The sequence below is a fragment of the Olea europaea genome, chromosome 1 (genome assembly GCF_002742605.1).
Source record: "Olea europaea var. sylvestris chromosome 1, O_europaea_v1, whole genome shotgun sequence".
In the NCBI taxonomy this organism is placed as follows: Eukaryota; Viridiplantae; Streptophyta; class Magnoliopsida; order Lamiales; family Oleaceae; genus Olea; species Olea europaea.
In genome coordinates this window covers 28,421,770-28,485,194 of record NC_036237.1, presented here as the reverse complement: position 1 = coordinate 28,485,194, position 63,425 = coordinate 28,421,770, and the positions used below count along the sequence as shown (strand labels likewise).

Here is a 63,425-nt window from a genome sequence, read left to right as displayed (position 1 = left end):
GAACTAGGGAAAAGCCTCATTTTATGGTAATCGGTTACATCACCACTTTACAATGTGAATCGCCCTATGTGTTCTAGAGTAGACACCTCTCCTAAACCAGTAAACAGTGAGAATTTTGGCACTTTGTATCCTCTAGGCCATGGATATGCTTGGTCTACCCAGTCAGGATATGGCTTTGTGTACGTCGGCCTAATGACAGGACGCACCCCAAAGGCCATCTGATCCTGCACAATTTCCATAATCTGGTTCCTCAACATGACATTGGGATCATATGGAATTCTTATAGGCTGATTAACCGGTTGATTTGCATGAGGCCTGATGTTTGGTCCTTGATTGGCAACAAAATTACCATAATTAGGGTCATTACCATTAGCCTGAACATCTATTCCCTCATTAACACGTGGGGTATGCTGTCCATTGTTTAAGACATTATCTCTTATGTTTGGATTACCCCCCAAGTTAGGCGTACCATTACCATTATTCTGATTTGGCACTGCAATACCCCCTTGGTTTGAAGTAGAGGGACCAGAAAGTGGTTCTACCCCTTGATTTAGATTTAGGACTGAGGGATTATGTCCCACAATTGTCATAGTTTGAAAGTGATTTGCAAGAGGTATAACCGGTTGACATATTTGGCCTACCAACTTATTCATTGTTTCGTTCAAAGTATTTAGTTGTTTGGCCATATTGTCATAGTGTACATTCCCATTTTGGGTAAATCTTTCCATATTATGAATACTTCGAAGATTTACCTGTTCAACAACGTCTTGTGTGAGTTCTCCAAATAATGCACGCATGGTTCGAAGACTCAACTCCGTTATTGGTTCGTAACGACTATTACTGCTCTGATTCTGTCCATCTGTTCGTGGAGAGACATGCTGCTCCTCATATCGCTCGATCACAGACTGGACTCCTTTCTGACTTGCTCCTTCCTTATCGGATCTCTGAGGCATATTGTTTCACCTTTTGTACTTTCAACACCAAACACCACTGTTCCATTGGGCGTGCCAAATTGCTTCGCGCGGGTTAGTCGCTAACAATTAAAAGAGGATCAGACGATTGTGTAAGGGACAAACCTCTTGGGACAAAGTCCCAAAAGGGGGTATTCTTTTATTGGCGATGACTTTACAATTGGAAATTAAAAACAGAATGCCTCCAAGGGGCGCAAGCACACGAGTTACTGAAAAAAGTTTTAAGTCTAAGCTAAGGAAATTAAAATTACATGTTCTCTGTTCGAGAGTTTTGGATTCGGTTCTTTTCTCTATGTCTTTTCTCCCTTTTATACTTCATGAATGATCTTTTTGTGATCAACCGCCTAAAAACTGCTTGATCGTTCTGCAACTGCCCACTTTCTTCATAATGGCCAGCTTGTCATGAAAACTGTCTTATTTAACTGCTGCCATTACTTTTTGTCGTTCAACCGTTTTTGATTGAATTCCTTGAATCGTGGAACGTGATGGGGCTGCTTTGATAACTGCTTTGATAACTGCATTTCTTGATAACCACAACGCTTTATATTTGTTAAGACTTTGGGCGACTTAAAGGTTTTGGCGAGAATAGAGTAATAGCTCTGGGCGACTGCATGACACTCCATTCGCTCAGATTCTGGGCGACTTGCAATCTTGGGCGATGGCGTTACCACGTTCTTGGGCCTCCCTATTTGGGTCTTCATCTTGAATTGTTTGATTGGACTTCGCTCTTTGGGCCATCTGATTTGGGGATTCTCCAATTGGGTTTCATTCCTTGGGCCATTCGATTTGGACTGAATTTTTATGTGTCAACAGTAAGTCATTGCTTAAACCAACTAAAAACATATATTTTGTATAGCCACAAGTATGCATAGAGAATTTTCCAATTTTACATAGTTTTGAGCCCAACCTTAAGTTCCAAAATTAGCTCTTACATTATCGGAATGTTCAATGTTCTATTAGCAAGCATCAAATAATATTAATGAAAAAACATTATTTTCTATTTAATTATATTTAGGATAATTCTAAGTGTAAATAATTTAGTTTACCAAATAGTTTACCTACTCTCACAAGCACATGTACCCCGCGTGAATAAAATAATTTCAACATGTGGTCCCCACACCCCTATTGTGAGTGTATGTAAAGTATTAGGTAAAAAAAATTAGGTACATCTAGCATGATCTTTATATTTAACATCTATTTAGTTTAGTTAAAAATTAAATTTTAATAAAATTTAATGAAATGTGTGATTGAAAAATTGATAAAATATGTTAATCCTGTAAAATATCTAATTAAAAATGAATTTGAGAAAAATGAAGATCAAACTCGAACTTACTGCAACATATCAAATGCGCATTGCATCTTAAAAAGGTTAGTATAAGTTTGGACATGAACGAATAACAAGTATGGATTAAAAATAAATAAATTGCTATTTTGCTGTGAATGTGTAAACTTTCTTTATTGTTTAGTATATTACCATCAAATCGATTATTTAGTATAATACTATCAAATCGATCGTAACAAGCATGTCCCATTTTCATTGTTAGTAAAGAAATTAATAGGAATAATTATTTTTTTTATATGGAAAGAATAAGATTAAGTCCCTTTTTTATTAGGGATTAAAATTTGAATTTTAATTTAAGTCAAATGCTTCAATTAATTTTAATCACATTTTTTATAGGGTACAATTTTTCAACCATATATTTTATCAATTTTTATCAAAATTTACTAAAAATTTAATTTTAATCTCCATAAAGATGCTACTAGATCCCATTCAAGTCACACCCAAAAACGGTAGTCTCGTAATTTCATTTTGAACTCCCGTGATAATTGTGTTATTATTTTCAGATATTACAACAAATTAAAAATATTTCGTCTACGCACTTCAATATCTTGCCACGTCGGATAAAAGCTTTGTCCCATGTGCCATTAGTATGACCCCCTACTCGAACAAAAACTTCGGTAAGGTGGCATCATCTCATTATGTGAGAGTGAACCACTCGATGAGGTGATGATTCCCCATTTGACGGTGACACCAAGTAGGACACTGCGACTGTCCCACCAAAATTTTTCTCACCCCTACTGGACTTGGACCATTTACTTCTTGCATCATCTCAAAAATAAACGGAAGTGACGGAAATGATGCTACAGGGCATGTGGACAGTGGAGTTAGTAACTGCGTTAGAGTCCAAGGTTAAAAAGTTTCTATTTTGTCGTACAGTTGACACCATATGCCCTCCTTTGAGCCACATTATTATGGAAAAAATATTTTTTTAAATAGTATATTGATCATAAATTTGTAATTAAAAAATAAGGAAAATTTTTAGATTTGAGTTTAATATTATTTTATTGAAAAATATATGGTTAAAATGATATCAAATTACTGTTTAAAAATACATTTTTCAAATAATATGGATCAAACATGGCATATATATATAAAGCTGCAGAACCCGGGATTAAATCCCGGGGCTGAGGTGGCAAATTTCAGCCCCTGACTTTGAATGGGGCAAGCCCCATGAATAGCCAATCCCGGGTTTTTAATTCAGGATTTGAAGCATCTCTCATATATATAGACAATAATACAGAGATTGAGGTCAACTTTTAAACGTCCCTTTTTGTACGGTAACATTAACAAATCGATTGATAAGAGTTGTCAATTTCTTTACTCATTTTAAATCCTGTCTACTATTATTCATTTCAACTTAAAAATACATTTCAATCAAAATTTTGGATATCTGATCTGTGAATAAAATACCTTTAATTAGATCAAAATTTGATTTGTATGAGTTAATTTTTGAAGTCCCTAATTCAAAATAGACGTTAAATCTTTGTTTGAGCTCCATTCTTTTGAAAGAAATGTATTTTTCTACAGTATTTTAACATCATTTAACGACACATTTTTCAATAAAATAATATTATAAGGAAATTCAAAACTTTTCCTTACTTTTTAACCACACATTTCTCATCAATATACTATTCAAAAATTCATTCTCTCCCCTAAAATGGGGCTCAAACAAGGTATAAAATTCGTTTATTTGGAGTTACATTCTTGCATCCTGTTTGGGATGATATTAAGTCCATGTTTGACCCTCATTATTTGATGTTATAATTTTTGAAATAGTATTTTTTTTGAGAGTGTGTGATTGAAGAAGAAAGAATTTTTTTTTTAATGTGTAATATTATTTTATCAAAAAATGTGTGATTAAATAGAAGAGAGCGAAAAAATGTATTATTAACTTAATGGAGCTCATATGGGAGCTAAATTCATTGTTTCTTCATACTTATGTCGTAAACGAAGTCCCTTAATTTAGACAAAGGTTTAACTTCTTTTGTTTTGTTTTGTTTTTTTTTTTTTTTGTTTGTTGGGGGGGGGGGGGGGGGGGGGATTTATAAGTTATTGAATTTATAAATTAATAGAAATGAGTTGCTGATAAGTTTGCAAAAGTCGTAGATCATATTAAGGGCATGTTTGAGCCACATTATTTTAAAAAAAATGCATTCTTAAACAGTAATTTGACATCATTTCAACCACACATTTTTCAATAAAATAATATTACAATCAAATCAAAAACTTTTCCTTATTTTTTAATCACACATTTTCCATCAGTACACTATTCAAGAATGCATTATTGCCAAAATATTGTGGCTTAAACACCTCCTAAATGTGTAATTAAACTTTTTTTTTTATCTAATCTCTAAATTATAATGAGATTTTATGCATGTTGAGTATGCATTATGCCATTATGCCTGGGATGATCCACATTTCATGATTAGGCGTCGATGAGTATATTGAACTATCCATGGCCTAAGAAAATCCCTGTACTTCTTCGATTTCTCGATAAAGAGAAATATGAATATGTATGGATTCTCGAGAAGAGAGGAGCCGTGGTGGTCTCCCTGGACCACCCGAATCCCATAAGTTCCTAGAATTCCGTCCGTTTCTAGGTTTGGAAAAGTGTGGATTTTCAAGTGAGTAAGTCTTTGATATTCTGTTCTTGATGCTTCATTCGTGCCTATCTCTATCGATCAAAACTTCCATTATTTGCTTCTTTTTTGAAATAGGATTGAGCTGTTGGAGTCGTCCATCATTAGAAGAAGGTTGTAGCATTTCCTATTGATTTACATAAGGGATGTAAAAGAAGGTTTTCTCATTTAAAGGCGGGACAATGACTACTACGAACGATTTCTACAGTGAATATGACTATGTGAGAGGAAGTCAAATTAAAGCAATTGAAATAGACCTAGAATAGTTTTATCCAAGGTTACTATAGTTTTCTTTTCAAGCTAAAGCTACGAGGAATTGAAGCTTGTGAAATGCCTTTCATTCTTGAGTAAACGGGCTTGAACGTAGTTGCAAACACTCCTAGTCACAAAGTAGTGCAAACACTCCTTATAATTTAATGTCAAATTAACATCATTTAAACTGAAGTTGCAACCCCAATAGCATTAAATAGCATTACTCAAAGTGATTTGATTTTTTTTAATAAATTATAAACATTTGCCGAACATGAATTGCTTTGGCTTGTATTCAGTAAATCATCGATCAAGTCGAGCTCAACTTTTTTTTTCATGAGCTAGTTTGTCTTGAGCTCGAGGATCAACTCTTTTTTGACTTATTTTAATAATTTCTTGTAAAAAAATGACACCACTTCTAGGTCGTCTCGGTCTCATCCACAAAAAGGTTGAATCGAGCTTTCTTCGTGGACACGAGCCGAGCTTTGGTGTCTAACGGCCAAGCTAGTTCGGCACATTGCCAACCCTAACATGTATGCACATAAACTATGTTTAATTTTATATACGTAAAGACCAGAGGGTGTAAATAATCTTGAGGGAAAACTGAAGCACGAGACTTTTAACTTATTGGCCCATTAGGAAGTTGATTCTCATGGCGTGATTTTCTACATCCCACACTTCCCATTTCCATCGTGTGGCTTATATTCGTGTAGCATAAGTCCGACAATAATTTTTTTCCACAAGCCTTACGGGTGACTCTAAGAATTCCGAATAATTGTTTGAAAGAGTTATGTTTATGCAAATTTTTTGCCGAAATCAAAAGAGTGATTAGATTTTTAAAAAAAACAAAACATTTCTATCCATCTTCTTACCCTATAACAAGACCAATTAAATAAAATGAAATAAATATCAATTCTCATTATGAAAAAAATTATTATATAAGAAAATTGTCTATTTCTCAATATCTCCATAAAATGGCATAGAAACACAAACAATCAACCACTTCCTACAATCCAACCTGAACCTTTGGATAGGCTCTAGAGGATCAGTTAACCTTTAAAAATGAACAAATTAGTATTAAACATTTCATTATAATTGCATGATGCTTCTAAAAACATGTACACTTAAAACGAGACGTGTAACAATTTTAACAAAAAAAAGTAAACATGCATGGACCCTGTGACAATTTAAAGAAAATTTAGAACAATTATGTGTCTTTTTTGTCTTCCATTAAAAATATATATATATTTTTTTTTTTTCGAAAAATGATATTGAAGTAGTGATTTTTTTTTTTTTTTGAGGAATGTGCAGTTAAAAAATAAGAATTTTTTTTTTGTCTATGTACAACCTATGTTATTGTATAAATGTGTGGTTGGAATGAATTTTTATTCTTTTTTTTTTTTTTTTTTTGTTTAAAAGAAGGAATTTTAATTCAATGGAAGACAATCATGGGCTACATCATTAAGTAGCAATTATGCATATATAACGGAAAAATAAGTCGATTTTCCAAATGAATTGGTGGGATTCGACCCCAAGGTTTTTTTTTTTTTTTTTTAACTCAAATGTCCAAACTTCGTCTGGCTAATCCTGAGGAGTGACGACCTTCCCTCCTAATTTGCTACCCAGGTAAATTCGAATGCAATCATAGCTTATACACACTTGGGACAAACATTCGGGATGCGATTCTCTTCCATATAAACCTCCTTTTACGATGTGCGGATAGGATCCCTGGAGGGACGACAAAGCGCACCATAACTTTGCCTCCACAGGACAACTGCCTTTCAACATAAATGTTGTCTTCTAACTACCGCGAGTATTCGAACTTGCGATGCTCCGTATAGAATCCCCTTGCTTTACTACTACGCCATGCCCCTGGGGGCAGATTCGACTGCAAGTTGATCTGTTAGTAGTTACCTCTCTTTTTCGTCAACTTCAATTAATGATAAGATAACCCCGACGCAGAGTGGTCATTGGTTAGGCGGCTGTATCAATTATTGCACAAGTAGAATACATAAAATATCAGAAAATATTTAAATGATTAAAATTTCAATAGTGGGAAAAATAAATTTTGTTCTCATCCACAATGCATCAATAGTCCAAAGCGTCCATTCATTTACGCTAAAAGTTGCAATTAAGACAATAAATTTATAAAGTAGAAAGTGCAAGCTAATATAAACTATTAAGCAAAATTTCGATAAATATACAATGCACACACCGAAAACTCGTCCATCAACCGAACAAATTTGAGTCTTACTACAAGCACAACAATTTTGACAATATGATTGACAGTCCTTTCACATACAAGAGGTGAGACCCCCAATTAAGATATTCCCGGGGCCCCACGTTTGTGACAGTGCTATACACATATAGCGCTGTACAAAAAGCAATTTCCAACAAATTTAGGATGCTCTCATTCCTAAGATAAGTTGCCATACTGCCATGGATTAAATTCCATAGACTGGACGTCCTTTAAATCAATGGCAATGGCGTCTGATGAATCAATAGCAGTTCGATGGTCAGTGTACTTCCCATTATAACGGAATACTTCCAAATCTCCCCATGGTGTTGGTGTAATTTCATCAGTTATATCAAACCACTTTGGTGTAAACTGATCGCCCTTTTCTTCTCGATTTCTCTTTTCAGCTCTCTGCCTCTCCTCCAAACTAGAAACATAAGAAAACAGTACAGTGTAAAGGCATTAGAATAACAAAAATACCTAAAAGAGATTGTAGTACATCGACTTTCTTGCTTAAAACCACTCATATTGTCTATGATATACCTAAGGGAACCTAGGAAACACTTTTCCACTTATCGACTATTTAAAGACCAACAATTCCAATTAATTACATCATAAACAACCAGTTAATTGTTGCAAAACTTCGAATATTTATCTATTAACTTATTTTGGTAAGCAGGGTTACAAAAACATGAGCAGGTATGCATCATTATAGAAAAAAGTCGAGCAGGCACCAAGATGGCACAAATGGGAAATGACATTATGGAGCTGCGAGTCAGCAGTTGCTCATAGGATCTCTAATGCTTCAATTTCCGAAAATCAATGAGTTGATAACACATTTGACAGGATTGCAAACTTGCCTAGACAATTTAATAGCATTCGTTGAAATGATATGTAGTGTCTGCCAACTGTTCATACTATCTCAATTCTCAAGTGTAGGATCAAGTGTGCATGTGCACACACACAACATGTGCGTGCACAGAGAGAGAGAGAGAGAGAGAGAGAGAGACCTGCTTTTTTCAGCACCAGCTTTGGAGAGTTCACCTTTCTCTAGTGCCAATCTATCAGGACGCAGCCGAGAATCCGATGCTAACAACTTCTTTGGAGCAGTGTCAAAACTATTTATTTTATGTGCAAAGTAAGTATACTGGAATTTGTCATTTTCTGGAGTTTCTGCAAGATGCCAAACCTGCATAATCATTCCGAGTCACTCATGTTTCCATCCAACGCCACTAAACCAGAATTAACAACCATAAAACAAAAATGCTATAAAAAACCTTTACTGTTTAGTATCTTTTGCAAGTAAAAATTCAAAAATAATAAAAATTAGAAAGAAGAAAGTAATAAGCAATCTATAACACTGTTCAATTTGCCTTGGGCAAAATCCATGAAACGCATAAAGATAAAGCAAAGAAATATGATATTGATAAAAGCTTAAGATCATAAGGAAACAGAACCCAGAATAGTGCTATTAGAAGACTCAACAGGAGTGTAATCGGAAAAAAACCCGACCCCCCAGAATAATGTTTGAGTGCTACTAAAATTTCGGGCCACAAAGTTTCCCCCCATTAAGGTCCAATAAATAAAGCTATACAGAAAGAAATCATTGAGAGAGCATACAAGAAAGATATCATTTAGCATTCTCCAAACCCCAATTCAATGATCTAAATTTTTAAATCACTGCAAATATATGAGTCGTGATTCTATATCATGACAGAATAGTTAATCCATCAACATACAGGAAATAGTTTGGTATAGCGTAAAAAAGGTGAAAGATGTGTCATGATTCCATAGTGAGAAATAGTTTGGTATAGCGTAAAAAAGGTGAAAGATGTGTCATGATTCCATAGTGAGACGGAATAATTAATGCAACATACACATGATATAGTTTCGCATTACAATAAAAAGCATATCAGAAGGTTTACAAAATAAAACCTCTTTCAGTTCTGTGCCAGCGAGAGGTTCCCCTTCCAAATCACACAGTTGATAGCTCATTGACTCATTCCATTTTCCAGTCATCAATATTTTGGGTTCCTCTTGAGCATTATAGACATATCCATCTACCTCATATCTATTAGCTCTGCAATCAAAAGGATATATTAGACATCAAAAGCAGCTGGGAGGGGCATTGCCTCTGTGTGATGAAAATAAAGATCTCCTTAGTATTGCAATTTGCATCATTAGAGGTTAAAATTAAGTAGCAGGAACCAAAACCTCAACAGTCAAATTGAAACTATTTGGTCTCTTAATACTCTGATAGAAGAAACTACCACCGTGTATCTCCAATGCTAAGTTCTGCAATACCTTTTCAAAATGAGTACAAAGCGAAAGCAAAGAAAGATCAATTAAGGATTTTTTAACCAACCAAGCTTACATGAAAAGAAAGTGGCAATTATTTCATACAATCATAGCGATTTCAATATATAGAAGTACAGCTAAGGTTGAGAAAATGAAAGATGAAATGAGAACCAACATACCCAAACCAACCGCAAGGTTGAAAATAGAGAACAACTTTATCTCCAGTAGTTAAATTTGTCAGGACCATTTCTCCTGGTGAATCCACCCAAGTTCGTCCAAAAATCAAATTATTAACCTTAGTAAGAGGTGGAACCAAATCCAGGACAACACCATCGCTTTTAAGAGTCACGCGAGTCCTGTGTCAAGAATGCATAACTAGACTGTAATTCTGTTTATAAAAAGTAATAGACAAATAAGCAAGATCACAATATTGAAAAAAGTTGAATCAATTAAGACGGTACATTTGAATTGGAATGGCTTAAAGCCACTAATCAGCTCAGAAAACATGGTATGAGAAAAGTAATAGTCAAGATCAACCAAAAAAACCTTCACACCAAAATATACCTTCCAACAGGATAGATGTCAAGAGAGTTCCCTAAGAATTTCGTTTTCAACTTAGAAGTCACATCATAAGTAAAATGCTCATTTTCAGCATGTCCGGCACTCATAGGAGGATGATGGCTCACCTGCAAAATGCATCAAACCTATAAAATCTTTGGAAGTGAAGTCCTTTATAGATAAAATTTTCTGTGAGTCCTCAAGAGAAGTTCAATCTTCTGCTCCCATATTACTTGGTTTTAGTTCAGGTAAAAGAATTCTTGATATGTATCAGGATACAGAACAAGGGATAAAATAAGTAGGGTAAAGCAAAGCAGAAAACCAAATTCCAATAAGCAATTGATTCACCTGTTCCACAACTAATGTAATCCCACCATGGTTAAACATTTCATAAGTCTCTCCAAGAATTGGATTGAAAGGCTTCCAGGTACGTTGGAATGCATGGTAAACAGATATTGCCCATGATGCTATATCAAAAAATAAAAATAAAAACTCCCTTAGTGCATCATATCACTTCCCTCAAAATTTTATATTATCAAAAAGATCTCGTGTTTAATTAATTCAGGAAATACTTACATGCATACACCAACCGCAAGTATGGGTCCTCGCATTCATCTGCTTGATCTAAAAGGTGAGAATATTCCATTAACTGCCATGAAGATTGCATAATTAACATTATTAGAGGTATGGTGTAAACAGCCTAACATTATACTAGCAGAAACAGTATGCAAAGAAGATATCACAAACCTCCGCCACTTTTTGAACCATTGTCATTGGCTCAAATATGAGAACAGGAAGTGTCACCATGGATGTAACATCAGAACCAATATATTTTTGCATTATCTTCCAGTAGCTGTCTCGATCCTTTGAAAAACAAATAGATTCTCGTTTTACATATTTATATGCAACAATCAACTTAAGTTAATTTAAAACATAAAAGGGTGATCAACCATGCATAGAACAAGTGAACTCAAACAATATGAAGCTAATATAATGTTATTGTGCAATAAACTTGCATTCCAGCCAGAAGGGAAGGCGTGGCATTGAAAGAGTACAGCGAGGACAAGAAAGAATGTTTTCAACATGACATTCTCTTTTCCTTTCTGTTCCCTCCTCACCTAACAAGTGCTTCCTGTCTATACAAATTTATATTATTTCATTGCAACATAACTGGTCTATTCCCAGATATCTAGGTGTTTTTCCTGCTTTATCCAAATATTTCACAGGGACACTCCATCATTTTATATACTGAATACTTTTAGGGATATTATTGTCCAGTAAATGTGTCATTCCCGAACTTGTTAATAAAAAATCAATCTGCATTTTCTAGTACCATTGAATCGACAATTACTGGCCAAGGACCAAGAAAACGTGCACCAATTGATGATTTATCACTTTTGTACTTCATGTATAACAAACTAGACAAACTAAAACTTCAACCAAATTTTTCAGAGAGGCATTTTTTATCAACATTCAGAAAACTTCACCACCACAAAATGTGAATCTCATTATAAAAATATATTAGGCCCCGTTTGGGAGAGGTTTTGAAAATCGTTAGGAGAAAAGTGGGGCCACATATGAGAGAAGAAGTCAAAATTTATCGCTGGAATAGTGAAATAACGATAAAAAAATCAATTTTTTTGGGTGAAAAATCACTCCCAAACACCCTCGTAATCTTTTTCAATTTATCTAAGAAATCAAAGGTTCTGAGCTGTCTTACCTTTTCAATAAGTTCTATAACTGAATTTCTATCATAAACACTTCCTTTTCTATCAGTATATGTATGGCATTATTTTGAAGAAAATACATTGCCAAAAAAAAAGAGGCACATGATAGCACTATAATATACCTCCTGCTTCCATCTTCCTCTCTGGGCTTCCTCTACAGCATCTTCTTTACCTCCTTCTGGATTTATAACTTCAACACCTTCGTAACCAAGCAATCTAGAGGTAGGGAAGCAAAGTATATATATTTGTTAAAAAAGTTGACACGTGACATCACTATATATACAAGAGGACAAAACAATGTCACTGATTATCTATATTGAAGTGAACTCAATAATAGCTGTCTTAGAAATTTATTAGATAGAATGGAAATTTAACCAAAACCAAGCATTTAATAGGCAAAAAATAATTTCCCGTCAACATACAGTAAGAGTTAAGTACAGAGGAGAACATAATTAGATGACACAATAAAGTAAGCGATCATTGATAATAATAAAAAAAAAAAAAAAAAAAAAAAAAGGAAAATGGCATAAAATAAGGCCGTTTAAAAGGAATATCCTGAAAAGGCAAATACAAAGTCATATATTTTAAATACCATATAAAATAGGAAATTACTTTTAGAAACCCAAACCAAATGTTTTGTGCTCAACCACTCATTTAAAGATAAAGTTAGTTACTCAATAAAATGCTGGGAAACCAGGTCATTTCTTGGAAGCCTGCTATTACTATAAACAAACTTGTATTTATTATATTTGAGAAATTATCCATTGATGAGTTTTAGGAAAAACATCAACCCGTTTTCTCATCCCTCTTAGCTAAATTATATATAAAGGTGCTCAGGCCTAAAGAAAAATGAAGTGGTAGAACAAACGCCTATTGCGTGTATGACATAAATTTGAGAAAGAGTAACATTTTGCTTTGTCTCGTGTTGTTAGATTTCAGATATTTCTTTTTGAACTCTACTTTGTGCAACACTTTCTCCTGTTGGACTTGAGACTTAATGCACATTTTAACCGACAATCCAATTCAAAAATTATGATATTAATAGATCAATCTTTTGTTATGTTCAACACTTCAACTGTTTGTCAAGGGGGAGAAGTGAAAACCTCCAACTCCGACACTAGAAGGAAAAGTTTTAGACGGGGGTATAGTTGTACAGGAGTAAATGTAATTCACCCTAAATACATATAAAAAGGATAAAAATTCATTCTCTCATAAGAAGTTTATATAAAGTGGCATAACACTGTTCTGATGAACAGTCTAGCTAAGAGTGCCACCAATGATTCCTCCTAATCCCTATACTCTACAATCTTCATAGAATTTCGCTCAATCTTACAATCATGATGTAACACATCCAGGATTGCAGATGAACCAAGCCATTCATGAATAGCTCATATGGATTGTATAGAACTTCTTTTATTAATATTTTTTCCTCAAAATAGTAAAGGAAAATACGGAGACTGAGCATTATTTTATATTAAGTCTTATTTTAGAAGTCATTACCTCTTGGTAATATGATTATTTTAGTTGCTAATATCATGGATAATTGTATCCATGAGCCCCAATTTGCTTATTTAAGAACATGAGGTTTGAGTTTATATTTACTCACTAGTCACTACAAAGACCAGGATAGTGCTAGACATGAACATGCATTCTTTGTATTATCAGTAAATCCAAGCAGAGCTTGAAAGTCCTTCCTGAACAGTGGTGGAGGGAGGTGATCACTGGCCCCCACTGAAGTTTGAGAATTTTTTTTATATGACTTTTTTTTTTTAAATATTATTTTGTGCTTGGTAATATGATTATTTTAGTTGCTAATATCATGGATAATTGTATCCATGAGCCCCAATTTGCTTATTTAAGAACATGAGGTTTGAGTTTATATTTACTCACTAGTCACTACAAAGACCAGGATAGTGCTAGACATGAACATGCATTCTTTGTATTATCAGTAAATCCAAGCAGAGCTTGAAAGTCCTTCCTGAACAGTGGTGGAGGGAGGTGATCACTGGCCCCCACTGAAGTTTGAGAATTTTTTTTATATGACTTTTTTTTTTTAAATATTATATTGTGCTTGAAAAATAATGTAGTTTAATTAGGATTCCTCATAATCCGAGTCCTCGTCCCACCACTTTTCCTGAATAAAGCAGATCACGACAACCATAAACTTGTCTCAGCTTGATTTATTTACAGGACTGCATAGAAAAAAGAAAAAATATAACTGAGTTTCAACAGTATGGAGGCAGTCCTACAGTGTTATCCACGATGCTGTTTCCAACAGTTCTTTACCTTAAAGCAAAAACATCACATTCTAGACTTTTGTTAGACCTGCATTAAGCATTCTAAGAATGGAACAATTATTATGCACAAAATGCACACAGCAATATATCACATACTATATCACCCATCCTTGTGTGAGAAAATCATCTTTTCCTAAGTTAAATTCACAAAAACCATTTCAACATACTACATGTAGCAGCACCCATCAACTGCAAAACAATCTGAAAACGATGCAGCTAAATCTCAATTCAACATATAGTACTATATCTGAGTCAAAACTTTTAATGTTACCAAAATCCATTTGACTCAACCACTCTTTGGCAATAACACATTTTCCCCCAAACTCGTTTTCAACCATACAATTTATAGACCCACGTCTTTTATCAATTTTTTGAACACACATTTCATTAACTTTTATCAAAATCTACTAAAAAATCTGATTTTTTACCAGACCAATGGCGGCTAAGTATTATTGCAGATAACACCCAAATGCATTTTACTTGGACTTTCCTAATCAATCTGACAACTAATATCCTATAAAACCTAATTTTGCTTACAAATAGTTATAACTTATACCCACTGACAGATCTATGCATGGCGTTGCTGAACATTGACGTCATGGTTGAGAAGAAACCTCCATCGCTTTGGTTCTTCTCCGGACTCCCCATCTTCTCTGCTATAAATGAAATGCTTTAATCTAATTGGAGAAAAAAATATTAACAACGAATTATCAACTCAAGAATAGGAATCAGGAGCATGAAAATATTCCAGTTAACCCTAGAATTTGATCGATGAATCGATGCTAGAGCTATTTCTTGTGTGTGTGTGTGTGTGTGTGTGTGTGTGTGAGTGTGAGAGAGAGAGAGAGAGAGAGAGAGACTGATTTTGAAGTCGGAAGTGATGATTTATCAAAATACCTTTTTTCTTTTCTTTTTTTTCTTTTTAATCGATCATTTTTCATTAAAATAATATTATACGTAAATAAAATAAATTTATTTTTTATCCACATATTCTTCATTAATCTATTATTTCAAAATTCATTTTCCATAAAAAAGTATCAAACACTCTTAATTTGAGTTAAAGTCAATAATTAATATTATCATGTATTTTATGAAATTCATAACTTTTTCACTACATATTTTATTAATTTACAATATATTAAAAGTGGGGATTGAGAAGAAACTTTTGATTATCAATCTTACCATTATATATTTAACTTTAAATCCAATATATCCTCATGTCTTTATTTTTCCATTTTAGCCTTATATTTTTATATTTATGGTCAATAGTACCCTTAAAATTAAATTTATTTCAACTAAATTCAATTATTATTAAAATTAAAATTATTTATCTTTTAAATTAAGTCAAATAATTTTCATTAAAAACTGTTATTACTAATTATTAGTATACGATAAATAAAAACTTATATAAAAACAAAATAAAAATTATAACAATACCACATACATAATTAACATAAAATGGCATAGACTATTAAATCAATTAATATTAATATATAAGATTTATAAAAACAATAAAATTATGTATACACTTAAATTTTTTAAAACCTAATATTATAGATTAAGCCCCCGTTTGACCCCCATTTTCTAGAAATGAGAAAAATGGAATAATATTTTTTTGAAAAATGAGTAGTTGAAAAAGAATGAAAAATTTTCGATTTAAGTGTAATATTATTTTATGATAGATTGTGTGGTTGAAAATAAAAGAGAAAAAAATAAAATGTAATGTAATGAAATTTAATAGAGGCCAAACGGGGGCTAAAAGACATTCCTAAAAGATTTCATTGAAAATAAAAACATAACCGTTAAAAAAAAAAAAAAAATCTGGTTTACCTAAATATTTTGATATCTTAAAATTTTGTAGGCATTTCAAAAGTTTTATTTTGTTATATATAAATATTATTAAAAATAATAACATCATTAAACACTAAAGATTTTAAATTTGACTTAATAACTTTGTTTAAATTATAATTTCTTTTGTCGTTATTATACTATTTGCAAAGCATTTTTAGAAAACTAGCTTTTCATTTTAAGTTCTTACCAATTATTTTTATAATTTTTTATTATTATCTCCTTTTGACTTTTATAGGATTATTGGAAATGAGATGCATGTCTCCAATGATACATACACGAGTCAAATTGAAATGAATCAAATATGTTCACTTGAATTTAGGCAAACTAAAGCAAGAGACTAAATGTATCACTACTTTCGACAAATTAAATAAGGTATAACTTTTTATATTTTATGATTTTGAATATATTTAATGAATATAAATTATACATCGATTTTTGTGTTTTAATATTCACATGTACATATACTTACTTTTTAAATTTAATTTGACATATTTATATTCAAACAAATCAGATAAGAACTTTGTTACATTAAAGTAAATATTTTATAATGTATTTGAAGTTGTAATTCAAAATAAAGCAGCATGGATAAAAGTTCAACTTTATGCCATTTATTTGTATAAGCGATATAATTTAGTTATTTTTTGACATGTTACTTATTGTCAGTTTAATTCAATATTTGATTATTTTAGTTTTTCATCCTTCACGTATGTTCTTTTTAGTAATTTCGTTTCATATTTTATTTTAATTTTTATCTTTTGTCAGAATTTAAATACAAATCAATTTTATGCGCATCTCGTTAACTCAAATAAATGTTGAAGGATATTTATTCAAATTTAAGATAGAACAATTTTCAATGCATCTATACTTGTAATTATCATTTAAAAAGTTTAAGGACAAGCAATGCTTACTATTAAAATACCATATTTATTCAAATTTAAGAGAGAACAAATTTTAATACATCTACACTTGTAATTATCATTTATAAAGTTTAAGGACAAGCAATGCTTACTATTAGAATATCCATTTCTGAACATGTATTATTTTATGGACAATTATATCTCACACTTTTTTTGTGGAGTTTCAATGTAGACTACAAAAGTCTTGATAAATTATTAAAAATAGAAAATAAAAAGAAGAAAAAGTTGTAGGATATTGACAAAAAATATTGTGTACAAAGTGTGGGAATTTTGTGTGTGAAATTGATTTTGACCAATTCTTAATTATTTAAGTGGAAGTTGTTATTTGGTGAATAGAAAATTAAACCAAATTTAAATAACTTAAATACGTGAATTATTGGGAAATTATGTAGAATATTATGGAATATTCTAAAAATTATTTGGTTGAAAAATGCATCTTTCTATATGAAAGATTGTGACTTCTGGAATTATCATTTTCCAAAAGATATGTCTCTTCAAATGTAGATACTAATTCCAATAGTCGTGTCTCTCTCATAGGTTGTGTCTTTTGAGACAAATTTTTTCAATATCTATACATCGACCCCATGTGTTTGTTTTCATTAATTCACTTCATTTTTGCATTTTCATACTAATGCACATTCAATTAAAAAGTTCTGCATTTATTTGGAGTCGAGTTTCATATAAAAAGGGGTTCAAAACATAAGTAAGTTCATTGATCTGCGTAATTTGGAGCACTTCTATTGCGAAACATGGTGTTGTATCTTGGAAGATGAGTGTCGGGAGACCATCAGCACCAGTGCGGAGAATCATTGTCTTAAGAACAAAAAGTCAAACTCTTGCGTCGACCAAATTCATATTCATGCATTTCTTGTTCCTACTTTACATATTTGATTCTGGTAAGTCAAAATTCTAAACTATTTTATGCACATAAAATGTATGTTATTTGAATATAATTTATGCAATTCTAACTTTTTCCAACACAAAATTTTTTTTATTCAAATGAAATATTGCATTTCAATTTATTAAACCTTTCACATTATATACATAATCTCGTAAAACGTGTTATTCATATACATATTTTTTAACAATTTTAATTTTTCCTTTAATAATATTAATTACATCAATTACTTTCAAAAACATCAGTAGTACTTAAAAATATTAGGCATGTCATTTGTCCGATACATAAAACTTGCAACGCACGTGCTTACTACTAGTTTTTATTAAAATATGCTAAAAAAAATAATTTTAATTTCCCCCAAACATTAACAAAATTAAATAAGAAGGCTTCCGTGCAAAATCTTAGTCCACCTTTGGACAGATTTTTCAAATTTCATTTTTTTAAATTTATTTTTAACCACGTATTCTCTTGAATAATTTTTGTACACGCATCCATAATTTTAGGAAAAAAGTGCACCAACGATCCCTAATCTTTTTTTTTTTTTTTTGCAAACTTTATCATAACCTTCAACTTATACCAACAAAGGTTCTTAACTTTTGAAAAATTAGCACTGGGTCCATTTGACCGTTAGTTGACTAACAAAATAGACTTTGACTAATTTTAACCAAATTGAAATAGGTAAAATGCTTACTTTGCTATTTTATACATAAAATAATTTTAAAAACCGTAAATAAAGTAAAACAAAATAAAATAAAACAAAAAAAAAGAGAAAAGAAATAAAACCATCAACATTACCAACTGCCGGCACAGCCTCTCATCGTTGGCGCCAACTCCCAAACTATCGGCCCCACACATCATCGAAAACCCCTTCATTCCCCTCTACACATCCTTTCCAACCACCAACCCTAAATCTACCATATGTCGTTGAAATGACCACAAAACCCCCAACTAGAGAACTCAAAAACTGTCGACAACTCCTCCTCCGACCACATCCACCATCGCGAACTATCATCGGTCGACTCCCACAATCCAGGTGTCCAATCTGATGATGGTATTTCAACAAAAAGGGGACAATCAATCGATACAACTTCTGAGATTTTGAATCCAAATCTCGCATTGCTGCAATTTCCCCATTTACAAACTCACTTGGGGGAATCCAATTCTCGTTAGCTAAGTAGCCACTAATCCAATTCCGGGAAATACATGAAATTGACCCAAATAAGATAGGTCATTTTCCAAAATGGCCCTTGACTTTTCCAGACATCTGGAACTACCTAAAATACCCTTAAACAAATATTAAGAACAACATATTTCATAATGAAAATCTTCTATCTAAGTCCTTAAAAAATTAAAAAGTAATTTTTCTAAAAATTTGAAAAAATTATTAATGAATAATTATAAAATGAAAAAACCCAAATATAAGAGCGGACCATATAATATAAAAAAGGTTGTTAAAAGTAAAAAAGAAATTAAGTTTGAAAAAGAAATTGATAAGATAGGATATCAAGAATAATTATATGTATCACAAGAAATATTAAAGTGTTTCAAAGAAAACTTATTAGAAAATTTTGTTAAAGGAATTGTAAGATCAATAATCATAAAAGATATACAAGGTATCATAGATAAATTAGAAAAAAGGAAGAAAAATATCTTAAAATACGATATACCTTGTAGAACAGAAATAGATATGATAATAGATATTGATATTATAAATTCTCAGACATTACTAGATTTTGAAGAATTACTTAATAATTTATGAGAAGACCAATAAAAAATAGATTACCACAAGTATATAAAAAATTAGTTTTTAACGTTACCTTAAGAATTTATATACGCTTAATAACAAATAAATTAACTAAAACAAAAATAAAAGAATTTTTAGAATATTAGAATAATAGATTTTTAGATTTGTGATTATTAGATTATTAGATTTTTGTTCGCTCATAGTAGCATCATCCCGTTGGTATCAGAGCTTGAGAGATCATAAGAAAATATATAAAAATAAATTACCTAAAAAATATTGAAAATAAATAAAATTAATCATTGAAAAGATAAAGAAAGACTCAAAAGTTTATGATTTTAGAAATTATTGAAACTTATAAAAATAGATTAAGGTATCAGGTAAAATATAGTTCTAATATAAAAGGTTATATAGAAGAAGATAATATAATTTGAACATATAGTAAAGACATAAAAGAAGTATTAGAAATTATTAGAGTAATTAAAAATCTACCTTTAGAACTAAAAGAAAAAATAATTAAAAAGATATTATTTGAAGAATATAAGCATATATATATATATATATATATATATAGTGAAATAAATTTCATTGTAATATGCAAAAAGAATATTTTATTATGGAAATCATAAAAATAAATAATTATTATCAATGTATTGAAGAAAAAAGATGTTATATATTTTTCAACGCTATCCCTAATAAATTAAAAATAATAACATTATATGTAACTAGGAATTTACCTAGAGAAATAAATGAACAAATATTACATAAATTAATTGTAGGATTTATCAAAGATAGACGTACATATGAAATAATTATCGAAGTATTTGAAAATGAATTACACCATAGAGAAATATTTGAATCATCATAAAAATATAATGGAAGAAACTAAAAATATTTTAGAAAGAAAGTTAAGAAGAATAAGATTAATAAATAATAAAATTTTAAATAAATTATTAATACCTGGAGATATAACAAAAACTCAAGAAAAACAAATATTAAAATTAAAACAAGAAAAGTATAAAGAAAAAGTAAGGTATTATGAAAAATTGAAAGAACTAACAAATATTGAAGTTATAAAATAAAAATATGATAAAATGATAAGAGATTATAAAAATGCTGAGTATATAGCATTTTATTATTGTCAATCAAAAAATCGATAAAAGAAAATGTCAATTAGAGAACATATGGAAGAATTAAAACATCTAATAAGAACATTAATACATGATGTACAAGAGATAAAGAATGAAATAAAAGATGCAAGAAATGATATAAATATATTGAAACTTGAAATTAGAAAATTAAAAGAAAATGAAGAAAAGAATAATATAATAGATAACAAATTTATAGAAAAAGAAATAACCAGAATAGGGAAAAAACATATTGAAAGAGAAAATATAATAATAGAAACAGGAAGCATGGATGATGAGTTTAGAAAAAATATATTACCTAAAATATTAGAAGAAGAGGAATCTAGAGAAAAAATGTTAAGTAAACAAAAAATTAAAGAAAATCAAGACAAATAAAATGCTTGAAGAATTAAATCTACTTATAGATAATTCTGATCATTTAAGCTTAAAAAGTATAGATGATGAATACAAAATCTTAATAAATACTGGAGGAGGACCTAATTTCGTAGGAACCTCTAAAGAAAAATCAATAGATCCAGATGAAAGTTATGCTCCAATGTATAATAAACCATATAGACAATTTTATGATAAAATAAGAGATAAACAACCGTCTAAAGGAAATAAATATGATAATGGATTTGAATTAAATAATAATTATGATAAACCTGTTAACCATGGAAGAACAAAATTAAACTTAGATTGCAAAATAGACACTAAGAAAGCCTTAATAATATGGGCAGACTCAATGATATTATTCTTTTTATATAATAAAGATGATACATGAGAAAATATTGAAAGAAGAATAGATTTTTTAATTGCATCTTTTGAAGGAAATGTTAGAAATTGGTGGGAAGGAATTAGTAGTGATACAAAATTATTAATAAAAAGAAATGTACAAACAAAAATAATAAAGTCGGATAAACTAGGAATAGAAAGATTAGTAGAATATATTGCAGATGAATTTTTAGGAGAAAATTGGTTAAGAAATTATGAAAAAGAAACAATACGAGAAAAAGATAATGCAAGAGTTAAGTTAATTAATATAACAATTTGCGATATGTGTAAAATTAAAGAATATACTTGTAAATTCAAGGATTACTATTATACTTAATTTTATAGTAATGAGAATCAAGAAGTATATCAAGATATGTATTACAATAAATTACCAGGTTCATGGGGAATATCTTTTAAAATAGAATTTGAAAAATATATTTAAAAAAATATAGGAATACTCAGAACATTAGGATCAAGAATAAAATTCTTGTTTGAAAGACTTGCATATATATGTCAATAAAGACAATTATTGAAAAAATCAGGAAAATTAACTAGAATATGTTGTGAAGATATGGAAAAACCTACAAGATGGGGATGTAATTCAGAAAAAAGAAATAAAAGAAAGTATAAAAACAGAAAGTTTAAAAAATACAGAAACTTTAAAAAAAACATAAAACCTGGAAGGAGATATTATAAAAGGAAAAATAATATACAGAAAAATAAACCTTATAAGAAAGATAAAAAACAATGTAAGTGTTGAAATTGTGGAGAAATAGGCCATATAAGTCCTGATTGCACAAAGAAAAAAGTAAGAATATTACAAAAGGATTATTTTGAAATAGAAAGTGAATTAAGTGAAATATCTGATATTGAACATTATAATAATCAAGAAATATTTATAAGTGAGGCAGATTCAGAGGATTATGGATCAGAATTTGAATAGATAAAATGAAGGAATAGAAAATAATAACATAGAAATCCAAGAATATGAGAGGATAAAAGGTTATGGATTAAAAGTAACTTTTGATAATAATAAATTTAAGAAAATACAAAAGTTATCTTTAGATTTGAAAATAGGAAAATGGAAAATTCTAGATAGAATATGGAGAAGAGAAAGAATGGTAATAAATGAATACCATAAGATTGAAAAAACTATAGATGTTAGGACTACTCAAGGAACATATAAGATAAACCTTTTAACAAAAAGTACAGTATCAAAATTATTATAAAAAATAAGTAAAAACATAGTGAAAAGATCTAATATGTTTATTTAGCAGGAATACAGATAATGTTTAAATCCTTATTTAGGGAATGAATAGATTTACCATTAACTGTAAATTTACATGATGGAAGAATTATAAATCTTGAAGATGGTCATTTAAGAACTATAGAAGGAAATTTAGCATAACAAAAATTAATATTTACTTGTTATCCAAAATATTGTGTCTCATTGAAAGATAAAAACTTTAACGAAGTCATAGAATTACATTTCAAATTACATAGAAATGATATAATGGAACCAGGAGATCAAATTATGACTATGGAATATAGGGCATTATATACATTTACTAATTCTAATTATGGGAATATTTATTCTAATAATCCATACATAGAAATTCATAAAGAATGCAAGGATATTAATAGAATAATGGAATCAAAAAAACAAATAAATCTTATTCTAGAAGAATATGAATTTAATATAACTAAAAATAAGCCTGAAATAACAGAGTTAAGAGAAGAAGAAGATTATAAAATAACATTTTACAATGGAAGGTTGATAAAGAAATCAAAAAATCTTAAACTACCTGATAAAAAAGAATATTTGGGAGAAACTAGTGGTATAAAAGAAATAAAATCTCATGGAAATATTGAAAATATGAAAATAGAAGGAAAATATTTCAACGGTAGAAGGTATATAAAAGGACCAAATATATTGATAGATACAGAAGTTAGTGAATGTCATATGACTGCAACTAAAAATGAAGGATTAATGACTTACAAGATAGAACCATATGAATACAGAAATTTTGATGGACAACTATATATTACAGAATTAAAGGTAAAGATACCAATAAAAATAGGTGGGATTGATATCTTAGTACCATGTTATTTGGATGAAAGCACGGAATATTGAACCTCATATATTACTAGGAATGAGTTTTTTAAATGGATTAGAAGATTGTAGTATAAAAAGAGAAAGGTTATATATAACTAATAAAGGACAAATTACATTACGTAAAATAGGAAGGGGATGAATAATCAAATAAGTTTTTCATTAGCAGTATATATATAAGTTACTATAGTAGAAACAAACATAACAACTTGTGCCTTAATTGATATAGGAAGTGATATAACAATTTTTAAAAATTTCTTAATAAAATCAAGGAATAAAAATAATAAAATAAAAATAACTGGAATAACTGGAGAAAACACTCAAATAATTGATAGTGCTGAAAAAGTTAATATAATACTTGGTAGTAAACAAGTTATAATAAATAAATTATATAATTATAATAAATTAGAATGTGATATATTATTAGGAAATGATTTTATCCAACAATTTCAATACTATAAACAAAATAATTACATGATAATGTTACAAACACCTTGTATACATCTATTAAAAATACCAAGAGAATTTAGACCCTACAGAGTTCAACCAACCCAGCGTGATGATAAGTGGGAAAAACGACCAATAGTACAAGATGAACTAAAAAATAAAAAATTATCATATAAAAAGATTCTAAATACAGAAATAGAGATAAGTATGGAAAAAATCATAGAACAATTAGAAAAAATTTATGGAGAAAATCAATTATTATTTTGGAAACCATATCATCCTAAAGCTAAAATAGAATTAACAGAAAATATTATAATAAGAGTTAGACCAATGATGTATACTTTACAGGATACGCTAGAATTTAAAATTCAAATAAAAGAACTATTATAACAAAAGTTAATTAGACCCAATAATGGATCTCATAGTAGCCCAACTTTTATGGTGATGAAACATTCTGAGCAGATTAGAGGAAAAGTTAGAATGATAATAAACTATAAGGAATTAAATAAATATATTAAATTTGATGGTTACTTTTTACCAAATAAAGAAGTTATAATAAACCTTGTAAAAGGAAAACAATATTATTCCAAATTTGATTGTAAATCAGGATTTTGGCAAATAAAAATGGAAGAAGATAGTATATGATATACAACTTTTAGTACACCTTAAGGAAAATATGAATGGTTAGTTATATCATTTGGTTTAAAAAATGCACAACAAATATTTCGAAGGAAAATGGATAATATATTCAAAAAGTTTAGTGATTTTCATATTGTTTATATAGATGATATACTAATATGCTTTAATAATAAAAAAGAACATATGAATCATTTATTACAATTCATAAATGAATGCAAAAATGAAGGAATTGTACTTTCTAAAAAGAAATCTATAATCGAGAAACAAGAAATAGATTTTCTGGGATTATCAATAGATATAAAAGGAATAAAATTACAGATTCATATATCTAAAAAGATAGAGCTCTTCAGATGAATTAAAATCCAAAGAACAAATACAAAATTTTTTAGGATGTCTAAACTATGCTGAAAGATTTATTGAAAATCTCTCAAAAAGAGACATAAGATACAAATTCTACTTAGGAAAACAAATAATAAAGGTTGAAATAAAGAACATACTGAAATTGTTAAATTATTAAAAGAAGAATGTAAAAATTTACCAAAATTAAGATTACCAGATGAAAAAGATAATTTAATTGTTAATATTGATACCTCGGATAAATATTGGCAGCTATATTAAAAACAGATTTAAATGAAATATGCAGATATTCAAGTGGAACTTTTAACCAAACAAAAATAAATTATACTACTCATGAAAAAGAATTGTTAGCAATTATTAGAGGAATAAAAAAATTTCATTATTCCTTTTATCTAAAAAATTTATTGTTGAAACTGATAATTCTCAGATTGCAGGACTTATTAGAAATAAGTTACCTATGGAACCTCAATATAAAAGATTACACAGATGGCAAGCATATTTATCATTCTATAATTTTGATATTGTTCATATTAAAGGAATAAATAATTATCTTGCAGATTTTCTAAGCAGAAATATCGAATTCGGAGATGAATAATATCAAAAATTCATTAATAGACGTCAAAAGACGAATGGAATTCCTCATGGAGGAATCAGAAGATATGAAAATTGGAATTGAACAATTAGAGCAAATGGCAGAATTTATCTAACAAAATGTCAAATTGCTGGTGAAAATCTCTAATTCTCATTCCAAATATACCAAAGAATTGAATGATAGAATTGATGATAATACTTCACAATTCGAGTTATTAAATACCAAACATGAAATACCAATAGATACAATCTAAAAAATACAAACAGATACACAGTCAGGAAGCAGCAGTGGACCGAGCAATATCAAACGAGACATAGCAAGTCCCCGGAAGGTAACTATAAAAAATGGTGATAAACATACAAGAGTTATCAGGATCAAAACTAATAAAGATGATGATACCCCTTTATCATCAAAAGAAAAAGAATATAGATCATTTGCCAAAATTGTTTATGAATTGGAAGAAAATGAATCATATTTTATTGCAACAGGAGATCATGTTTATCCCAGATTAATAATTACCAAAGATGCAGACCCTTTCATGGTCAAAATGGCAGCAGATTATGGATTTCTAGATTTGATCTATCCGGGAAAAGATTTAAAAGAAATTAAAAAATTTGATGATATATTTAGGGCAGAAGCTTCAAAATTTGCCCAAGAGAGATCGATTTATATAAAATTTTATTCAATAAGTCCCGAGGTTGATGGAAAGATATACTATCTTGCTGAACATATTATCACAATTGGATATGTTGGCCGAGATTTTCAGATTGAAGTTGGCCGAAATAATAAACCATTGCCTAAAATCAATAAATCATGGATAAAATCCCTAAGAGTTTTGGGGATGAAAGTTATTTACAACATTGCAAAGAACTTATATGATAAAAAATTCAGATACTTGTGTCAATATGAAGGATGGACACTCCTTACGAATAATGGAAAAGAAAAATATATTATTTTGAAAGAATATATCCAGAAATTTGATACTCATCAAATTAATGGAAGTCCTACAACAATCCAAGAATCATGCAGATTGAGGGAGTGCCCCACATGCAGACAAGATTAAAAGATTGATTCTTCAAGATAAAAGATGAATGAAGATAAATAAAAGGGGACCTACCACTACCAAAGCATCTAGCCAGCTGCATATGGAGCCAAAGATGGAGAGGCAATAATAGAGGAAAAGATGCCCCTTTGATGAAAAAGCAAAAAATGCATGTGAAAATGTAGACCTCAGAAGGAAAAGAATAGAGAGGCATGTGAACCTTTTCAAATTCTGATGTATGCAGTGATATAATAGACCAATAATAGCAAGTTTGAGTAATGTATAAATAGAGGTCTTTGGGGAAAGAATTGATCATCTCGAGTTAGAAACCATTCTCTTTCTTTAAACTTTGTTTAAAACCAGTTTTTCTGGAAACCCCTTGTATACAATAGAAACCTTGTATAAATCATTATATAAATAAAATTTCAATCTTTTGATATTAGAAAAATATGAGTTTCTAAACTTCCTATCCCATAAATTCTTGACAGATTGAAGAAGATAATTTCTTTCTTACTTTAACAAAGAAAGAATTTTCTTTACTTAAGATCCTTATTCTTAATTCTAAGAAAAGATACAATGAGGGTAAGAAGCTGAAATAGCATAATTCCCATTAAGGTAAAAGGCCGTTTGAGGGAGCAGTTTGCAGATTCAGAGCCTGAAGGTCACTCGATCTAAGAATACAGATTTAAGATCAAAAGTAAGGTAAAATTATCGTCTTTGTTAAATTTAGAAAGAATTCTTCTAATATCTTGAAAGAATCGGGATTATTACTTATCATGTTTGCCAAAACTTATTTATCATGTTATTATTATTCATAAAGCTTGCAAGGAATTATCTATATGATGCCATGCTATACAATTAAGGGATTAGATAATCTGTTAAAAAGACTATTAGAAAAAATAAAAATATTTTTTTTTCAACTAGAGACTATGAATATATCATCTAAGAAATATGATAATCTTAAAAAATTATATGACAATTATATCACAGATTATGCTAATTTATTACATCAAAGGATGGAACTATATATTAAAATTCGAAATGAGAGAAATAGAAGAATTTTGGAACTATTCCAATAAATCAGGATATTTTGTGCAAAATATGACAAGCCATTTCATTAAGAGTAATACAGACATTTTAGCAAGAATGAATAGTGACAGGCCATTTAGAAAAATCCCCCTCCAGTTCCCTAGTTGTCGAGGAAGTCGTGTCAACGATGGGTGGCGATGCTGGTAGTTAATTTGAGGGGTAAGACTGGAAAAGAGAGGGTGGGGTAGCGTGGGTTGATGAGAAGGAGACACCCATTATTTATTTATTATTATTATTATTATTATTATTATTATTATTATTATTTTGGTTTATGTGGTAATTTTAAAGTTATTATTTTACCCATTTCTATTTTGTCAAAATTAGTCAAAGTCCACTTTTATTAATCAACTAACGATCAAACTGATGGTTTCCATTTGGACCTCATGTGCTAATTTCTCAAAGATTAGGGACCTTTATTGATATAAATTAAAGGTTAGGATAGAATTTGCAAAAAATGAAAGGTAAAAGACTGTTGCTGCAATTTTTCCAGAATTTTATCCTACTTTTTATCACCCATTCTTCAAAATACTATTTTCAATATATATATGTCATTAGCGAAATTGTCATGTATTCAATTTTTTTTATAGAAAAATTGCACATTTAAACCTCGTCCTTTTAACATTTATTATAAACCCGTTCCCAACTTTATCTCAAATCTATAGCTATTTTTGGCTGAGTTGGTCCTAATAGAAACCATCAATCTCATATGTGATGCTAAATGTGCATACGCGCCTCACATATCGACATATTTAAAAAGTTTGAATGAATGTCTACAAAGCTTCTTTTTAAAATAAATAATCATGAAAAAAAAATACCATTTCATGTTCATTTCTCTTATCCCACTCACATTGTGTTCTTGCCAATGTAATCATCATCAACCTCAAAATCCACGTCAAAAGTCAATTAATCTTATTTCACACATAGATTCTCTTTCTTAGAGCACACACGTCTTTAATCGAATTTATATAACAATAATCTCTGTAGTCGATCAAACAAATACGTTAAATATCAATTTATGAGGCAATTCAAGCAAGGCAAGGACATTGAACTCAATTGGAAGAGACTGGTCAATCGAAACTAAAAACAATATTTAGAAACAAAACGTCAATATGTCAAAACTTGTTTCTATTAGACATCAAAATTCATGTTTTATATTAAAAGGGGAAAAAAGCAATTTTATAAAAGTTGAGGATTTAAAAATCCTAATTCAAAGCATGGGGTGTAGAAAGTGGTGTGAAAAGTGAAACTAAATTCTCAATTCCGTCCTATTTTGTAAATTTCATTAAATTGTCCATAACTGCGCAGTTCACAATTTGTCATGAATTTGTTAATCTTTACAATTTTTTTCCCCTTTTTTTCATTATAAATGAAACTTATAATCAAAGGCGACTCAAATAACTCGGGCGCTTTAGGCAAAATCTTTTAGGCATTTTAAACAATATTATAAAGAAACGAATTCAAATGAAAAAAAAAAAAGAGTATCGATAGCAATAATATGAATGATCACCAACCATATTCTTTACCTACATACATTCTCAAAGATTAGCGACGACAAATACTAATTTTGTTTTGGTAGCTAACCGCCAACGAGAAAAGTCTTTATTCTTTATTCAACAGTAATTAAAATTTTCATTTTAATTAAAATTTTTGATATTAAAATTTTTATTTCATTATAAAAAATTCTTTATTAATATCAATATTTATATTTTACCCACATTATTTATTGACGAAATCACTGTTAGCAAATTATACTTGTTGAAATATTTAATATTACTATTAAAAAATTATTTCATATTCTTAAATTAATTTTTTATTTGGTCTTTAACAGCCTATGCAATTTCTTAATATATTTAAAAAATATTATTAATGACAAGAACTTCTTTATTAATTTTAAATTTAGTGTGCGTTTGAGTTCCTTTTATTTGAAAAAATTTATTATGAAATAATAGATTAATGGAGAATGTGTGATTAAAAAATAAGAAAAAATTGTTTATTCGCTAGTAATATTATTTCTATGAAGAATGTGTGATTGGAAATTAGTACTGTAAAAAAAATAATGTGGTAAAAAGTAAAATAATGAGTGACAAACACGGGCTTATTGAGCTAATCAAGACATAAAGCCTTAAGCGATCCTTTAAATGGACTGATGCTTAGGAGTTGCAATTGGACCAAACGGCTTGTCAACTTGACTCACCTGTGAACTAAGTTTGACGAGTGGCTTATGGATTGAGCCCCACAACCCATGAGCTTGTCAAAAAAAAAAGTGACCTAAAAAAAATTAATAAAAATACATTGGTTCGTGGACAATTCCGGCTTAGAGCTTACGTCGCCCCCTCTTGCATGAGTCTCTGGGCTCGATTCTTTGACACCTCCTACCACTTATGCTTAATCCGACTTTGTTTATAATCATGAACTCAATTCAATTCGACCCGGTTACAAATCATGCCAAACTTAGGTCAATATTGTCAACTGTGTAGTGGGTAGTATGGCCTTGACGTGAGCTCAAATTCCACAGCACGTGCAAACTAAAAAGGGCATATTCCATGCCCACCAACATCACATGCAATAGCCAAAAACAGGAAGTCAAGAAATTAAACAAAATACAAATTAGAAAATTACAAAAAAAGAACCTTTTGCTGTCCAATAGCATTAGATCCGAGGGAAAATTGTAGCAACGCTTCCTAACTTTTTACTTTTTATAGATTTTATCTTAACTTTCAATTTATGTAAAAAATGTCCCTAATTTTTCTTAGATTAACAGTCGAAGTCCAAATGGATGATAATTTGACCATTAATTGACCATGCAAATTGATTTTGACCAAATTTAGTAAAAACAAAATGGTAACTTTAGGATTAATATATTTTTTTTCAAATATTATTAACAATTAAAACAACAATTAAGCCAAACCATAATCCAAAGTCGCAGTCGCCTTTATCGGACCAGCAGCCACATCTTTCAACCACCAAACCCTCGTAAATATCTCAGAAATTTTTTTGAGAATCTTGTACAGTGCACCTCTAAATCTATACTGTAGTCCTTGGCTGAGCAAGGAAAATTGCATATTCTCATGTTCCAATGGCCTGCCTTCAGTTACTTGATTCCAAAGCTAGAGCTCGCAAAGCTCATAGCCTAGAAAGGCCATAGAGTCTCCTTTGTTTCCACTCATAGAAATATTGAATGCCTTCTCAATCTGCCTTCGAATTGAATCAATTTAATAGAAAAACTTGATAATCTATTTGGAGATGCAGATATGTTAATTGAGTTACCATTCGATATGGTCCGTTGCCTTAAAAATTGCCTTCAATGAGCTTCAACCAAAAATCATTTGTTTCTCGGAAACTCCTTACTTGATTGGGCTATTGCTGATTTTGCTTAATACTGGTTATACCTAGAAGCTATTAAACACAACATTCCACATTTCATGTGCAATTTTTTAGCATATTTGCTGCAACTATTTTGATTGTTGTTTGGCTGTTGGGGAAGAAGATGAAGATGGGGTGGGTGGGGCAAATTTTTATTTTGGTTTTTAGTTTAACTGTTAATAATATTTGGGAAAAATATTAATTCTAAAGTTACTATTTTGCCCTTACTAAATTTGGGCAAAATCATTTTGTTTGGTCAATTAACGATCAAATTTCATCTAGTTGGATTTCAGCTGCTAATTTATACAAGGTTAAGGACCTTTGCTGACATAAAATGATGATTAGGGTAGAGTTTACAAAAAAGTGAAAGATTAGGGACCTGCTGCAATTTTCCCTAGATCGTGACTATTTTACAGCGAAGCTTTTTCTTTTTCCCATTTTTTTTTTTCTGATTTATGATTGTCTACACTATTCAATGACGTATTGGTCCCCCCTTCCATTCTCTTTTCCTATTTGAAACACAATCCCTTCTTGTATTTTCCGGCCTTAAAATCCGTTGAAATATAACGACTTGATTTTTGAAGAAATCACCGATTTTTTTAATTAATTGAATATGAGAGAAAGGAAATCGGTGAAATTTAATCTTCAACAGCAGCAGCAGCAGGAGGATCAGAACGGTCATTTATCTCCGTTTAAGTTAGAGAAACTATTTGATCCAGATGCTTCTTGGGACAAGGTTTTAGCTTCTTTTATTATTTGCGTGATTTTGAATCATTTTTAATTACAATTCATTAAGAAACATAATTTGTGGAAATTTCTATTATTTGACATGATTATCATAATCAGGCAAAGAATTTAAAGATGATTGTGTTTTTAGGTAACCGTATTAATGTGTGCAATTAAGTGGATTATGTTCAAATTTATGAAATTTTGCAGGAGTTGACTATTGTATTAAGCCGTTAAAGTTACTGAATTATCATTATTTGCAATGAAATTAACATTTTATATATGCGTTGTGAAGGTTAATAAAATTGAATGATGGTAGTGAGAATCTGTTATCAATTTAAGATGTCCGATAAGCATTAAATACATTACTGATGCTTGTTAATGAAAAAAATAATGTAGAAAAAAGTTATAACAGAGATAAGGTCAACATGGTCATTGGGAGTTTAGAATATTGTGATTAAAAACATCGAGGACAATATTGTGTACTGTAAGGTCATTGTTTCTCTGTATTATCCCGAGTAAACTGAGCTGAAGTTTGTTGAATTTTGAGTATTTGGATAGAGCCGAAAAGGAACCAATGAAAATGATATTAACTCATCATAATCCGACACAAGTTTGTGTACTAGTTGCAGTTTTCATCCTCAATTTTATTGGACGTGCTAGTGTAGTTTACCATAGTTTGATCTTAAACACTTTGGAGATGTAGGCGAGGAAAGCCGAGACTTCTCTTAGGATTTCAGCGTACTTCGTGGTTTTGTTATTATAAATCCTATATTAGTTTACCATATTTTGATCTTAAACACTTGGAGATGTAGGCGAGGAAAGCTGAGACTTCTATTAGGATTGCAGCCTATTTCGTGGTTTGGTTATCATAAATCCTATATAAATATCTAACAAATTTTAAATTTGTTATAAATAAAGATTTTTTCTTCTGTTTTTCTCTTCTAAGCACCTGAGTCATGCTTAAAGCTCCCCATGTGTTTCTTCTCTCATTGCTTTAATGATTATGTACTTATGTTGAAGTTGAAAGGAATGCAATGCCAAAAGTAATGCAACTAGAGGTTTTCTCGAGAGAATTAACAATTCCGTATAACATTTACTGCATAATAGTTAACTCTAACTATTTACGAGGATATACAATATGTGGAGATCTCTATCTCTGGTTTTGTTGAAGCACATGATTTATTGAAGGAGATTAGAGTTAAGACTTCAGCAAGATACTACAAGTTGCTTAGCTTGTGATATAGCCCTTCTCCCATTAAACTGTATATAAAATGGCTTAGTAAATTGCAGTTATTTTGTTTAACAGTGATATTGGTGTATTTTCAACTACTATTGACATAATGACATGATCTCTTTTAAAAAATAAACTTAATACTTTTGAGTTTCTTTAAGACTAATTATGATTTGGGAGAAGTTACAATCAGGATAGTTTGCTGCCACATAATTATTTGACATGAAATGGAAAATGGACACCCACACCTAAATATGTACTAGATAGTTAATTTTGGCTCCTGGGGTTTTCCCTAATTCGGCAGAGTTTTACCTTCTTCCTTTTTGTTGTTGTTTGGAGTCGTGGATGTCAATAGATGTGTTGGATGCTTGTATGCTTCAGGTGTTTGCCATAAAATTTTTGTATACTGATTGTTTGTGTTCCTTGTCACAGGATCAACTGGGAGATGTATTGCATTGGATTAGACAAGCATTGGCACTTGTATGTGGACTGCTATGGGGTGCCATTCCCTTAGTTGGAGGCATTTGGTTTCTCCTGTGAGTTACTGCTCGTAGTTTTTTGTTTATATACCTGTATTTTGTCATTAACATGTACATTTCAATGAGAAGTGACAAACATTCAATTTTACTGAAGTTTTTCTTCATTTTTGTTGCATATCACGTTAAAATTCCTATATGATGTACAATTTTCCTTTCGTTATCTGCTTTTATTAGCTAAAATTAACTGGTCTCCTCCTTTTTCTTATCACTTTGATTAATACATTTGCTGAAACTACTCCACATATGCATTTGTTAGGATAAACTCTTTTTTTGGTGTCCCTTGATATGCTTAGTTCAAGTAAATAAAAACAAGGATGCCTTGCTCATGCAGTTTTAAGTTTTCTGTTTTGATTTTTATTTGGGTTAGAAAATAATGACTCAAATATTACAAGCGGATTCTATATGAAGGAACAGACTTCCATTTAGATAAAAAAAGAAAAAAAATGTTACGTTCAACAATGCAATAGGCTCCCTTTATTAGCAGTTTTTAAATGGAATGCAACTTGTTTGGTAAGGTGAAATTGTACAACATTACAACTAATGAATAAAAAGAAGCTTAAATCTTGTTAATTTTATTGTCCACTCCTTCCCAGTACTTGTACCTAACATGCCTAATGTATTAAGTGTACCATTCACCTTTTTTGCTTTGGAACAAGAAAGATCCCTCAATTAACTCTTGATTTGCTGGTCTTGATATTTCAGGTTTGTGGTTTTATCCTCTGGGATTATATACGGTTATTACGCTTTTATACTAAAAATCGACGAAGAAGATTTTGGTGGACATGGAGCTCTACTTCAGGAGGGGCTCTTTGCTTCAGTATCACTTTTTCTGGTATTTAAGCAGTTTCCCAGAATTTCATTGCGTTTTAAACACGATCTATCTGCTGACTGTGTTCATGAATTAACTCTACATTTTTACATTTTGTTTTCTGTTGATCAGCTTGCTTGGATCCTAGTATATAGTTTGGCACATTTCTGATCGGCAACACAAGTCCCGACTTGGATCTTCTAGCCTTTTTCTCTCTTTTAGCAGAATGATAATTGATTTGTTTAGATTTAGACGTTATGAGGCGAAACCTGTGCTTTGCAAACGTTCAGGAAGTTCAAAATCGAATTTTGTCATATTTGTTGCACTAATTTTTTAGTGGGCAAAACTAGTCTGCAGTCTTTATTTTTCATCCTTGGACCTTTCATTTCTTCGTTTGCTCCTATTTATATAATCATGTTTCTTTATTTAGCTTGTTTTGTTTTATTCATTTACTCATATACACTTATTAAATTTGTATTGTTATAACCAATTTTTCCACTTGATCTTGAAATTGTATAAATATAAAACTAGGAAAGTTATTGGCAAAAATTGCTTTTTCAATAACATTAAATAAGATTTTCTAATCCGCGTGGAAAATAAAATAAACCTATATAAATGGGACAAAGGGAGTACAATTTTCGTATGTATTGATGTGATGAAGCAGCCTGTGTTATGCCAATAGTGCATAGTTTAACAAATTGCATTGGCAGTTGCACTAGAATTATATAACAATTGATACAGAATATGCATTGAACTCCATTGTAAACATATTGGCCTCCATATTTTCTAACCAAATAAGAGCAATTTTCTCTACTAGAATTGTAAAATATTGTTCTATTTTAAAAATATAAGAGATGCATCAGTCACACGAACTTGCACTAGAATTGCTACAGCTTGCCAACCCAAAGGCTGGAGGAAAAAATAAAAATAAAAATAAAAATTCTTCTATACAAAAAGCTCTAGAACAAAAGAAATCAACACAAGATCCATCCTATGCCCATCTTTGACATCGACCCCTCTGTTCAATTAAGTAGATGCGGCCATATGCCCATCTATTACTTGGTCTCGAGATGGATTTCTGTAATGACATTGAAGTTACAAATCAATATTAATACCATAAGAGGCAGCAGCGCACATCAGTAAATAAGGGCCCATTTGGGATGATTTTTGAAAAGCCAAATTCAAAAGCTACTTTTAGACTTGTTTGACTAATTTTATGGAAGTGCTTATTCTAGTTAGAAAAACTTTTAAAGAAAACTAGTCTAATGCGACTTCCTCTAAAAGCATTTTCGGAATGTGAAGCTCTTTTGAAAATTAGTTTCCAAACAAAAATAAAGTTAGTATCCTCCAAAAGCTCTTCTATTGAAAGTAGAAGCCAAAGTAAAAGCAACAGCCATGTCAAATGAGCCCTAAATGTTGAAACAAGAGGTTCACTTGTTTATGCCCAGCACAAAAACAAAACGCTTAAGTTTACAGCTATGTAAATACAGAAACTCTCCAGCTTATTCTTTCCTTTGAGTTTCACCCAAAAATTCATATAATATCACCTCAACTACCCTCACAAGACTGCCTAAAAAAAACAACTAAAATAATATGTTACAAATAAACGCTGATGAAAATCCAGGAAAAATTAGAGAGCTGCCTAAGCCTCCAAAAAGTCTTATATAAGAGTCATAATTAGAAGTGCCTAATGGGTTAATACTTTATAACGAGTGTGCTGATAAAGAGACAAACCTACATCCCCTCTCCCTCTCTCTGTCCCTGTCCCAAAAGGGAAAAAGCTACAAAGTGCCTAAACCTCATCCCCTTGTACAGCCATCCCCAGATACTCAGTAGCTTTTGGGGAACAACCCCATGGAATTGCCTTACTGGAGCCTGAAACATAGAACTTCAATTATTTTTTGAAAAAAACACTTCAGCGGAGCTGCAGAAATGTCAATTCCCAGAAAGTGTTAAGGGTGCAGAATTCTCCAGCATGTGAAATTTATAATGACCTTCCATTCTCACTATGTATGTGCTGAGTCTGCTCCATGAATAGGTTTTGTCAACCCGCTTTACATTGATTCAGAAACATGCATAGAGGAACTAGAAACAAACCAAAATGACTTAAAAAAATTTCCTATAATATTTCTAGAATGATCTCAACTTATTGGACCTTTCAGGCACTATTAGAATATTAGTGACACATACACATACAAGTAACATGTATCATTACTGAAATGAAAAGCGTGTTCTTTTTGGTATCCAAAATCAGAGTCAAGCTCCAAGTACCTCAATCTTGGTGCGAAATTCTAAGGAGCTCTCACATACATGACACTCCGCTCTATGAGGGGAACTATTGGACTGATCTGACCCAACAAATGCAAACACCTGAAAAAAAATGTTGTAGTAGGTCAAGATACAATGATCCATGCATTGAATAATAGTGTTTGTCAAACGTGAGAGATAGTCAATACCAACAATTCAAATAAGGTTTGAAATATGGTGGCTAATTTCCATTACTAACCTCTTCGCCGCAGTTAGGGCATGCTCCTTTCAATGCCACCAGTTTACTACTCCAAAGCCTTTGAAGTGCTCCAACTATATGAAATCTCCTAGTTAGAAGGCATATTTGAAGCATAACATGCTATAGATTTAATTCAACTCAATTGTGAAGGTGCATATGATAATCAACAACCTTAAAGAAAGCATAACACTAATCGTACAATGAGTTCATTACATGCACAACGGGACATTCAAAGATTATACATGAAATCCAGTTTGTTCTAATGCTATTGATATTTCCTTATCATTTAACACATCAAGCCATTGTAAATGACAACTATCATCATTAGTAGGTATCATTGGAAAATTGCCAGAAATCAGGAAAAACCTGCTCCAGTTGCACGTATAGGATCTTAGTCTATGATAACGTTTACATGATTTACAAAAGATACTTAGATTCTTCTCGGCTTACCAGGACATTTTCGCAGCCAAAAACTCTATTGATCAATATACCAATGCACATATCAAAATAGAAGATAATATATTCAATAACCCCTAGACCCAAACGCTCACTCACTCCCAAATGGAGAAGGGGAAAAAAACAAAAACAAAAGGTCCTGTCACCCATGGTATGAATATAAAAACAAACAACATCAATTTTTCCTCAAAGAACTGTTATCTAAAAGCAGGTTTTGGTGAGCTTATTTGCACTCATAAGCTTACTTGTAAGAGGAGAGAAAAATTAGGTTTTCATAAATAAAATACGCAAGATTATAAGACCACCCAACACATGCTCAACTGAGACCATCTTGCTCGCTTCTTTGAGGGAGCAAAATTTTTCTGAAGGATTTTGCATCCCACTTCTCAGTGTAGCCACTAAAATAAATGGAAAAACTAAAAATACACTAAATTATTCCTTCTAATTTCCTTCTTTCCAAATTTAAGTAATATAGTTAATCAGCTCTTCCCGCCAGTCGATGAGTGAGCATGAAGAAAGACAGTTCTTAGGGCAGCAACAACATATGAGGGTCAAAACATAGACAATAAACTCAACGTAGCGCACATGCATGAATCAAAATATTATCAGGAATGTAAATTCATGGTGACGAAATCAGGTTTGGGAGTGATTATAAGGAGATTTTAAGCCCTCCCAAACATGCTTTAAGAAACTTCGCCGTATTATGAAGCTTATTCCTTTCTAGGTGGTAATTGGAGACATTCAACATCACTTTCATCTTCTGAAGTAAAAGTATGCATGGCTTGTCAAAAGAAATTGTAAGAGCATTGTTGAAGATTTTAAATATATTACCAGAAGCTGATGCAATTGGGTAGCCTATAATGAATCCAAATATTATTAAGAGAGTGCCGTTAAGCGTGGTAAGAAACTCTAGCACAGAAGCTTGACCATCATAAACAACTCCAGAATCAATTGCATCTTGAAAAGCTCGACAAATGGTGTAGAGTACAGGAAAAAGACATGCTGAAGAGCCAAAACCAAGAATCAAGAACCATTTGCTTGCTAAAGCAAAAACCTGTGAAGGATCTTCCTGCCCTACATCCACATATTCAGAATTCAAGTGCAGCAGAAAAATAAAAACAATAATACGTATTATTCTAGGTAAAGTACTTTAGTCTATGCAAAATCATCTCTAGCAGATATAGAAGTCATGCTACTCTTGAGAGGACTGAACTGTACTATCCCGGGACTGACACAACTCCAATAAAAATTACATCAATAAAGTTTCACATCAATGATGATCTATTTCCGATTGAATATATATGATAGGCTCAATCTATCAAACAATTAGATGGCTGTTACAAAATAGAGTTCTGCTACTTGTCCAGGCCTGGGAACAGATTCAAAACCAGGGGGCTGAGGTTTCCTGGATTTGAGCTGGTCCCCAAGCCTGGACCAACAGCTTTTCTATACAAAATATTCCAAGATATCAAGTAATCATTACAGTTGTACTCGTATCAATATCTGCATAATTAGCCAGCGTTACAAATGTAAATATGTTCAGCAGTATATGCTTATGCTGATTTTTTTTTTTTTTTAATCTAATCCTTACTTGTACATATTTCCTTAAAAACGTTATTAAATAGTAAGTTTATTAGGACTTCCGATTGTAAAGTAGTTGATTTCTTCAATTTTGTTGATTGTTGTAAAGTTTTCTTTTTAGATTGTTCTTTACATGACGTGAGTTTTGAAATTAACATCTTATACATGTTATCAATGCTCAATTTTGAGAATTGAATAGGAATATGTAACCATACTTCTCATTGAAGCCTCGTTTAGTTTATATCGTAAGAGGCAATTTTGTGATACAATTAGGTCTTGATCGACTAATAAGTCTAGTTAATGGATCAAATCATACTTGAAATTGGCTAAGAACATATCAACTATTCAAACTCATTCATTTCTATGCATTGCTTGCCACCAAAATTTCCATTTTACATCATAATGAAGTCTTGTCATGTCCCTCAAGGAGCTGCTTGAGGATGCCCTCTTTGCAGGTGCAGATGAAGAAGACTTGGATAAAGGCACGTATGAGTAGCAGAATGGAAAAAAAAAAAAAAAAGGGCCTACGTGGTGGGTTCGACTCCCACAGGAGCGCACATTAATTACCAATCAGCTGCTTTTCGTTCAAGGAAGATTGAATGAATCAACTATTTAATTTAAAAAGTGTGAATCAAGATGAACACATTAACCCCAAATACAGACATAATATTAGCCAGTACACATTAAAATCAAAATTACCTCAGCATCAGCATACGCAGATTGCCGCCTGAGACTGCATCGTGGGTACTTCATCACATACTTTGAGCCATACCACCGCAATCTTAACTGTTACATTAATACTGTTCATGAGCAAAATGAATGGATAACATTAAAATGAGTAATTCTACAATAATACGAAGAAAAAAATTATATACCTCGACTCTGTCAAACATATCATCCACTATCAAAGGCTTCCCACTATAATATGCATCCCGCGCCTAAAGTAATTAATAACAATCAATCAACAAAAATAAGTATATAATTGAAAAGTATTATTAGAAAAAAGATGTGAGTTCAGTTACAATTTTTGCTTACCTGACGATAGAGCGCTTCGAGAGTTTCTTGGCTGGCGGACTCAATGGGTCCCACAAATATGCAGGAGGGTCCTTCCGAAGGCTGACGGTTAACGTAAGTGGCAACTGAGCTGGAAATGCAGTGGCTCCGAGAAGAGACCCGGACGGAAAACGGGGCTCCGATATGGGAGGCGGTTCTAGAAAGTTCAAACACGGCGGAGCCGATCACGTGAGGCTTCACCGGAGAGCGCGCGGCGGCCATCAACTGCTTTCTAAAACTAGTAACACTAACACACCTAAACGGTTTTGCATACGCACGAAATTATAAAATCTTAGTGCTTTGGGTGTAACCACAAGATGAAGAGAGAGATGCGTGTGTATATGGCGAAAATACCCTTTGAGGCTGTGATTTCATTTTAGGACATAAATAAATATCAACTGTGATTGGTGGTGCATATTTGAAAGGGTAAGCCATGGAAATTTGACCTTAAAATTTGTGACTCATGGTTGGTTAGTGGTTAAGAGTGTGGGCACTAGCTTCGACAGACGTACGTACGTTTGATTTAATTCAAAAAAATTATTCATCTGCGTATAAAAAACTTAATTATTACACTTCGAATATTTCGTAAATTCATGTAATTACTGAAATCGAATCCGAATCGAGGTTCATTCCTATTTGAAGTTATTCCTATAAGTGTTATGCCCTAAATTCAATCGATTTAGGTTATAAACACTTTTAATATGTTTAATATATTTAAATTTTGACAAGATCTATTATTTATTTAAATTAATTTTCTGATAAATAATATTAAATAATAGAGTCCGAAAATTCAAGTTTAAGTGATTTGTTAATCAAAAGGAGTTCTGATTGTGAGATACAAATTACTTATGATTGGATCTTGAATAATCCGTGGTCGTAAGTAATAACGAGATACAGATACCGTTATTGCAGATAGACCATTACGTGTGACATTTCCTACTTGTGAAATAAGTAGCTGATCACACAAGCTAAAGTGTAGTGACACTTAAATGAACACGTGGATGTTTTGTTATGAAACAAAATATTGGAGACTCGCTAAGAGATTCCACATGGATAACTATCTGAGTGTCAGTGGTTAATCTCTAACGTTCGGTAGTGGAATTGGTTCTATGACTTGAGGTCGTCATAGTACCTTGTATGAGAACATTCATGCTTTGACGGTGTTGGATGTTGCTCTACCAAGGACCGCTAATACGGCATCGTTCGGGTATGTCAAAAACCATATGAAGGTTGTGAATGACCAATAGAAGATTCGTCACTCTTTGATAGTAAGAGATCGTGATCTGCATTTCGTTCAATTAAGTCAATAACGAAATCCTTGGCCAAGGTATACACATAAGTCGAAAATGAGTTTTCAACTCATATTGACTTAATAGTAGAATGAAAGATACAATCGATAATTGAGATTGACACACTTTCATATTTCGTAATTGATCAGATCATATTGACGAAGTGATTATAGTTTCATGGTAAACGAACATGTTTGGTTTTGTCATACCACGTGACATTTCTCGTCATATGTGTTGCCCTGATACATTACTAGATGTCAATCTGGGACAACGAGTGTGAATTTGTGATAAATTAAAAGGGTGTTTAATTTATCAGTTTTAATTAGATCAAAATAATATTTCATGTCGTTAAGTATCGTGATCGGGAACCTGATGGGTCGCACACAAAAGAGAATTGGAAGATTGCAAATTGCCAATTAATTAATTTAACAATCGTTGGATAAATTAATTAATTGGATTGGTTATTTATAATCCCGAATTAATTAATTGGATTAATTAATTTACGGACCGGATTTAATTAAATGGATTAATTAAATATTTGACCGGACTGGGCCGAGCCCGTTTATGCTTATATAAATACATGGCTAGGGTTTTAGATCTATATAGATTTCATAATTCTTGCTAGCACAAGAGGAGAAACCCTAACAGTCGCAGTCTATTCTCTGTGTGAAATTCATTGGAGGCTGGACAATTGGACAGCTGTAGGAGGCAGATTCAAATTGTTGGAACAAAGCTAACGCAAAGGAGTTTGCGAATTCAAGAAAAAGTATAATTTTCATCACAGTTCTTATCTAAATACAAAGATGAATCCTGGTAGGAATTGAAATTGTTTTTATTTCTGCTGTGCATGTTTAAGTAATTCCCAACAGTGGTATCAGAGCCAACTTTGTATTTGTTAAGAACTGATTTACATGTTGATTAAATTAAAAGTTGATTTAATCATGTTTATTTCTGAATCTAGCAATTATAGTGTTTAATTTAATTCCTTCAAAATTTGATTTTGGAAAAAAAAAAATTGGGTCTAGCGGGTGGTGGCAGCGTCACCGCCAGCGCACAGCAACACGCTGCTGACAGGCACTGCCAGCAGCGGCTGCGATGCTGTCGATGTTGCATCAGCATCACAGCCGCTGCTACCAGCAACGCCTTCGCGTTGCTGTTTTGGGCAGCAGGACCCGTCGCCACAAGGCGGCGGGTCTTGCCTTCCAGTGGGGGCGCCTTATTAGAGGAAAAAAAAAATCATCTAGGGTTTTTCAGATTTGGGTGATGGAGACGGGGGCTTCCCTTGAAATTTATGAAATTATGAGGACTCGTCTGCAATTAAAGGAAAGGGGGTCAATCTGCAATTTTAAATGGAGGGCATTTCTGCAATTTACGAATAAGGAAGCCCCTATTATTAATTTTTCCAATTGGGTCAAATTTGCAATTTTCAAAAGTGTTTTGAATTTGATTTTAAAATTGATTTTAAAATTATATTTTAAATGGGTTTGACCCATAATTTTAATTTTGACCCAGATTTAAAATTTTACTTAAAATTGACGACTTTAATATTTTTTGTTAAAATTAGATTTTAACTTAAATATTTAATTTTGACCCTAAATTGAATTTTTATTTTATTTGGGAGTTTTGTCCTAAGTTAAAATATTAATTCGATTTTATTAGAGTTCGACTATATTATTATGTTAATTAAAATTTGATTTCAATTAATACTACTTCCCCAATGCAAATTAAAATTTAGAGTAAGACTTTAATTTAATAATTAATTAAAATTTGATTTTGATTAAATTACTTCGCTCAATAGTTATGAAATTAGAGTTGGACTCTAATTCGGGATTTAGTTAAAATTTGATTTTAATTAAATAGCCCCGTCAATTAAGTTAATTAATTAATATGATTAATTAATTAATTAATTATTTCGATCCAAAATTTTGAATTAGTTTTGATGACTATAATTGCTAGATTTATGAGATATTGCATGTAATATTAGATATTATACGTAGGAAACATTTATGTGATGAATGTTTATTTATGAATGATTATGGACTCGACTATATGGATGTGTTGAATGGTTGATTTACATCTTGTTGTTTTATGGGCCTGCGAGCCCTTAATTGTTTTGGACATGTGAGTCCATTATTATTGTTGTTGTTATGCGCCTACGAGCTCTTTATTATATTGGGCCTGCGAGTCCATTGTTATTGTTATTATTATGGGCCTGCAAGTCTGATTTCTTTTAGGCCTACGTATATATATATTAGGGATATGTTTGACACTATGAAATATTTGATATTTCTGAATGATGGGTTTGACTTAACTAAAATTTATCTTTTGTTGAGTACACTCAAGAAGATAAGTTTTAGAGCATGTTAAACTAACACATAAGATGTGTGAAGACAAAAGAGTTGTCAGCTTAATGATCTGAAAATTGTATGGAGATACAATTGATAATAATATCTACACAAATATTTTATTAAGATTTTTTGAGTACACTCAAAATCTTGATACAACGAATGGGATCCCAGTCCACTGGGAATCAAATGTGGATTCAAATAATTTATGTATGAGGATCATGAATTTATTTTAAACAGTGGGAGCACGTTTAATTAAAGTCCATATTGAATTTGTGCATATGCATTATAATACATATTAATTCTATATTTTTCCTCATTTACAGTTTTTGAATCATGAGTAATTATATGAATTTGAGAGGCATACTGGATGCCAACAAACTGACCGGACCAAATTTTCTCGATTGGCACCGCAATTTGAGAATCGTTCTCAAGCATGAGAAAATTGGGTATATCCTTGAGCAGCCATTTCCACAGGTGCCTACTAAAAATTCCACTCAGGAAGAGGTGGCTGCTTACAACAAACACAGTGATGGCGACAACACTGCAGCATGTGTGATGCTTGCAGCTATGTCACCTGAGTTGCAGAAGCAACATGAGGGTATGGATGCTTACACTATGATTTTTTATTTCAAGGAGTTGTATGATAAACAATCTTATGTGGAGAGGTATGAGACCTCCAAACAACTATATTGGTGCAAAATGGAAGAGGGATCTTCAGTCAGTGCTCATGTGCTGAAGATGATTGGTTTCATTGAGAAACTGGGTTCATTGGGTTTTATCATGGATCATGAAAAATTATAGAGCCCAATGTCAAGGTAAGCACTGGGCATGTCTTAGCTATTCATTCCTCCAAGGGCATTAAGAGGAAAATCAAAGGAAGTTTTAAGAAAACATCTAAAAAGACTAAGGGCAATAACAAAGCAGTCAAAGCAGGCAAGGACAATACCAAATCTAATGACCCATGCTATCACTATGGAGTGAAAGGTCATTGAAAGAGGAACTGCAAGGCTTACCTCGCTAGCTTGAAGAGAAAGAAGTCTTCTGAAACTTCTACTTCAGGTATTTTTGTTATCGATGTTAATATGTCTACTTCATTAGCTTCTTGGGTATTAGATACCGGATGTGGATCTCATATTTGTATAAATATGCGGAGACTAATGAGAAGTAGACCACTGCAGAAAAGAGAAGTTGACCTGCGCGTGGGGAATGGAGCAAGAGTTGCTACATTAGTTGTAGGGACATACTTCTTATCATTGCCTTCAGACTTAGTATTAGAATTAGAAAATTGCTATTTTGTTTTCGCCATTACTAAAAACATTATTTCTAGTTCGTGTTTGAACATGAATGGTCTTTCAATTAATGTTAAGAACAATCGTTGTTCGTTTTATAAAGATGAGATCTTTTATGGTTGTGGTGTGTTGTACAATGGAATTTATATTCTCGATACTGAGTCATCTATTATGAGTATAGAAAGTAAAAGGCATAAAAGTGATAATCTAAATAATACATACCTCTGGCATTGCGGATTGGGTCATATTAACGACAAACGCATTTTCAAGTTACATAAAGATGGATACTTGGGGTCAACTGATTTTGAATCATTTGACAAATACGAGTCGTGCCTGTTAGACAAAATGACCAAGTTCCCTTTTACTGGAAAAGGAGAAAGAGCCACAGAATTGCTGGGACTAATACATACTGATGTATGTGGACCCATGTTAATCACCGCCAGAGGTGGTTTCTCTTACTTCATCACATTTACTGATGATCATTCTAGATATGGTTATGTGTATCTGATGAAATTCAAGTATGAAGCACTTGAAAAGTTCAAGGAATTCAAACTTGAAGTAGAGAAACAGACTGTTAAAAATATTCTCACGTTGAAATCAAATCCAGGTGGAGAATATTTGAAGAGAGAATTTTTAGATTATCAAAAAGAGAATGAGATTCTCTCGCAATGGACTCCGCCATATACACTGCAACATAATGATGTATCTGAACGGAGGAATCACACTTTGTTAGACATGGTGCGATCAATGATGAGCCATGCAAACATCCCAAAATCATTTTGGGGTCATGCACTAATTGCTGCGTGCTACACACTTAATCATGTCCCATCTAGATCGGTCGACAAAACTCCATACAAGCTATGGAGAGGAAAAATACCAAACTTATCTCACATGAAAGTTTGGGGCTGTGACGCTTATGTGAAGCGAAATGAATCAGATAAACTTGAGGCTAAATCTGATAAATGCGTATTTGTGGGATATCCAAAAGAGACAATTGGATATCAGTTTTATAATCCCGTCGAGAAGAAGGTGTTCATCTCAAGACATGTCATATTCTTAGAGAAAGAGTTTATTCTAGGAGAGGGTAGTGGGAGCAAGATAGAACTTGAAAAAGTTCGAGAATCCACGGATACTGTTGACCAATTAGATGAACCTGAGTCTAATCCCACACTTGCTGATGGACAGACTCTTGATCAGGACGTAGAGAACCCTAAGGACACTCCAGCTCAGCGTAGATCAAGTAGGATCATTCGACCTCCCAGAAGGTACGAATTCACGATTACTAATAAAGTATTATTAGTCGAGGATGATGAACCTACAAATTACGCAGAAGTGAAGTCAAGTGTTGACTCGAAGAGATGGCAAGAAGTTATGGAATCCAAAATGAATTCAATGTATGAGAACAAGGTTTGGACCTTGGTCGACCTTCCAGGTGGTATAAAACCAATAGGTTGTAAATGGGTTTACAAGAAAAAGGTCGATGTGGATGGAAAGATCCATACATACAAAGCAAGGCTAGTAGCGAAAGGTTACACACAAAGACAAGACGTTGACTTTGATGAAACTTTTTTGCTTGTAGCCATGTTAAAGTCCATTCGGATTTTGCTTGCAATAACTGCATACCATGATTATGAGATATGACAAATGGATGTCAAAACTGCTTTCCTTAATGGAAACTTACAAGAGGAGGTGTACATGACACAGCCTGAAGGTTTTGAATCCAAAAGAGCCAACAAAGTATGTAAGCTAAATCGATCCATTTATGTATTAAAGCATGCCTCAAGGAGCTGGAATCTTCGTTTTGATGAGACAATTAAAAGGTTTAATTTTATCAAAATGAAGATGAACTGTGTGTTTACAAGAAGACAAGTGGGAGCGCGGTCGTATTCCTAATATTATATGTCGATGACATATTATTAATGGGAAACGACATCCCAATGCTTCAATCGGTAAAATTATGGTTGTCAAAAAATTTCTCCATGAAAGATATGGGAGAAACAGCGTATATCTTGGGAATCAAGATCTATAGAGATAGATCTAAAAGATTACTAGGCTTATCACAATTTTCGTACATAGATAAAATCTTGAGAAGATTTAATATGGAAGAGTCCAAGAGAGGCTTATGTCCCATGTCACATGGGATTTACCTCTCAAAAGATATGTGTCCTAAAACACACGATGAAAAGAATCGCATGGATAAGATTCCTTATGCTTCGGCGATAGGATTTATCATGTATGCGATGCTATGTACGAGACCAGATGTTTCATATGCTCTAAGTGTTACGAGCAGGTTTCAAGCAAACCCTGGTGAGAAACACTGGATAGCGGTTAAGAACATTCTTAAGTACTTGAGAAGGACTAAAGATGTGTTCTTGATCTATGGAGGAAATGAACTAAAGATTCATGGGTATATTAATGCCAGCTTTCAATCTGACAAAGATGATAGTAAGTCTCAATCAGTATATATGTTTACTCCAAACAATGGAGCGGTTAGTTGGAAAAGTTCCAAACAGGAGACAACCGCTGATTCAACAACAGAAGCCGAGTACATTGCTGCTTCTGAAGCAACGAAGGAAGCTGTCTGGATCAAGAAGTTCATTAATGAACTGGGAGTCGTTCCTAACGTTGTTAATCCCATACCTTTGTATTGTGATAACAATGGAGCCATCGCACAAGCAAAGGAACCGAGGTCTCATCAACGATCCAAACATGTGTTAAGGCGATATCATATCATCAGGGAGATTATACAAAGAAATGACGTAAAGATAGAGCGAGTTCTCACATATGACAATATTGCAGATCCATTGACAAAGCTGTTGTCACATCAGAAACATGATCGTCATGTGGACGCTTATGGCATTAGATACATGAGTGATTGGATCTAGTGCAAGTGAGAGTTTGTAAGTGCTATGCCCTAGATCCAATCGATTTAGGTTGTAAACACTTTTAATAAGTTTAATGTATTTAAATTTTGGCAAGATCTATTATTTATTTAAATTAATTTTCTGATAAATAATATTAAATAATAGAGTCCGAAGATTCAAGTTTAAGTGATTTGTTAATCACAAGGAGTTCTAATTGTGAGATACAAATTACGCATAATTGGATCTTGAATAATTCGTGGTCGTAAGCAATAACGAGATACGAATACCGTTATTGCAGATAGACCATCACGTGTGTCATTTTCTACTTGTGAAGTAAGTAGCTGATCTCACAAGCTAAAGTGTGGTGACACTTAAATGAACATGTGGATATTTTGTTATAAAACAAAACATTGAAGACCCGCTAAGAGATTCCACATGGATAACTATCTGAGTGTCAGTGGTTAATCTCTAACGTTCGGTAGTGGAATTGGTCCTATGACTTGAAGTCATCATAGTGCCTTGTATGAGGATAGTCATGCTTTGACGGTGTTGGATGTTGCTTTACCCAGGGCCGCTAATGCGACATCGTTCGGGTATGTCAAGAACCATATAAAGGTTGTGAATGACCAATAGAGGATTCGTTACTCTTAGATAGTAAGAGATCGTGATCTGCATTTCGTTCAATTAAATCAATAACGAAATCCTTGGCCAAGGTATACACATAAGTCGAAAAGGAGTTTTCGACTCATATTGACTTAATAGTAGAATGAAAGATATGATCGATAATCGAGATTGACACACTTTCATATCTCGTAATTGATCGGATCATATTGACGAAGTGATTATAGTTTCATGGTAAACGAACAAGTTTGTTTTTGTCATACCACGTGACATTTCCCATCACACGTGTTTCCCTGATACATTGATAGATGTCAATCTGAAATGACGAGTATGAATTTGTGATAAATTAAAAAGGTGTTTAATTTATCAATTTTGATTAGATCAAAATAATATTTCACGTCGTTACGCATCGTGGTCGGGAACCTAATGGGTCGCACACAAAAGAGAATTGGAAGATTGTAAATTGCAAATTAATTAATTTATCAATCGTTGGATAAATTAATTAATTGGATTGGTTATTTATAGCCATGAATTAATTAATTGGATTAATTAATTCACGGACCGAATTTAATTAAATGGATTAATTAAATATTGAACCGGACCGGGCAGAGCCCGTTTAGGCTTATATAAATATATGATTAGGGTTTTAGATCTATATAGTTTTCATAATTCTTGCTAGCACAAGAGGAGAAACCCTAGCAGTTGCAGTCTATTCTTTGTGTGGAATTCATTGGAGGCTGGACAATTGGACAACTGTGGGAGGTATATTCAAGTTGCTGAAACAAAGCTAATGCAAAGGAGTTTGCACAAATTCAAGAAAATGTATAATTTTCATCACAATTCTTATCTAAATGTAAAGATGAATCCTGGTGGGAATTGAAATTGTTTTTATTTCCGCTGTGCACGTTTAAGTAAATTCCCAACAATTCCATCCATCATTTTTTCTAAAAATTGAAAAGTTGATAATATATATTATCTTCTCAATATCTATTAGAAATTAAAGAAAAAAAGGTTGTCAAATACATAATTCAATACTTTCTTAACTTGCTTCAAATAAGCTATACCTATTAGTATCCAATTTTGATTGTGGCTATGCACACAACGCCTCAAGAATGGGACATCAAGTAGTAAAGTGTTGTCAATAGTTTCCATGGGGTTATATGATCCAATTGACTTACTACTTGGGTTAGCAGCCCGTTGGGTCCAAGTGAATAGATTATAGTCATTAAAATTGGATCGAATCGACTGTCAGACTTCGAAACTATGCGAATCGGACAATGTTCTAGTCTAATTGATATTAATTGGTCCATTGTCAAAGGACTAGTCCAAAACCACTCAAACCGACCCATAATCATTCGAACCGAGTGAGTTCAATGAAAACCAGATCCGGTCCAATCTAAGTTGATTGTTACCGAATTAGTCCATATGAAAATTTCATAGTTGCACGTGGAGAGATTCGAACACACACACACACACACACACACATATTATTTTATTTTTTATTTTTATTTTTTTTCAACTAAAGTTCAACCTAACAAATGATCCACCGGTTGAACCATGGACCCAACAATATGATGAATTGTTTAGGTCGAGTCTAATAACTATGGAATAGATTGTTAAAAAAAAGTATTTGTAAAAAATGATAAATTCAGTTTCATAGTCAAGTGTTCATAGTTTCTATTCAAAGACCAAAATCGTTCGAGATTCGACCGATTCTTAGTTTTAGTTAAAATCTACACCCCCTAATTCAAATCCAACATTTGTTTGAAAATATAATTTGTTGACGTCAAAATTAGTAAGGCTAATCTTAAGCCAATTTTAAGAAAAAAATGGCGATTTATTGTTGAAAAAAGACCACAAAATATGTTTAGAGAGTGTAATTATGCCTTGAATTGTTGTATGAAATCACTTGCCCTTTACAAGAGTCTTATTCAACTATTTATACATAGTTTCATCCGACATTACATCTAATCAGTCAAATCAGCAACAGTACCGAGCTCGGAACTCGGGTTGTCGGATTTTCTTGTGATTGGTCAATGAGGCTGGTGGCCATGTGTCAATGTTTTCCCCAAGTAATGATGACCTACAAGGGGCTGGAGGTTGAGGACTTAGGATTGGTTGTTCCGGACAGTGATGATGTCACCTGTGGCAAGTGTATTTGATTGATAGGGTGATGTGATAGGGGGTAATCATGATATTTTTTTGAGATAACGGCGGGATTGTCCGACCTGGGAGTAAGGACCGAACTCATATTTAACTGAGGTGGGGTTAGCGAACTATTTTTATTAGATTGGAGTTCGGATGTCAACAGTTACCCCCCAGGTTAGTTCTTCTGTAAGGGGGGCTGACCTTCTGACTTCACGGGTTCTTTTTCCAAGAAAAGTAATTATTATTATGCCAAGTGTCATGCCTGGGTAGGGATGAGCTGTACGACATTTTTAGATAGCTTCTTTGATAAGTTTCTTGATACTGTGTCGTTTTGCCCAGGAGAGATTTCAACAGTAGATCTTCCCTCCTTTATTTTGAACTAATTGCTTAGATTAAAACCCCTTATCTTCATTTGTTTTAAATATTCAATGACTTTTCATTTTGTCTTTTTACTTTACACTGTTTTCTCTCAAAGCACCAAGGAATTCCGAGCACGCCCTATCTATCGTTTGAGTAAGGTCATCCTTTGAGTTCCCAGGTATTTCTTCGCTTCTTCACTTGGTCTATTTGTTTTGTTCTTTTCCATGAGTTCGGATGAGTCGAGGGTTCAATCCTGGGAAAATCAACAGGAAGAATCCGTCCCTTCTACTTCTAGTTTGTCCTCGGGGTGTAGAGAGATTTTTACTCCTGTTCCTATTTCTGTTGCTAACCTCGTTACTTTGGCCCATCCTGGGAGATGGGGAGAGATAGGGTAGACGAGGAGGTGGGTTCTCCTATGGGTAGTGAAAGGAACGATCAGTTGGAGTGGGGGGCTGGTTCTTATAGGTCCGTAGTTACAGGTGATATGTTAGCTAGTTGGAGGGCAAAATATGATATTCCGAGTTCGGTAATTATGATAATCCCCGAACCATCTGATAGTACTGACGCTCTCCCTATGGGATGTGTCGTATTGAGTTCTGTCATCCTTCAAATCAAGTTGAGATTACCTATTCCTAGGGTTATACGTAAGTTATTGTCTTCTTGGGGCATAGCTCCGACCCAATTATGCCCAAATGGGTGGCGGACTCTGATCGCCACGCTTATTCTGTGGGATAGATTAGGTAATCCTGAGCTTATGGTTGAGCAGTTCAACTCTTTATTTACTTTTAAGGGGGATGGGAAGAACTCGGGTTGGTGGTACACAAGTGTTAGGCCAAAGACGGGAGGTTCTATAGTTTTAGACACCCTTTCCTCGATTAAGAAATGGAAGGAAGAGTGGTTCTATGTGTCGGGGGAGTGACAGTTTCATTCTGCCGAGGTGAATAGGGACAACGTGGTCCCAGCGCTTTATCACTCGTTATGTAAGTAACTGCCTCTTGGTGTTTTGACTTAGATTGTATTTCGAGCGGCTCTAATTGATATCATGTTACTGTGCAGATTACAAGAGGCCTACACTGAAGAAAGACACTTAAAGGCGAGCGGAAGCAATTCGTGCATTGCCGAAGAAACAGAGATCTTGCAAATTTCTGCTCTCGAATTCCATCCTTTTTCAGGCCGGCTTGATTCAAACTAGAGTGCCGGGGCCTTCTACCGTCGCAGCATCTACATTGGTTCCGACCAGTTCAGGTCGATTTTGATTGGTTTATTGAGGTGATATTTGTTAGAGTTGAGTACTGACATATTTTTTTTGTTTATAGCTCACAATTTAAAAATGTTGGGATACAAGGCTGTGAAAGCTGCGGCCCCAGCGAAGGTCAAAAAGAGGGACGTCCCAGAACAGGATGAAAGTCGTTCTGAGGAAGTGGAGGACGAGGTCCTCTTGAAGAGGAACCGTACTAGTACGCCGGCCGCACCAAGGGTCCCTGAAGCTGATCCTGCGTTGAGCTCTTCTCCTTTGGTGGCCATCACTTTGCCATCTCCAGCTCATACCTCGCCACCTTCTGCAGTACATGCTTTCGCTTCGACTAGCTCGATAAGGGTGCAGGAGAGGTGCCCGGACTTACAGAGGCCATCACTGGACAGTCTGCTAGGCCACCGTCCAGAGATCTTCCTGGATTACTTGCGAGCTCCATCTCCATCGAGGGAGGTTACTGCTGCACTTCTCCCACCTCTGCGTGATTCTGCAAACCTGCTTATCAGGAGTTGGAGTGAAAGAAAGCAGGGCTTCCTTAATGAGATGCCCATAGGTAAGGCCCTAGTGATTGCTCAACTCCACGGCCATCGCTCTATCTTGTACATGACGGCCGTAGCTGATAAGGTATTTTCCTTACTTCATTTTATTTGATGATTTACATATTTGGGAGGTGCTTAACTTATGGATTTTAATGTAGGTGAAATCTGAGCTCGACAAACTAATGAAGGCCAAGGATCAGGCCTTGAATTTGTATAACAGCATAGAGGCTGAGAGAGCTCAATTTGCAATAAAAGAAAAAGAATACAGAAGCTTAACACGATGGGGTTTGAGCTAAATTCGAGGCTGGAGATGGAGGAGAAGTGGATGGGGGAGATTAGCACTCTGAGGGAGGAGGTCGGTTGTAGGGCTGAGGTTGAGAAGAAGATGATTGAGGAAGAGAGAGTTTGGACTAAGGAGGTTGTGGAGAAGGTACGGGAGGCAAATGAGAGAGCAAGAAAGGTGATGTGTAGAGCTAAGGAGGTTTAATCTAGAGCTGCGAGGGCAGTGGAGACTTGGAGGTCATCCTTCGAGTTTGACGCTTGCTTAGGATGCTTACGTCAGGCTTTAGAGGAAGTAGTAAAACACATTCGCCGAGAGAGGCTAGGGTTCAACGTGGGTTTCCTTGAGGAGGCTGTGAAAGAGCAGAAGGAAGAGCTTCAGCGTTTACCGGAAGCAGCAGGGGTTCGAATTTCTCCTGCTGATGAAGATGATGTCACTCCTTATGAAGACCTCCCTTTCCCTAGCTCTTCTTAGGCCATTTTTTGGATTTGTGATGAATTTGTTAAACTTTATGGATATCTTGTTTGTGTTCGAAGATGAGCCGTACTCGATTTTGAATGCTTATGAAAATGCATGTTTTTTTGTGGGGTCTAAATTTTATTACTTATTTAATCCTTTCGTGAATTTTTAATGATGAAATGTCTTCTAGTCAGCGTATGTGACAGAACTCGTAAGTCATGCGAACGTAGATCGGCCTGTACATGCTGCTGTGCTTCATAGAATTTCCAAATAGGAATTTTCGCTAAGGGTCGTAGCATTTACGACCTTAGATCGGCCTGCGTATATAGCAGGGCTTTGTAAGATTCCTTAGGAGAAATGTCCTACTAAGTGTAACACGTACAGCCTTAGATCGGCCTGCGTAAATAGCAGGGCTTTGTAAGATTCCTTAGGAAGAATGTTCACTAAGAGTCGCAGCACTTACGACCTTAGATCGGCTTGCGTATGTAGCAGGGCTTTGTAAGATTCTTTAGGAGGAATGTCCACTAAGAGTAACACATACAGCCTTAGATCGGCCTGCGTATGTAGCAGGGCTTTGTAAGATTCCTTATGAGGAATGCCCACTAAGGGTTGCAGCACTTACGCCCTTAGATCGGCTTGCGTATGGAGCAGGGCTTTGTAAAATTTCTTAGGAGGAATGTCCACTAAGGGTAACAGGTATAACCTTAGATCGGCCTGCGTATTTAGCAGGACTTTGTAAGATTTCTTCGGAGGAATATCCACTAAGGGTAACACGTACAGCCTTAGATTGACCCATGTATGTAGCAGGGCTTTGTAAGATTCCTTAGGAGGAATGTCCACTAAGGGTCGCAGCACTTACGCCCTTAGATTGGCCTGCGTATGGAGTAGGGTTTTGTAAGATTTTTTAGGAGGAATGTTCACTAAGGGTAACGCGTACAGCCTTAGATCGGCATGCGTATATAGCAGGGCTTTGTAAGATTCCTTAGGAGGAATGTCCACTAAGGGTAACACGTATAACCTTAGATCGGCCTGCATATGTAGCAGGGTTTTGTAAGATTCCTTAGGAGAAATGTCCACTAAGGGTAACACGTACAGTCTTAGATCGACCTGCATATGTAGCAGAGCTTTGTAAGATTCCTTAGGACGAATATCCACTAAATGTAACATGTACAGCCTTAGATCGACCTGCGTATGTAGTAGAGCTTTGTAAGATTCTTTAGGAGGAATGTCCCTTTTCATTGGTGTGATTGACACTACAAGTGGGCTTTAGATGTCACGGACTTTTCCCGTTCATTCATAATACTGCTTGAGGTGTTCGGCATTTCAAGGATGGGGTAAGAGTCTACCCTCCAAGTCTTCCAGCTTATATCCCTCTTTTAGCAGGACTTTCGTTATAAGATAGGGGCCCTCCCAATTCGGGTCCAGGCATCCACTGCCTACCTCTTGTGGGGAGGAATACTTTCCATAATACGAGGGATCCTACTTCGAATTCTCTTTTTCGAATTTTTTTATTGTAGTACTTGGCGTTCCGCTGTTTGTAAATGGCATTTTTAAGTTCGGTATTGTTCATTTTCTCCTCGGTTAGGTCGAGTTCCGTATGAAGAGCCATGTGGTTCTTTTCTTCGCCATAATCAGTTATGCGCAGCGATGGAATGCTGACTTCTAGTGGGATCACAGCCTCTACACCGAAAGCCAGTGAGAACGGTGTTTCTCCCGTGCTAGTCCTTGCAGTGGTGCGATAAGACCACAGCACACTGGGGAGTTCGTCGGCCATCCTCCTTTAAACAAGTCGAGTTTTGCTTTCAATGTATGTTTAGTAATTTTGTTAATGGCTTCGACTTGACCTTTTGCTTGCAGATGGTTCGGCGTTGAGAAATATTTTTTGATGCCGAACTTTTCACAGAAATCTGAAAGTCGTGCGTTATCGAACTGTTTTTCATTGTTCGTAACAATGGAGTGAGGTATGCCGAACCTGTAGATGATTGATTTCCACAAAAAGTCGGTTGTTTTTTGTTTGGTGATCTTAGCAAGTGGCTCTGCCTTGGCCCATTTGGTGAAGTAATCAATTGCGACGATGGCGAATTTTACACCTCATTTTCCAATGGGCATAGGTCCAATTAGGTCGACCCCCCATTTCGCAAAGGCCAAGGTGCTGTTACTGGGTTCAACTCGTGCGGTGGAGCGTTTATGATGGGGGCAAGGCACTGGCATTTGTCGCATCTTTTGACAAATTCAAGGGAATCATGTCTTATTGCAGGCCAGAAGTATCCTTGTCGTATGATCTTGTGGGCTAGTGAGAGCCCACCTGAATGGTTTCCACATATTCATTCATGAACGTCTTGTAGGGCATGCTGAGCTTCTTCTTCGTTTAAACACCTTAACAAAGGTGTAGAATATCCCCGTTTGTATAGTACATCGTCAATGAGTGTATACTTGGCCGACCTGATTCGAAGCTTTCTAGCCTTTGCAAAATTTTCAGGACATTTCCCAATTTTAGGTAGGTGACGTTCTCATCCTGCCAGGTTGGTTTGGGGTCTATCATCATATGGACCACTTCGTCTAGCTCGATAGACAGTAGGGATATTCTTCCCACGGGGATGCTATCGAATTCTTCAATTCCCTCACTGGTGGCTAGTTGGGCTAGTGCGTCGATGTGACCATTCTGCGATCGGGGAATTTGCTTGACTTTGGTGGTGCCGAACCTTTCAAGTTCTTTTCTTACAACTTGTAGATAGTTGTCCATTCTTTCTTCTTTCGCCATATATACACCGTTGACCTGATTTACGACTAGTTGAGAGTCGTTGTGTATGATCAGGTCAAAGATCCCCAACCCTGAGGCCATCCTTGTGCCGGCAATGAGAGCTTCGTACTCTACCTCATTGCTTGAGGCTTTAAAGTCAAATGGCAAGGCTTCGCAGAATATGCGATGTTCAGGGCCGATTAATACGACGCCTGCCCCAGATCGTTCTCCGGTAGATGAACCGTCGACATAAAGTCTTCATGGGGTTTGTTCTTATAGTTCCTCGATTGGAACGTTGTAGAACTCAGAGACAAAGTCGACGTGTGCTTGGCCCTTGATGGAGGAACGTGGCGTGTATTTGATGTCGAATTATCTGAGCTCGACTGCCCATTTTACCATCCGACCTGAAGTGTCGGGTCTTTGTAGTGTTTGCCTTAATGGAGAGTTAGTGAGGATCTCAATGGGGTGTTCCAAGAAATATGAACTTAGTTTTCGCGCAGCCATCAGTAGGGTGAATGTCACTTTCTCTACAGGTGAATATCTGAGCTCGACTTCGTGAAGCGCCTTGCTTACCTAATAGACTGGGTGTTGAACACCGTTCTCTTCTCGGGTTAGAACCGCACTAATGCGTGTTCTGAAACAGATAAATAAAGTTTCAGGACCTCGCCGACCTTAGGTTTTGAAAGCAACGGAGGCTGAACTAGTTGTCTCTTTAGCTCGTTAAAGGCGTCCTGGCATTCTTTGGTCCATTTGAACTTCTTTCCTCCTCGTAATGTGTCAAAGAAGGGTTTGCAACGGTCCATAGACTTGGAGACAAACCGACTGAGGGTGGCAATCCTTCCGGTTAAACTTTGTACCTCTCTAGGTTTAGTTGGAAGCCTCATTTGGATGACATCTTATATTTTTTCAAGATTTGCCTCGATTCCTCGGTTGTTCACAATGTAATCTAGGAATCTTTCAGAGCTGACCCCGAAAGCACATTTCCTTGGGTTCAACTTCATTCTATACTTCCTCAATTTATCAAACATCTCGATCAGGTACTGACAGTGATCCTTGGCCTTGATGCTTTTGACCAGCATATCGTCAACATACGCTTCCATTATTTTTCCGATGTGTTGGGAAAACATGGAATTCACTAGCTGTTGGTAGGTCGCACCAGCGTTTTTGAGACCAAATGGCATTACTCTGTAGCAGTAAAGACCTCGATCGGTTAAAACGAGGTATGTTCTTGATCTGGGCCGTACATTGGTATCTGGTTATATCCAGAATACGCATCCATGAAGCTAAGTAGTTCGTGTCCGGTAGTGGCGTCCACCATTTGATCTATTCTTGGTAAAGGAAAACTGTCTTTTGGGCATGCTTTGTTGAGGTCGGTGAAATCTATGCATACCCTTTAATCTCCATTGTGTTTTTTCATAAGGACCAAATTTGCGACCCACTTCGGGTATTTGGCCTCACGGAGGAAACCGTTATGCAACAGTTCTTGCACCTCTTTGTTGAATGCTTCATATCTTCTAGCGCCAAACTGTTGACGTCAAAATTAGCAAGGCTAATCTTAAGCCAATTTTAAGAAAAAATGGCGATTTATTGTTGAAAAAAGATCACAAAATATGTTTAGAGAGTGTAATTATGCCTTGAATTGTTGTATGAAATCACTTGCCCTTTACAAGAGTCCTATTCAACTATTTATACATAGTTTCAGCCGACATTACATTTAATCAGTCAAATCAGCAACAATACCGAGCTCGGAACTCGGGTTGTCGAATTTTCTTGTGATTGGTCGATGAGGCCGGTGGCCATGTGTCAATGTTTTCCCCAGGTAATGATGACCTGCAATGGGCTGGAGGTTGAAGACTTAGGATTGGTTGTTCCGGGAGGTGATGATGTCACATGTGGCAAGTGTATTTGATTGATAGGGTGATGTGACAGGGGTAATCATGATATTTTTCTGAGATAACGGCGGGATTGTCCGACCTGGGAATAAGGACCGAACTCACATTTAATTGAGGTGGGGTTAGCGAACTGTTTTTATTAGATTGGGTTCAGATGTCAACATAATTCATCAAATCAATTTTATTCATGCATTTAGTTGGTCTCACAAGTATTGTTTTCTTATCCACCACTTTATTTCTATCAATTTATAATTTAAACTGGTAGTGAACCATTTCTAAACATCTCGTGAGCCCTGCTCGTGAAGAAGATGATAACAATTATTTTAATATACATTGATGCGTCCACACAATATTTTATTGTTAAAAAGATGATGACTTCATACTTCTATCAACACATTCAAAAGTTGTCACTTTATTTTAGATTGGTAATTGTATTTTTACTGGTGAAAGTGGTTGTTAAATTAAAGAGTCGAGCTATTTGAAAAATCCTCCTAGCCAGAATGACCTGGAAGCTTAAGCGTTTCGGTAGTGATTTTGATAATTGATTTTTTGATCGTTAGAAAGAAAAATGGGTTCTACCTATAAGAGAAGAAGTCAAAAATAACAACTGAAATAGTAACAAAATGATAAAAAAAATTAAAATCAATACCAAACATGTACTAAAAATCCCACCTGCGAAATAATTAACCGCAGATTCTTATCCCTGACAACGCGCCTTGTTGAACGAACAGGAATTGCAAATAAAAAAAAATTAAAAATCTACACATACTTCGAAGAAAAAGACTTACTTTATGAGCTCTACTACATGTAGTTTGACAGATGCATGCCATGCATGCACGGTGAAATAAAGGAAAATCACCGCTGGTCTGGAGAGACGTTAGTCTGATACTATGTTACCTTTTCAAGCACTTGATCCTTAAGTTATTGATGAATTGCACATAAATAATTTCACAAAGGACTGCAGTACAGATTTGAATGTGTATACTGCTGATAGAGTTATTTCATGTGGCTCTTTTGACTTGTTTTTGAATCACATTGGAAGCTATAAGTTGATTTACTACTAGGCAGAATTCTATTTTTCTTCAATGGAGTGTAAGTTCCAGCTTTTGGGGCTTATAATATTGTGCAGCTACCCCTTCAATTTCAAAGAATGAGACATCAAATGGGGGGTTTTCAGTACGAAAGAACTGAGAGGACCCGATTCTCTAATGAGCTAATAAATCAGATTCAGACAATTGATGCATGAACATGTGTTAGACTGCCAAATAGTTTATCAGTCCATCTACATTACAATTGACACAACTATGGCGTGTCAACTAATTGTAATACGGCCATAGCCGAAAGCTAGTATGGGCGACGATGGCCTCTAAATCTGTGCATACTATGCAACTGTGGTAATTACGTCTTTCCAAAACTTGATCTTGATACACTAACAATGCTAAGAGGTGTTATTGGTGTGATAAGAGATGATCGAGAGTCTTTGCTTGAATGTTTAGTGTATTTAGGCCAATTGATATTGATCCTTGACAAGCAAATATCCCATGATTGGTGTGCAAAATCGATCATCACAACTAGATTACTTGAAAGATCAAGATTTCCAATCATCAATCGGACATTTCGTGCTGAGCTCTATAACACTGATACAATTCATTTCTACCAATACCAGCCGGAACTCTATAGTTGAAGAAGGAATATATACGGTCTAATTCCAGAGTTGAAATTTACTGCCCACCAGTGAATGATTGATACATCATTTTATAATAAAGTGTCATATATTTTTAAGCACAAGCGGAAGTGAGAGAAAAGCTGGATATGTTAATTTAAAATGCTGTGTCAATTATTCTTTAGGTCGACATTGAATTGGACAATAAATTTTGAACAGCAGATCTCAACTCCTAATCCTGAGCCTTGGCCGGCCGGTAATTAAATTATTAGGTGTAGACTATCTATTAAGAGCTTGTTGGGAGATATTTTTTCAAGTGAAAAATGATTTATTATTATTATTATTATTTTTTTTTTTGAGAACGCTTTATTAAAAAGTATGGAAAAGTTGTGATTTCCAATAAAATGATTTTTCAAAATATCTCTCCCAACTAAGCTCTAAGTAGTATAAATTGTCAAATTATAAGTTAATTGAAATGTATAATAATTATTTTCGACACTGATATCAGTAGTCCTTGAACTAACTCTACACCTAACAAACAAGAAATCAGTGGTGAAGAATTAAAAGTCCTCCAAGTATTCCAATGGTGAAAATTGCATGGAGGAACATTCAGTTGAAATTAAATATTTTTAAAAATAATTCATTCAAACGTGTTTCAAAAGGCAATTAAGCAGCTTATAATCGAAGATGCTGAAACTTGCATAAAATACATGCAATTGCAGGCAGATAGATTTATATGGTTTAAAATTTTGGAATGTTAAGTGTACAATCTAAAACTCAAATGTGCAACTGAATTAAGAAAGAAAAGTGAAACAGACAGACAGGTGAGTGGAAATCATTACATTTCATTTCTTGGCAAAGAGGCCCACAAGCCCAAAACCACCATCGCCATTTTTCTTCTTGGGCGGAACTGCGACGGTGTTTTTGGTGGTGCCGCCATTCTTCCCTTCCACCTTCTTCAAGATTGGATCAGTCTCATAAAACTGGTCTTGTTTCTGTAATGCCCCAATGATCCAATCTAGCGGCCCCTTCTCCTCACTGCCACCTCCGGAGGCCTTCGCCGCCGTCGCTGCAGTTTTTACTCTTCTTTGGGTGGCGGCGATCGGAGTAAAGAATAAGTTCAAAGAAGCCATCTTAGCAGCACTGTAATCACTTTCTAGTATATCTTGTAGTCTTCTATTGGCTGAATTAGAACCGTAAAAAAAAAGGACTTGTAGGAATGCAAGTGTTTCGAGCACGCGCTCTCCACAACTATACTATCTCCTCTTTTTCTGATTTTTTTTTCCTTTCCTTACTTTTATTTGCAGGAATTTCAAAGATAGTATTGGATAAAAATCTCATCCAATAAAAGCTCATCTTGAGAAAATACGGCTTCAATTTTGACACGTGGCAGAACTTGACCCCAAGATACATTTAACAACTTTTATGGGCTGTTTGGGACCGATTAATGGCAAATTATAAGCTGAATTTGTACTACAGTGGACATAAGTTGTAGTAGAGCCGCAATTTTGGACTAGTCCAGGCAAATTTACCTATGTGCCCTTGCAAATTTGAAATCTTTTTTCTTGACATAAGGGTAACATTAGTCATTTGGTTATTGGGAAGTCAATAATGTCAGGCGCAATGGGGCTCAAGATTAGTGGCAACGGCTATAAAATTACTTATAATATTGTCTAAATCGCTACCAAACAGCCTTAGCTTCAATTCGGAAAGAATTAACGAAAGCCACTTATATTTCCACAATAAATTTTAATTACTACGTCACATTATAATCACACCACAATTAAAATATATTTTTAATAAATACACCACAGTAAAATTACTATTATACTCCTAATTCAAACAAAAAAAAAAAAAAAATGAAAACTAAGAAAACAATATTGTAGTGTATTTATCACCAATGTTAATTCTAATTTTCTCAGCCTTTACCCTCGTTATCTCACAACCATTGGAAATGGAAGATCGAGGAAGAACACTAGACCATATTCATAATCCCCCTCCCTTCATTCAGAATAAAATAACCGCTCTCTTGGGGAGCAAGAAAAAATGTCTGCATAAATTTTCTCCACCCATCAAAATACATTGACTTTACAGAACTAGAAACCACCACAAGAACACCTCCATTTAAGGATACAAGAGAATTTATTGTCTTGAACTCAATTGAAATGAAATTTAGGGACATTATTACTTGTTGAATTTGCACCCTTTCCAGAAACGATTCACTTGAATCCCCATCAATTCATCACGTAAATCACTAACATGCATGGTTGAGTCGCTGACATCACTGGAAAAAAATCAAGTTTTTGGTCTGAAATTTGTTTTCTATCTGCACGTATATATTATGTCAAACAGTTGATTTAAGAGAAACTAAATTGTTAAAATTTCAACAAAAGTAGAGATTTACCAAGTGTTTTGCAATAAAAAAGGAAATTAATAAAAAAGTTTAGGAATAAAGGAAATTCATCTCACAATTTTGAAAGTCGACGGATTTTCCTTTACTATAAAAGTTTATGAGTGTTAGTATTTACACAGAACTATATGAGCCTTTTGGCAGTCTCCATCACCTAGGGATGTCAACAAGCCGAAACTCCTAGCTAAGGCTCGACTTGAGCTTTTTTTTGTCCGAGCTGAGCCGAGCCTGCTGCCTGCATGTTCTTTTTTTTTTCCTGCCTATTTGGCAACTAAATAAGCTAATTTAGTTGCTAAACAGAAGCTGTCGATTTTATGGTTGTTGGAGATTAATTTCTTTGTTCTTCCTTTTATTTTTTTAAACGGGCCGGTCCGCGGGGAGCCACAGGGGCCGGGCTAGAAGCCGACTCCCCAAAATGGGCTCGGCCGAGTCTGCTCGGACGTTTTTCGGGCCAAGCCACTGGCGGCCCGAGCTGACAAGCCCGATTGCCATCCCAACGGGCATCACCTGGTTCCGTCCTAACTTTTGTCATATTTCATGATTGACGATGGTAATAGGTGGCTTACATACAAAAATGGAAGGACTATCTCCCCCAACATCACTCTGATGTAAGAATCAGTATACGAAGGATATTGATGTAGAAAATATGTAGAAAAAAAAAATCATTAGAGTTTGACTCGGAAATCCTTCTCTATCATATAGAATCTCACCTTGCCAACAAGGCCTCAGAGCCATTGGGAACATGAGGACATCTGCCCTTATCCATTCCATAAAACGAGGCGTAAAATAGGACATAATGCCTAATGTCACCAAATTCGTTATGATAGTAGTACAGAAAATACTCGATTACAATAAGGACCGTGATATGTTGATCTAGTAGTGAAAGAATGTCTTATCTCAAATTTCCATTAAGGTGTTGTTAGCTTGGAACTTGAGTTGGCCTACTTAACTATGTCACTTTCCTGTTACGTAATAGCCATCGATCAACCACCATAAACAATGTAAGTAAAATGGCATTGGTTTGTTGGAACTTTAACCATCAGCAATACATAAAACAAGAAAAAATGATTCCTCGTGCCCGGGTTATTTTATTATGAAACA

At 33.7% G+C, this 63,425-nt stretch overlaps 4 protein-coding genes across 6 annotated transcripts; 1 reads left to right on the top strand and 3 right to left on the bottom strand.

Annotated features, from left to right (window-relative positions):
• Positions 1-7,313: 7,313 nt before the first annotated feature.
• On the bottom strand, positions 7,314-15,161 carry LOC111399904 (oxysterol-binding protein-related protein 3C). The gene is made up of 10 exons (XM_023027392.1): positions 14,874-15,161; positions 12,143-12,236; positions 11,041-11,157; positions 10,870-10,942; positions 10,642-10,760; positions 10,300-10,421; positions 9,915-10,091; positions 9,373-9,517; positions 8,448-8,626; positions 7,314-7,864 (listed from the first exon to the last, which is right to left on the bottom strand). The coding sequence occupies exons 1-10, from the start codon at positions 14,963-14,965 to the stop codon at positions 7,618-7,620; spliced, it is 1,365 nt and encodes a 454-aa protein (XP_022883160.1). The 5' UTR covers positions 14,966-15,161; the 3' UTR covers positions 7,314-7,617.
• Positions 15,162-31,742: 16,581 nt separating this feature from the next.
• LOC111399896 (uncharacterized protein C20orf24 homolog) lies at positions 31,743-35,003 on the top strand. The gene is made up of 4 exons (XM_023027383.1): positions 31,743-32,003; positions 33,660-33,763; positions 34,469-34,598; positions 34,707-35,003. Exons 1-4 carry the CDS (start codon positions 31,881-31,883, stop codon positions 34,743-34,745), a joined length of 396 nt encoding a protein of 131 aa, XP_022883151.1. The 5' UTR covers positions 31,743-31,880; the 3' UTR covers positions 34,746-35,003.
• Positions 35,004-35,244: 241 nt separating this feature from the next.
• LOC111399881 (PGR5-like protein 1B, chloroplastic) lies at positions 35,245-40,542 on the bottom strand. 3 transcript variants are annotated; one of them, XR_002703812.1, is made up of 7 exons: positions 40,153-40,542; positions 39,993-40,055; positions 39,817-39,903; positions 38,368-38,605; positions 37,031-37,154; positions 36,846-36,944; positions 35,245-35,652 (listed from the first exon to the last, which is right to left on the bottom strand). XR_002703812.1 is itself a non-coding variant. In XM_023027368.1 (7 exons), exons 1-7 carry the CDS (start codon positions 40,390-40,392, stop codon positions 35,566-35,568), a joined length of 888 nt encoding a protein of 295 aa, XP_022883136.1. In that variant the 5' UTR covers positions 40,393-40,537; the 3' UTR covers positions 35,245-35,565. The 3 variants fall into 3 exon arrangements, 2 of the variants coding, with proteins under 2 accessions (XP_022883136.1, XP_022883140.1); XM_023027368.1 differs by having other exon boundaries at positions 37,081-37,154; positions 40,153-40,537; XM_023027372.1 differs by lacking the exon at positions 39,993-40,055 and having other exon boundaries at positions 37,081-37,154; positions 40,153-40,539.
• A 20,069-nt stretch (positions 40,543-60,611) lies between these two features.
• LOC111399870 lies at positions 60,612-61,219 on the bottom strand. The gene has a single exon (XM_023027361.1). It carries the CDS (start codon positions 61,045-61,047, stop codon positions 60,760-60,762), a length of 288 nt encoding a protein of 95 aa, XP_022883129.1. The 5' UTR covers positions 61,048-61,219; the 3' UTR covers positions 60,612-60,759.
• Positions 61,220-63,425: the final 2,206 nt, after the last annotated feature.

Bases quoted from the DNA above. Each gene is read 5' to 3' on its own strand.
- LOC111399904 (XM_023027392.1), bottom strand. From the start codon at position 14,965: ATGGGGAGTCCGGAGAAGAACCAAAGCGATGGAGGTTTCTTCTCAACC. The intron at 11,158-12,142 runs GTATATTATAGT...TGTTTTTCAAAG, and splicing joins GAGGAAGATGGAAGCAGGAG to GATCGAGACAGCTACTGGAA. The intron at 10,422-10,641 runs GTGAATCAATTG...TGCATTTTGCAG, and splicing joins TTACATTAGTTGTGGAACAG to GTGAGCCATCATCCTCCTAT.
- LOC111399896 (XM_023027383.1), top strand. From the start codon at position 31,881: ATGAGAGAAAGGAAATCGGTGAAATTTAATCTTCAACAGCAGCAGCAG. The intron at 32,004-33,659 runs GTTTTAGCTTCT...TCCTTGTCACAG, and splicing joins CAGATGCTTCTTGGGACAAG to GATCAACTGGGAGATGTATT. The intron at 33,764-34,468 runs GTGAGTTACTGC...TTGATATTTCAG, and splicing joins GGAGGCATTTGGTTTCTCCT to GTTTGTGGTTTTATCCTCTG.
- LOC111399881 (XM_023027368.1), bottom strand. From the start codon at position 40,392: ATGGCCGCCGCGCGCTCTCCGGTGAAGCCTCACGTGATCGGCTCCGCC. The intron at 40,056-40,152 runs GTAAGCAAAAAT...TAATTACTTTAG, and splicing joins TCGAAGCGCTCTATCGTCAG to GCGCGGGATGCATATTATAG. The intron at 39,904-39,992 runs GTATATAATTTT...TTAATGTAACAG, and splicing joins ATATGTTTGACAGAGTCGAG to TTAAGATTGCGGTGGTATGG.
- LOC111399870 (XM_023027361.1), bottom strand. From the start codon at position 61,047: ATGGCTTCTTTGAACTTATTCTTTACTCCGATCGCCGCCACCCAAAGA.